Raw genomic sequence first — 72,089 nt, forward strand, 5'->3', positions numbered from 1 at the left:
GATATGCCGTCATTGAGTGACGGACCGAGATGCGGGCTGCAGCGTTTCCGGGTCCGTCACTGCTAGCGCAGATAGAGCTAGAAGATGCTCTATCTGCGCTAGCGCAATGTAAACGGCACTTGCGTTAACAGCAGCCCGTTAGCGTATGTGCTGAGCGGGCTGCTGCTAACGCAGTGTGAACCCGGCTTTAGGACTACAACCGAGTAGCACGGGCTCTGTTCACAAGAGCCAACAATCTGCAGAAACAGCAATGCTAAAAAACAGTCTTTACTGCTTCACTACTTAGTCTACGTTCACATTAGCGTCATGCGACGCAACGCACGACGGATCGGAAACACACGCAAAAACGCACCATGTTTGACGCATGCGTCGAACGGATGCGTCGTAAAACGCAGCGTTTTTTGTGCGTTTTTGTTGCGTTTTTCCAAAAAACGCAGCGTTTTACGACGCATGCGTTGTCAAACAATGATGTATCTTTCCACACAATTTGTCTAGACAAACACCACCAATGAATAGAAGAGGGTGGGTCTAGTGTCTAGACAATAGATAATGCCACCAATGGGTAGATGAGGGTGGGTATTAATGTAATAGTGGTATATATACCCCGGCATAGATTATTTCCAACCATACAGCATCAAGATGGATCGTCCCATGGAGAGTATCTACCTCAATTTTGAGCTGGAATTAGCCCTTGCTATTGCTTATGCTATTGCCTGTCATGAACAGAGGAAAAGAGACAAACTACGGAGAAGGAGTCGTCGGCGTTTTTGGCTACACCCTATAGTGGAAGTCCGAGAGAGTCGTGGAGCCTACCATTGTCTGTTTGGTGAATTAAATGAGAACCAGGATAAATACTTTGAATACACCAGGATGTCACAAAACAGCTTCCGATATCTGCTGCGTCTGGTGGAAGGAACCATTTCCAGGCAGGACACGCAGCTCCGTAAATCGATTTCCCCCGAGGAACGTCTGCTGGTGACTCTACGGTACGTTATGCAATGTGAATGATTTATATGTTCTTGCCATTTTTTAACCCCTTCACCCCGCGGCCCTTTTTTCGTTTTTGTGTTTTCGTTTTTCGCTCCCCTCCTTCCCAGAGCCATAACTTTTTTATTTTTCCGTCAATATGGCCATGTGAGGGCTTTTTTTTTGCGGGACGAGTTGTACTTTTGAATGACATCATTGGTTTTACCATGTCATGTACTAGAAAACGGGAAAAAAATTCCAAGTGCGGTGAAATTGCAAAAAAAGTGCAATCCCACACTTGTTTTTTGTTTGTTTTTTTTGCTAGGTTCACTAAATGCTAAAACTAACCTGCCATTTTGATTCTCCAGGTCAGTACGAGTTCATAGACACCTAACATGACTAGGTTATTTTTTATCTAAATGGTGAAAAAAAATTCCAAACTTTGCTTAAAAAAAAAAAAAAAAAAAAAGTGCCATTTTAGGTGAGGGCTTATTTTTTGCGTGCCGAGCTGATGTTTTTAATGATAGCATTTTGGTGCAGATACGTTCTTTTGATCGCCCGTAATTGCATTTTAACGCAATGTCACGGCGACCAAAAAACCGTAATTCTGGCGTTTTGGATTTTTTTCTCGCTACGCTGTTTAGCGATCAGGTTAATGCTTTTTTTAATTAATAGATTGGGCGAATCTGAACGCGGCGATACCAAATATGTGTAGGTTTTTTTTTTTTTTTTTTATTGTTTTATTTAGGATGGGGCGAAAGGGGGGTGATTTAAACTTTTATATTTTTAATATTTTGTTCACATTTTTAAAAACTTTTTTTTTCACTTTTGCCATGCTTCAATAGCCTCCATGGGAGGCTAGAAGCAGGCACAGCCCGATCGGCTCCGCTACATAACAGCGATCATCAGATCGCTGTTATGTAGCTGAAATGCAGGTGTGCTGTGAGCGCCGACCACAGGGGGGCGCTCACAGCTACCTGCGATCAGTAACCATAGAGGTCTCAAGGACCTCTATGGTTACCTTCCTGACGCATCGCCGACTCCCGATCATGTGACGGAGGTTGGCGATGACGTCATATCCGGCCGCCCGGCCGGATGCGGTAGTTAAATGCCGCTGTCTGCGTTTGACAGCGGCATTTAACAGGTTAATAGCGGCGGGTGAATAGCGATTTCACCCGCCGCTATTGCGCGCACATGTCAGCTGTCCAAAACAGCTGACATGTTGCAACTTTGATGTGGGCTCAGCGCCGGAGCCCACATCAAAGGGGGAGAAACGGCATGCACAGTACATGTACGGCGCATGTCGTGAAAGGGTTAAAGTAACGTGTTTTGGTTTTGTGGGGTGGGGGATTGTAATTAAGAATGAAAAATTATTTCAAAACAATTTAATTAATTACATTTATTTATTTTTCTTCTTGTCAGTTTCCTTGCTACCGGAGAGACCTTGAGATCACTGCATTTCCAGTTTCGGATTGGAGTCTCCACACTGTCTGGTATTATTGCCGACACATGCCGCGCATTGTGGGACAACCTCCGGGAGGAATTTTTACCCATTCAACAGAAATATGGCAGGCCAACGCCCAAAAATTCGAACAAGTGTGTTCTTTCCCTAACTGTATTGGAGCCGTGGATGGGAAGCACATTAGGATTACCAAGCCTTCAAGAAGTGGATCTCTGTTTTTTAATTATAAAAAATACTTTTCCACCGTGCTCATGGCAATTGCAGGTGCGGACTGCAGGTTTCTTGCTGTGGACATTGGAGCATTTGGCCGTGCAAATGATTCACGGACATTTAAGGAGTCAGACATGGGCCAAAGATTATACGAGAACAATTTTAATTTCCCCCAGCCACGACCTCTTCCCAACACCGAAGGACCGGCCCTGCCATTTGTTGTGGTTGGGGATGAGGCTTTTCAAATGAGTGGCAACCTACTTAAACCGTACTCCAGTCGGGGGTTGGACCGCACCAAAAGTATTTTTAATTATAGACTGTCCAGGGCCAGAAGAACTGTGGAGTGCGCCTTTGGCATCCTGGTCTCCAAATGGCGTATCTTAGGATCCGCTATAAATTTGAAAATTGAGACAGTGGATGAGGTGGTGAAGGCGTGTGTGGTTCTCCACAATTTTATTATAGATAAAGAGAGAGTCAACGTGGAACTTGATGAACCAATAACAAATCCATTGCCTGATTATCAAGATCATCCTCTGCGGACAACTGTGGAGATTGCTCATATGAGGGACCAATTTGCTGCATACTTTGTTTCAGATGTTGGCCGTATTTCATGGCAAGATCAAATGGTTTAATTGATCTTGGTATTATGATGTCATGTAAACACTGTGGAGTCCATGTCATTTTACCATCCTATGTAAGGTTATTGTTATAATGTCCCCTGATTGTCTAATGCGTTGTGTTTTTAAATAAAGTTCTTGTTCCTTTCCGTTTTCACAAATCAAGTCTCCCATATGTTTTTCCATAGTAATAGAATTGTAAAATCCAATTTTATGGAAAGTAATGTGTGTCCCACAAAATTTATGTGAGCACCAGTACCCAAATGGACTGTGACAAAACAAAAAAATTTTTGAGCCGTGTGTTCCATAGTTTTGACGTATAACATGATCGGCTCCCACCTTGTCAACCATTTTTAATCCTGCAGACTATTTGCATATGGAACCTGGCTTGACAAGGAGGGAGACGATCATGTTTGCAAAACTCTACAGAGTTAACACTATTGTACTCAGGATGCTAGAATTCGTCCAGAGTCAAATAGTGGCGACACTGTGAACATTGCTACCACCTCACCTGACCAATATTCTTAAGGTACATTAAACTATTATCCAACGATACCGACCAGTGATACGACCGGACCGTGATCGTTGTTTAGTTGTCGCGTGGTTGCTGGAGAGCTGTCACACAGACAGCTCTCCAGCGACCAAAAAAGAGCAAGTCCCCGTGTAATCTGGGTAATGTTATGAAGCGCATGGCCGCACTCACGATGTTTACCATTGTAAATGTAATAAAAAAAAAATTAAAAAAACCCTTACATTCCGGTGTGTGACACGTCCATCGCCGTCAGCTTTCCGTACTGTGCCAGCCCTAAAGCACAGCACAGCGTTTATTATTAAGTCAACGGTGTGCTCTGCTTTACGGGCGGGAATCACAGTGTCAGTCAGTGCGGAAAGATGACGGCGAGGGACGTGGTTGACACCTTTTTTTTTTTGTGGGGTATTGTTCACTTTTTATTTGAGTGTTTAAAACACTGCGCTAGTAACCCAATATTCCCTTTTTTAAAACAAAGACATCGCTGGATCAGTGTCAAACACGCCGATCCAACAATGACAGCGTGTGATCAGTTACCCCAAAAAATTCCAAATCATTCGCTGACACCAAAAAACTCACAGAAGGGGCCTAATCGTTGTACGATTTCAGAAAAGATAACGTTGGTTACACACAAAAACCAACTATATCGTTACTGAAATCATTGTGTGATGGTACATTTTAAACTTGACATATTGAGCAATGCTGTTTGTGTTTGTAACATCTGATAGTACAATGAGCGACAGCCCTATAAAAAAATGAAAAAAAAATTTGATAAAATATTGGCAGACATTGCACATCAGGTGTTAAAAAGACAAGATTTGTGTATACGGCGCACGGTGTGATTTGGTGCAAACTTTATTTGAGACAGTAAAAACTCAGTATTTTTTTTTTTAAAATAACAATTTTATTAGGGACACAAAAAAAAAGAAATGGGAAATGTTATGGGGTATCTACGTCAGCAACGAAGGGGGATTGATATCCCCCACTTTGGGTGGGTTTTGAGGAGGCCGAGGAGGAGGACGAGGGGGAGGACGAGGGGGAGGAAGCAGCATACTCTATGATACTAGACGGGATGCCGACATCAATCCAGGCAGTTGACGTTGGCGAGACTGCCAAAGCAAGAGGTGAGGGAGGAGGAGGGACAACCAGTGTCCTTGGCTGGCTACTCCCGCTCCGGGTAGACCCAGGCTGTGTACTAGGTGTACTCCTTGTAGACCCAGGCTGGGTACTGGGTGTACTCTGTGTAGACCCAGCCTGGGTACTTGGTGTGCTCCGGGTCGACCCAGGCTGTGTACTGGTGGTTGTTTTGGGAGCAGCCATAGCCAAGGTCGTAGTGCTTGTCGTCGTCTTCTTCTTTTTTTTCCTCCTCTCTCCCTCTGGGTGTGGGTCGGCTTTCCGTCTGTGTGCCCTTGAAGGCCTGGCATGATGAGAACTTTGGGGCTGTGTTCTGTGGTGGCGGTGGCGGTGGCCCTCGGCACGCGGAGCTCTGTGTTGGTGCTCTGCAGCAGGAGTCGGAGTCATGGCAACCAGCGATGGTACTGCGGGCACATTTGTCGCTGACTGCATGACCCGAGCCTGCTGCAGAGCAGTGACATATGCATTGTTGCAGCCCTGCATGACCAAAATCTGGAGTTCCGGCGTAAGATGTTCAACCATGCCCTTGTGAATGGCACTAAAAAAATGTTTGGCCGGCCTCGAGAGCTCCGATTCGATGTTTTCAAGACGCCGGTCGATATTGGACATTTTATCGCACAGCGCCTTGAAACCATTCTGAAATACGGTGCTCAAATGTAAAAATTCGGGCATGACCGCCCTGTCCGAGGCCCGCTGACGCTGTCGGGAAGACCCGAAGGAAGGAGCGACAGAGGCCTCGGCCAGGGGAACATCTGATGGACCGGCTGCCGGTTCGCCAGATTGTGGTGGTGCAGACCTGCTTTTGCTGTGGGATGGCTGCGACGGTTCAGATGGCGCTTCACAAAGGGCCGCTCCAGAGGGTCGGACAGTCTCGCGGGTGCTGCTGTGTGTTCTGTGAAAACATAAGGAAACCATTAGTATACTAAATATAACATTTCACATGCGTCATTAATTAACTGTACCGGCGGTATCCATTGCTGCCGTTAATATTAACCTATTTTTAATATTGACACTGCATATGCCGCATCAATATTAAAAAAAAAACACATTTATTTATTTCAAAATAGTCACCCATGGTTGCGGTTTGTAACGCCCGACAATTACGCTTATCGTTGGAACTGCCATGACGTCACGGTCATGTGACCGAGACGTCATCACAGGTCCTGCGAGCAGAGCAACCATGGGAACATAACCTGCCTTGCAGTAGAAGGTATGCCGTGTCTATTATCTTTTAAGTTTTTGTGTGTAAAAAAAATGGGATACACCTGGATGGGCACTATACTACTCCACTATGAAATATTGCCTGGGCATGTCCAATCTACTGTGTTCTGTATACTTCTGATTTCAGGGAAATAAATAGTAAGTCAAGCTCACCATTGTAGTAATCCCAGAAGGCTCAGAGCACGGAGCCGCTGTGTCAAGCGTGAGAAGACCAGAAATGAATAAAAGAATCCAAGTTAACCAAGGCGTGAAAAGTAAAAACTAAATACTTTATTCACTTCAATCAGAAGCAGAGGATGAAACATCTGCACAATACAATAAAAACACTATCTACGCGTTTCAGGTCTGATGTTCCCTGTCACCTGAAACGCGTAGATAGTGTCTATTGTATTGTGCTGAAGTTTCATCCTCTGGTTATGATTGAAGTGGATAAAAGTATGTATTATTTACTTTTCACACCTCGGTGAGCTTGCATTTTTGTCTTCATTTCTATACTTTGTACTTGCCAAAATAAATGGCTGGGCAATAAGCTACGTGGCTGGAATATAGTACGTGAATATGCATGTTGTAAAAACTAGGTGTGTGCATAGGTACTATACTTACTCTCTGCTGTCAAGGACCGGTCGCAAGAACTGCAATATACGGTTGTATTTGTACACAGAGGTCCTTGACGCTGCAGCACCACTACGGATCTGTCCCTCCTTTTTCAGGCCCCTCTTGAAACGGTCCTTCATGGAGCGCCATCTGGTCTTCAATTGTTTAACTGTGTATAAATTTAAAAAAAAAAACAAGTTTAAGAGAATATATTGAAAACGATTACGCAACCGTGTGCAATCCCAATAGAAGACATCACAGACGGTTGTGTAATCCTGGCATGATGGGTCACAGCTGCATTTTGGAAATACTTACGAAATTTAGTTTGGACCGTGGGGGAAGCGCTGTCGAAGCCATCCCACAGCGATTGTGCCACCTCTATCCACAGATGGCGCAATATGCCCTGATCCGCGTGCCGGGGGTCACGGCTGTCCCACAACGGGCCCCGTTCCTCTATGGATGCCACCATCCTGTCGATATCCAGTGGGTCATCATGGGCCCGTTGTGAAACCTAGAATAAATGTAAAATATAAATGTTTGCAAGATGAAAAATGTTGTCCCTACCTCCTCCACCGCCACCTACCACCTCCACCACCACCCCCTCCCACCACCCCCCATACCCGCAAAAACAAAAAAAATTAACGAAAAAAAAGGAATAATTAGTTTGACATAAAAACTTACTCGCCGTCCTGCAACCACAGCTTGGCCCAGTGGTCTCTGCTCCTGCTCCCTCTGTTCCTCCTGGCTCTCCTCCTCACTTGAAGAAGCCTGCAAAATAGTTTACCAAAAAGTTGAGTGACCCATCTACAAATGACAGCGAATAGTAAGCAATAGTAGATCATGTACTCACCGGACTCCTCAGCGGTGTGGGGTTGCTGGAATCGCTGGCCATAATGCAATTCTGAAATACAGAACAACAAACATTTATCCTATGCTCCTATGCACAATACAGCAATATAAAAAAAAACAAAAAAAAACATTAACATTTCAACCAAAAAGAACATTGCACTCCAACTGAACTAACGCTGAGCAAACAACACTGCCACATTGATTAAAAGAAACAATGGCAGAGACAACCCAATGCCAGAGTAAACAAAAGCCTAAAGATAAGAAAACTAATCTACAACAGACCCTATGTAGTAATCCCAAAAGAGAGTTTTGTTTTAAAAAAAGAATACAGTATGCATGGAGCAACCCAAAAAACACAATAGATTTTTGAAAGGAAAAAATTAACAACCTCCAAAAATTAAGGGCAGAAACGATAATAACACACCATACTTTACAATAAAACCGACAGGGCCAGAGACAATACAGGGCCATACAACACAACCAGAAACCTACAACAATGTCTTTACACAACCACAGTGCAGAACATAATACACAACTTGCAATATAAATTATTACATTTAATAATAGGGCACAGAATCATTCTATACACTACCATACTTTACAATAAAACCAACATGGCCGGAGACAATAAAATTCATATAACGCAAGAATAAAACATCACAACTGAATCCAAAAAAACACCACCAAACCAATAAATGGAAAAGAAAAATCTATCCTGGAAAGAACAATAATCAAGGCCGCAGACAATGAAACGCCATCCTATACAACGCCATACATCACAACCAGACTAAAAATACCACAATATCTTTAAACAACCACAGTGCAGAATATAATACACAACTTGCAAAAACAATTTTAAAAAACATGTAGAAAATGCAGAGAATCATTCTATACTTACATCTCTGGACAGCAGATGAATAAAAGTAGAAGTTGTCTGGTGTGATGTCTTGCCTCTAGATGCTGCAGCAGAAGTGACAAACAATCCAACATTGGGGGATGTTTTTATCACTGTTTGCACTGTCTAGACACTGTCTAGACACTTTTTTGTTTAATTTTATGTAACGACGCATGCGTCGCACAACGCACGCACGACGCACACACGCGACGCAAGTGCGTTGTCAATAGGTTTCAATGGGAAATTGTAACGCAATGACGACGCAAGAGCGACGCAAGTGCGACACGTGCGTTTTTTTGACGCTACAAAAATGCAACATGTAGCGTCTCCGACGCCACCCAGATGCGGTGAAGCGACGCATGCGTCGTGCGTTTTACCGAAAACGCACGCCAACGCAACGCATGCGTCCCAAATGATAAAGATAGGGGCGCATGACGCATGCGTTGTCATGCGTCGACGACGCAGCGTCGCATGACGCTAATGTGAACGTAGCCTTACACAGGTGTATCATGAGGCTGTCACTTTATAGGCAAAGACTGGGAACGATGACAGTGTAAAATCTAGTTTTATTTTAACCCCTTCCTGACATCAGACGTACTATCCCGTCGAGGTGGGGTGGGCCCGTATGACCGCCGACGGGATAGTACGTCATCACCGATCAGCGGCGCTCACGGGGGGAGCGCGGCCGATCGCGGCCGGGTGTCAGCTGCATATCGCAGCTGACATCCGGCACTATGTGCCAGGAGCGGTCACGGACCGCCCCCGGCACATTAACCCCCGGCACACCGCGATCAAACATGATCGCAGTGTACCGGCGGTATAGGGAAGCATCGCGCAGGGAGGGGGCTCCCTGCGGGCTTCCCTGAGACCCCCGGAGCAACGCGATGTGATCGCGTTGCTGCGAGGGTCTCCTACCTCCTTCCTGGCTGCAGGTCCCGGATCCAAGATGGCCGCGGCATCCGGGTCCTGCAGGGAAGGAGGTGGCTTACCGAGTGTCTGCTCAGAGCAGACACTTGGTAAGCCTGCAGCCCTGCACAGCAGATCGTCGATCTGGCAGAGTGCTGTGCACACTGCCAGATCAATGATCTGTGATGTCCCCCCCTGGGACAAAGTGAAAAAGTAAAAAAAAAATTTTTCCACATGTGTAAAAAAAAATAAAAAAAAATTCCTAAATAAATAATAAAAAAAAATATATATTATTCCCATAAATACATTTCTTTATCTAAATAAAAAAAACAAAACAATAAAAGTACACATATTTAGTATCGCCGCGTCCGTAACGACCCAACCTATAAAACTGCCCCACTAGTTAACCCCTTCAGTAAACACCGTAAGAAAAAAAAAAAAAAAACGAGGCAAAAAACAATGCTTTATTACCATACCGCCGAACAAAAAGTGGAATAACACGCGATCAAAAAGACTGATATAAATATCCACGGTACCGCTGAAAACGTCATCTTGTCCCGCAAAAAACAAGCCGCCATACAGCATCATCAGCAAAAAAATAAAAAAGTTATAGTCCTGATAATAAAGCGATACCAAAATAATTATTTTTTCTATATTTTAGTTTTTATCGTATAAAAGCGCCAAAACATAAAAAAATGATATAAATGAGATATCGCTGTAATCATACTGACCCGACGAATAAAAATGCTTTATCAATTTTACCAAACGCGGAACGGTATAAACGCCTCTCCCAAAAGAAATTCATGAATAGCTGGTTTTTGGTCATTCTGCCTCACAAAAATCGGAATAAAAAGCGATCAAAAACGGTCACGTGTCCGAAAATGTTACCAATAAAAACGTCAACTCGTCCCGCAAAAAACAAGACCTCACATGACTCTGTGGAGCAAAATGTGGAAAAATTATAGGTCTCAAAATGTGGAGACGCAAAAACTTTTTTGCTATAAAAAGCGTCGCTGGTTTCACACTTGCGTTTTTGTCTGCAGCGTTTTTTGCACAAAAAAACGCATGCGTTTTTTCCCTATATTTAACATTGAAAACGCATGCGGTTTTTTTGTACGCGTTTGGTCGCGTTTTCAAACGTATGCGGTTTTTTTCTGCATGCGTTCATTTTCAGAAATACAACCTGCAGTATTTTCTTGCGTTTTTAAGCACATGCGTTTGTTTGCGTTAAAAACGCATGCATTTTTATCGAAAAAAAACAGAAAACACACTGAAAAGCCACCCACCACCATCAAGGTGATAAAGGGATCCAAACCCTAACCCTAACTCTACCCCTAACCTCACCCCTAACCGTTTAATGAACATTTTCTGACAGTCATAGTGCCACGTATTTCAGTGCCACGTATTTCAGTGCCACGTATTTCAGTGCCACGTATTTCAGTGCCACATATTTCAGTGCCACGTGTTTCAGTGCCACGTATTTCAGTGCCACGTATCACGTATTTCAGTGCCACGTATCACGTATTTCAGTGCCACATATTTTAGTACCACGTATTTCAGTTGCACGTATTTCAGTGCCACGTATTTCAGTTGCACGTATTTCAGTGCCACGTATTTTAGTACCACGTATTTCAGTTGCACGTATTTCAGTGCCACGTATTTCAGTGCCACGTATTTCAGTGCCACGTATTTCAGTGCCACGTATTTCAGTGCCACGTATTTAAGTGCCACGTATCACATATTTCAGTGCCACGTATTTAAGTGCCACGTATTTCAGTGCCACGTATTTCAGTGCCACGTATTTCAGTGCCACGTATTTCAGTGCCACGTATCACGTATTTCAGTGCCACGTGTTTCAGTGCCACGTATTTAAGTGCCACATATCACGTATTTCAGTGCCACGTATTTCAGTGCCACGTATTTCAGTGCCACGTATTTCAGTGCCACGTATCACGTATTTCAGTGCCACGTGTTTCAGTGCCACGTATTTAAGTGCCACATATCACGTATTTCAGTGCCACGTATTTCAGTGCCACGTATTTCAGTGCCACGTATTTCAGTCACGTTTAGGGTTAGGGTTAGGGGTAGGGTTAGGGTTAGGGCTAGGGTTGGAGGTAAAGTTAGGGTTGGGGCTAAAGTTAGGGTTGGGGCTAAAGTTAGGGTTTGGATTACATTTACGTTTGGATTAGGGTTGGGATTAGAATTATGGGTGTGTCAGGGCTAGGGGTGTGGTTAGGGTTACCGTTGGGATTAGGGTTAGGGGTGTGTTTGGGTTAGGGTTTCAGGTAGAATTGGGGAGTTTCCACTGTCCAGGCACATCAGGGGCTCTCCAAGCGCGACATGGCGTCCAATCTCAATTCCAGCCAATTCTGCGTTGAAAAAGTAAAACAGTGCTCCTTCCCTTCCGAGCTCTCCTGTGCGCCCAAAAAGGGGTTTACCCCAACATATGTGTTATCAGCGTACTCGGGACAAATTGAACAACAACTTCTGGGGTCCAAGTTCTCTTGTTATCCTTAGGAAAATAAAAATTTGGGGGGCTAAAAATCATTTTTGTGGGAAAAAAAAGATGTTTTATTTTCACGGCTCTGCGTTATAAACTGTAGTGAAACACTTGGGGGTTCAAAGTTCTCACAACACATCTAGATAAGTTCCTTGGGAGGTCTAGTTTCCAATATGGGGTCACTTGTGGGGGGTTTGTACTGTTTGGGTACATCAGGGGCTCTGCAAATGCAACGTGACGCCTGCAGACCAATCCATTTAAGGCTGCATTCCAAATGGCGCTCTTCCCTTCCGAGCTCTGTCATGCACCCAAACAGTGGTTCCCCCCCCACATATGGGGTATCAGCGTACTCAGGACAAATTGGACAACAACTTTTGGGGTCTAATTTATCCTGTTACCCTTGTGAAAATACAAAACTGGGGGCTAAAAAATCATTTTTGTGAAAAAAAATAAAAATTATTTTCACGGCTCTGCGTTATAATCTGTAGTAAAACACTTGGGGGTTCAAAGCTCTCAAAACACATCTAGATAAGTTCCTTAGGGGGTCTACTTTCCAAAATGGTGTCACTTGTAGGGAGTTTCAATGTTTAGGCACATCAGGGGCTCTCCAAACGCAACATGGCGTCCCATCTCAATTCCAGTCAATTTTGCATTGAAAAGTCAAATGGCGCTCCTTCCCTTCCAAGCTCTGCCATGCGCCCAAACAATGGTTTACACCCACATATGGGGTATCATCGTACTCAGGACAAATTGCACAACATTTTTTGGGGTCCAATTTCTTCTCTTACCCTTGGGAAAATAAAAAATTGGGGGCAAAAAGATCATTTTTGTGAAAAAATATGATTTTTTATTTTTACGGCTCTGCATTATAAACTTCTGTGAAGCACTTGGTGGGTCAAAGTGCTCACCACACATCTAGATAAGTTCCTTAGGGGGTCTACTTTCCAAAATGGTGTCACTTGTAGGGAGTTTCAATGTTTAGGCACATCAGGGGCTCTCCAAACGCAACATGGCGTCCCATCTCAATTCCAGTCAATTTTGCATTGAAAAGTCAAATGGCGCTCCTTCCCTTCCAAGCTCTGCCATGCGCCCAAACAATGGTTTACACCCACATATGGGGTATCATTGTACTCAGGACAAATTGCACAACATTTTTTGGGGTCCAATTTCTTCTCTTACCCTTGGGAAAATAAAAAATTGGGGGCAAAAAGATCATTTTTGTGAAAAAATATGATTTTTTATTTTTACGGCTCTGCATTATAAACTTCTGTGAAGCACTTGGTGGGTCAAAGTGCTCACCACACATCTAGATAAGTTCCTTAGGGGGTCTACTTTCCAAAATGGTGTCACTTGTAGGGAGTTTCAATGTTTAGGCACATCAGGGGCTCTCCAAACGCAACATGGCGTCCCATCTCAATTCCAGTCAATTTTGCATTGAAAAGTCAAATGGAGCTCCTTCCCTTCCAAGCTCTGCCATGCGCCCAAACAATGGTTTACACCCACATATGGGGTATCATCGTACTCAGGACAAATTGCACAACATTTTTTGGGGTCCAATTTCTTCTCTTACCCTTGGGAAAATAAAAAATTGGGGGCAAAAAGATCATTTTTGTGAAAAAATATGATTTTTTATTTTTACGGCTCTGCATTATAAACTTCTGTGAAGCACTTGGTGGGTCAAAGTGCTCACCACACATCTAGATAAGTTCCTTAGGGGGTCTACTTTCCAAAATGGTGTCACTTGTAGGGAGTTTCAATGTTTAGGCACATCAGGGGCTCTCCAAACGCAACATGGCGTCCCATCTCAATTCCAGTCAATTTTGCATTGAAAAGTCAAATGGAGCTCCTTCCCTTCCAAGCTCTGCCATGCGCCCAAACAATGGTTTACACCCACATATGGGGTATCATCGTACTCAGGACAAATTGCACAACATTTTTTGGGGTCCAATTTCTTCTCTTACCCTTGGGAAAATAAAAAATTGGGGGCAAAAAGATCATTTTTGTGAAAAAATATGATTTTTTATTTTTACGGCTCTGCATTATAAACTTCTGTGAAGCACTTGGTGGGTCAAAGTGCTCACCACTAGTGTTGAGCGATACCGTCCGATACTTGAAAGTATCGGTATCGGAAAGTATCGGCCGATACCGGCAAAGTATCGGATCCAATCCGATACCGATACCCGATACCAATACAAGTCAATGGGACTCATGTATCGGACGGTATTCCTGATGGTTCCCAGGGTCTAAAGGAGAGGAAACTCTCCTTCAGGCCCTGGGAACCATATAAATGTGTAAAAGAAAGAATTAAAATAAAAAATATCGCTATACTCACCTGTCCGACGCAGCCGGGACTTCAGCGAGGGAACCGGCAGCGTTGTTTGTTTAAAATTCGCGCTATTACTTGGTTACGTGAATTCCCGGCTTGTGATTGGTCAGGTCGGCCATGTTGCCGGGACGCGGACCAATCACAGCAAGCCGTGACGAAATTACGTCACGGCTTGCTGTGATTGGTCCGCGTCCCGGCAATATGGCCGCCCTGACCAATCACAAGCCGTGACGTCACGGGAGGCTGGACACGCGCTCATTTTAAAATGGGCGCGTGTCCAGCCTCCCGTGACGTCACGGCTTGTGATTGGTTGCGCCGCGGTCAACCAATCACAAGCCGGGAGGCTGGACGCGCTCATTTTAAAATGGGCGCGTGTCCAGCCTCCCGTGACGTCACGGCTTGTGATTGGTCAGGGCGGCCATATTGCCGGGACGCGGACCAATCACAGCAAGCCGTGACGTAATTTCGTCACGGCTTGCTGTGATTGGTCCGCGTCCCGGCAACGTGGCCGACCTGACCAATCACAAGCCGGGAATTCACGTAACCAAGTAATAGCGCGAATTTTAAACAAACAACGCTGCCGGTTCCCTCGCTGAAGTCCCGGCTGCGTCGGAGAGGTGAGTATAGCGATATTTTTTATTTTAATTCTCTCTTTTACACATTTTAACATTAATGTTGTTGCGATACCCGATACCCGATACCACAAGAGTATCGGAATCCCGGTATCGGAATTCCGATACAGCAAGTATCGGCCGATACCCGATACTTGCAGCATCGGAATGCTCAACACTACTCACCACACATCTAGATAAGTTCCTTAGGGGGTCTACTTTCCAAAATGGTGTCACTTGTAGGGAGTTTCAATGTTTAGGCACATCAGGGGCTCTCCAAACGCAACATGGCGTCCCATCTCAATTCCAGTCAATTTTGCATTGAAAAGTCAAACGGCGCTCCTTCCCTTCCAAGCTCTGCCATGCGCCCAAACAATGGTTTACACCCACATATGGGGTATCAGCGTACTCAGGACAAATTGTACAACAACTTTGGGGGTCCATTTTCTCCTGTTACCCTTGGTAAAATAAAACAAATTGGAGCTGAAATAAATTGTGTGTGAAAAAAAGTTAAATGTTCATTTTTATTTAAACATTCCAAAAATTCCTGTGAAACACCTGAAGGGTTAATAAACTTCTTGAATGTGGTTTTGAGCACCTTGAGGGGTGCAGTTTTTAGAATGGTGTCAAACTTGGTTATTTTCTATCATATAGACCCCTCAAAATGACTTCAAATGTGACGTGGTCCCTAAAAAAAATGGTGTTGTAAAAATGAGAAATTGCTGGTCAACTTTTAACCCTTATAACTCCGTCACAAAAAAAAATTTTGCTTCCAAAATTGTACTGATGTAGACATGTGGGAAATGTTACTTATTAAGTATTTTGCGTGACATATGTCTGTGATTTAAGGGCATAAAAATTCAAAGTTGGAAAATTGCAAAATTTTCAAAATTTTCGCCAAATTTCCATTTTTTTCACAAATAAACGCAAGTTATATCGAATAAATTTTACCACTAACATGAAGTACAATATGTCACGAGAAAACAATGTCAGAATCGCCAAGATCCGTCAAAGCGTTCCAGAGTTATAGCCTCATAAAGGGACAGTGGTCAGAATTGTAAAAATTGGCCCGGTCATTAACGTGCAAACCACCCTTGGGGGTGAAGGGGTTAAAAAAGAGCCGGTTCACGAGCCGAAAGAGCCGGATCACCAAAAAGAGCCGGACTGGCTGCCTATCCCTAATCCACATTGGAAGCCTGTGTCAGGAACAGAGCGCGCTCCTAAATGCGCCGCCTTCGATGCCCTGATAACACTAGTGATGTGTCGTTCGTGAACGAGCCGACACAAAGAGCCGGCTCCCTGCTGTGAACGATGGGAGCCGGCTCTGCAGCGTGAGTGAACCGAATCTTTTTTTTTTTTTTTTTCCTTGTCTGGCGCCTGCAGCCTATCAGATTCAGCAGCTCAGTGAGTGTGACTGTGACTCATGTGGGAGGAGCAGACAGGAGAGAGGGAGATGTGAGTCTGTGGAGTGTAAAGAAATGCATGGGAGTCCAGTGAAAATCAGTCCCCAGGAAGGCATTCACCTCACACAAGTACCGCAGCTGTGCAGCCTGTAGCCTCCCATCAGGCCAGGCTTGTGCTGGAGAGGTGGCCATGCTGTTATTATCAGCTCCCTCTAATAACGGCTGCAGTTCTGTGCCATCTCCAATTATCTGACACTCTGCAGCTCTTCTTGTCTTTACACTTTTGCAACCTTTTTAATGCACCCAAAATATCTGCAAATCATGGTGATTAACCCCTTCATGTTGCAGCTATTGTTCTTTTTCTGCCACACCTTTCAGGAGCCTTTGTAAGGGCTTGTTCACACGATCCTTTTTTCGCTGCGGATTTTTCAGGTCCTGATTTGTGAAAACCACAGTGCAAAACCTGCGGTGGTTTTCACTGCGGTTTTCAGTCCTTTTTCTACTGAGGATTCCACTGCGGGTTTCCACCTGCATTTTCCTATTGGTGCAGGTGGAAACCCGCTGCGGAATCCGCAGAAAGAATTGACATGGTACTTCTTTTTTTCCACTGAAAATCCACGCTGATTTTCAAGCCGAAAAAAGGATAGTGGGCACAGCGGATTTCGTTTTCCATAGGGTAACATTGTACTGTACCCTGCATGGAAAACATCTACGGATCCGCAGCTGCAAATCCGCTGCGGATCCGCAGCGAAAACCGCATCGTGTGAACATAGCCTAAGGGCTTGGGGTTTTGCGTTTCTTTTTTTGCAGGACAAGTTTTAGTTCTGAATGAGCCCATTTTACCATATAATGTCCTGAAAAACCAGGAAAAAAAAAGTTCACAGTGAGGTAAAATGAAGGTGGGGAAGCAATTCCACCGTATAGTTTGGGGGATTTGTTTTGCGTAGTTCAGAGTGCACGGTTTCATTTGAGGTGGTCTCACACGTGGCATCACAGGAGGCTGGGGCTGCACTCGCTTCTCTGCAGCGTCTCGCCACATTGATCACCTACAGTAAGGGTACCGTCACACAGTGGCACTTTGATCGCTACGACGGTACGATCCGTGACGTTCCAGCGATATCCATACGATATCGCTGTGTCTGACACGCAGCAGCGATCAGGGACCCTGCTGAGAATCGTACGTCTTAGCAGATCATTTGAAACTTTCTTTCGTCGCTGGATCTCCCGCTGACATCGCTGGATCGTTGTGTGTGACAGCGATCCAGCGATGTGTTCGCTTGTAACCAGGGTAAACATCGGGTTCTAAGCGCAGGGCCGCGCTTAGTAACCCGATGTTTACCGTGGTTACCATTGTAAATGTAAAAAACAAACAAACAGTACATACTCACCTTCTGATATCTGTCACGTCCCCCGGCGTCTGCTTCCCGCACTGACTGTGAGCGCCGGCCGTAAAGTAAAAGCAGAGCACAGCGGTGACGTCACCACTGTGCTGTGCTTTACGGCCGGCACTGACACAGTCAGTGCGGGAAGCCACCGGCGGGGGACGTGACAGACATCAAAATGTGAGTATGTAGTATTTGGTTTTTTTACATTTACAATGGTAACCACGGTAAATATCGGGTTACTAAGCGCGGCCCTGCGCTTAGTAACCCGATGTTTACCCTGGTTACCCGGGGACCTCGGCATCGTTGAAGACAGTTTCATCGATGCCGAAGTCGTTCCCCTGATCGTTGGTCGCTGGAGAGCAGTCTGTGTGACAGCTCCCCAGCAACCACACAACGACTTACCAACGATCACGGCCAGGTCGTATCGCTGGTCGTGATCGTTGGTAAATCGTTTAGTGTAACGGTACCCTAAGGCCAGGCCATCAATGTTAGTCATGGACAATCTCTTTAAACTTGTTCTATCTGTAATACTACCTCAATCATATTTACTGTAACTTAACTGTTAATAAAGTTGGTATGTAACTAGGGTTGCAGTGCCATATTCTGTTTGACTTGCTGGGATTTGTAGTGCTGTGCACCACCAGCAGGAGAAGTTGATACCATGGTATAGTAGCATTTATACATTTCTGTTCCACGTTGTGTTGAAATAAACTGAGTTTACTATTCCGTATGCTTTGCACAGTGTGTGTGTGTGTGTGTGTGTGTACAGTGTATACATTGTGTATGTGTACAGTGTGCGTGTAAGGCTACTTTCACACTAGCGTTGTTTGGTGTACGTCGCAATGCATTGTTTTGGAGAAAAAACGCATCCTGCAGAATTATCTGCATGATGCTTTTTTTCTCCATAGACTTTCATTAGCGACGCATTGCGATGTATGGCCACACGTCACATCCGTCGTGCGACGGATGCGTTGTGTTTTGGTGGACCGTCGGCACAAAAAAAGTTCCATGTAACTTTTTTTGTGCGTCACGTCCGCCATTTTCGACCGCGCCCCCTCCTCCCCGGACCTTACAATGGGGCAGCGGATGCGTTGAAAAACTGCATGCGCTGCCCCCGTTGTTCATTTCTTTCACAACGTGCGTCGGTACATCGGGCTGACGCATGGCGACGGCCCCGTACCGACGCTAGTGTGAAAGTAGCCTTAGCACAGTGCTTGCAGCATGCCTTTATTTGTATGAATTACAATCTTATACAGCACCAACATATAGCACAGCACTTACTAATTCAGAAAGGACGTGTACAAAAAACAGCACATATTACAAAGTAATACAGGTTAGGCTGGGTTCACATTGCGTTAGTGGCGTCTGTTAGACGGACTATGTTACACAGCAGCATAAACGCGGTGTAACGCAGTCCGTTACGGCCGCCATTGACTCCAATGTCGGATGCATCACTAGCGCCCACCCACAATGGGCGTGCACTAGGGATGTGCCGTCATTGAGTGACGGACCCTGAGATGCGGGCTGCAGCGTTTCCGGGTCCGTCACTGCTAGCGCAGATAGAGCTAGAAGATGCTCTATCTGCGCTAGCGCAATGTAAACGTCGGCACTTGCGTTAACAGCAGCCCGTTACCGTATGTGCTGAGCGGGCTGCTGCTAACGCAGTGTGAACCCAACTTAGGACTACAACCGAGTAGCGCGGGCTCTGTTCACAAGAGCCAACAATCTGCGGAAACAGCAATGCTAAAAACCAGTCTTTACTGCTTCACTAGATACTTATACAGGTGTATCATGAGGCTGTCACTTTACAGGCAAAGAGTGGGAACGATGACAGAGTAAAATCTAGTTTTATTTAAAAAAAGAGCCGGTTCACGAGCCGAAAGAGCCGGCTCTTTATAGTGAGCGGAGCCGAAAGAGCCGGATCACCAAAAAGAGCCGGACTGCCCATCACTAGATAACACCAATCAGCGCTGCAGCTCACAAAGACTGCCTCTGCCCTGACACTCCCACAACACATTCAGCCTGCGAATTCAATACTCGCGGCCTGCGCATGCCCCTCATCCAGCCTCCGCCCACTACCTCACATCCGGGTTGCTGCTGGTTTCCGGTTTGCCGTTTGTGTGTCGTTCTCCTCTTAGGGTTATTGGCCATAAATTAGCCGTGACCGGTCCTGCTTTCTTCTTCCTGCGGCAGAGTGTAGCGCACAGAGGGCGGCCAGCCATGAAGTTAGTCAGGTAATAGTGTGAGGGCGGAGGATGGCGCGGGATTGCGGATGGCGGGAACAATGGCTGGGAGACTGCGGGCGCTGCAGTGCGTGTGGCGGCGTCCTGGCCTCGCGTCGGCTTCCCTGCGCTTAGGAGCTTTTTGTGCCTTTCAGGTTTCTAATGAAACTCAGCCATGAAACGGTCACTGTGGAGCTGAAGAACGGCACCCAGGTGCACGGCACCATCACAGGTAGGCGGGCCGCCATCTGCAAACAAGGGCTCCTGGCAGTCACTGACATGGGGGGGGGGGGGGGGGGGTTGTCAGACCGCTAACTGGGCCCAGAATGTGCTGGTCCCCGCTCTTCCCCTAAGTGATCGGCCAGGGACTGTTGAGCTAATTATTATTCCAAGATCGAGTGACTAAAATGTACTTTTGTTTGTGGGAAAACCCCTTTAACTTCACATCTGCAGGTTGAGGTTCCCTTTAATATCCACAAGATCAGTGAGGCCAATAAGTGATTGTGTTCTGTTCTAGGTGTTGATGTGAGTATGAATACACATCTGAAAGCCGTCAAAATGACTGTTAAGAACAGAGAACCCGTTCAGTTGGAGACTTTGAGTATTCGAGGGAACAACATCCGATACTTCATTCTGCCGGACAGCTTACCGCTCGACACCTTACTGGTTGATGTTGAACCAAAAGTTAAATCTAAAAAGCGAGAAGCTGGTAAGGTTTTTTTGTTTTTTTTTTAATTAATAATTTCATAGTAAATGATTATGTAATGGTCTCATCCCTATATCCTTTGTGTTCTACTGTGCAACACGGCCATCTAATTTTCAGGTGATTTTGTAGAGTTTAATGAGGATGTAGCCTGTTGGTTTTTCATGCCACCCGTGATGGGCCACTTTTGTAGCAGTAACTCGGGAATGTCTATCTCCCAGTGCTATTGGATTGTTTTGTTTTTCTTTTTTGTAACATGTACTTTCAGAGGTAAATTAACCTCTTCCTGACCTGTGACGCCTAAGAGTCGGTGCCGATCCGACCTGTGATGCCTATGTGGCGTCATGGTAGGATCGCGTTCCTGCAGATTGGGTGAAAGGGTTAACTAAAATTTCACCTGACCTGCAGGGACAGGGGGAGTGGTACTTCAGCCCAGGGGGGTGGCTTTGCCCCTACATGGCTACGATCGCTCTGATTGGCTGTTTCACTTTCAACAGCCAATCAGCACAATTTGTAATATTTCACCTATGAAACTTGGTGAAATATTACAATCCAGCCATGGCCGATGCTGCAATATCATCAGCCATGGCTGGACACTACGATCTGACATCGGCGATCTGCTGCCGCTGTCTTTCCTCCCCTCCGTCCTGTCTTCCGCTTCTGTCCGATCACTCCCCCCCCCTGTGACAGAACCTATCACGGTGATCAAAATTTAAAAAAAAAAGTAAATAAAGCCCCCCCTCTTATCACCCCCATAGGTAGGGAAAATAATGGAATAAAGAAAATATATTTATTTTTATTTTTCCACTAGGTTTAGAATTAGCCTATGTGCACACGGTGCGGATTGGCCGCTGCGGATTCGTGGCAGTTTTCCATCACGTTTACAGTACCATGTAAACCTATGGAAAACCAAATCCGCTGTGCCCATGGTGCGGATAATACCGTGCGGAAACGCTGTTATTTTCCGCAGCATGTCAATTCTTAGTGCGGATTCCGCATCTTTTTACACCTGTTCCTCAATAGGAATCCGCAGGTGAAATCTGCACAAAAAACACTTGAAATGCGCTGTAAAACCCGGTGCGTTTTACCTGCGGATTTTTCAAAAACTGCAGAAAAATCTGCAACGTGGGCATATAGCCTTAGGGTTAGGGTTCGAATTAGAGTTGGGGTTGGAATTAGGCTTAAGATTAGGGTTAGGGGTGTGTTGGGGTTAGGGTTAGGCTTGTGGTTAGGGGTGTGTTGGGGCTAGAATTGAGGGGTTTCCACTGTTTAGGCACATCAGGGGTCTCCAATTGTGACATGGCGCCACCATTGATTCCAGCCAATCTTGCATTCAAAAAGTCAAATGGTGCTCCCTCCCTTCTGAGCCCCGATGTGCGCCCAAACATATGGAGCATAAGCGTACTCAGGAAACATTGTACAACAACTTTGGGGGTCTAATTTCTCCTGTTTCCATTGGGGAAAAAAAAATGGGGGCTAAAAAATTATTTTTGTGGGGAAAAAAAATATTTTTTATTTTCACGGCTCTGCGTTATAAACTTCTGTGAAGCACTTGGGGGTTCAAAGTGCTCACCACACATCTAGAGAAGTTCCTTGGGGGCTCTAGTTTCCAAAATTGGGTCAATTGTGGGGGGGTTTCTACTGTTTAGGCACATCAGGGGCTCTGCAAACGTAACATGATGCCCGCAGACCATTCCATCAAATACTGCATTCCAAAACATCACTACTTCCCTTCCGAGCTCTGCCATGCGCCCAAACAATGGTTTACCCCCACATATGGGGTATCGGCGTACTCAGGACAAACTGGACAACAACTTTTGAGGTCCAATTTCTCCTGTTACCCTTGTGAAAATAAAAAAAATTGCGGGCTAAAAAATAATTTGAGGAAAGAAAAATGATTTTTTATTTTCATGGCTCTGCATTATAAACTTCTGTGAAGCACTTGGGGGTTCAAAGTGCTCACCACACATCTAGATAAGTTCCTTGGGGCGTCTAGTTTCCAAAATGGTTTCACTTGTGGGGGAGCTCCAATGTTTAGGCACACAGGGGCTCCCCAAACACGACAATGGTGTCAGCTAACAGAGCTAATTTTTCATTCAAAAAGTCAAATGGCGCTCCTTCCCTTCCGAGCCTTGCCGTGTGACCAAACAGTGGTTTACCCCCACATGTGAGGTATCCGGTGTACTCAGGAGAGATTGCACAACAAATTTTAGGATCCATTTTATCCTGTTATCTATGTGAAAACTAAGAAATTGAGGCTAAAAGAATTTTTTTTTTTTGTGGAGGAAAAAAGACTTCTTCGTTTTTACAGATCAATTTGTGAAGCACCTGGGGGTTGAAAGTGCTCAATATGCATTTAGATAAGTTCCTTGGGGGGTCTAGTTTCCAAAATGGGGTCACTTGTGACGGAGCTCCAATCTTTAGGCACACAGGGGCTCTCCAAACGCGACATGGTGTCTGCTAAAGATTGGAGCCAATTTTTCATTCAAAAAGTGAAACGGCGCTCCTTCCCTTCCGCGCCCCCTGTTGTGCGCCCAAACAGTGATTCCCCCCACATATGGGGTATCGGCGTACTCAGGACAAATTGTACAACAGCTTTCGGGGTCTAGGTTCTCCTTTTACCCATGGGAAAATTAAAAAAAATTGTTGCTAAATGTTCATTTTTGTGACTAAAAAGTTAAATGTTATTTTTTTCCTTCCATATTGCTGCTGCTGCTGTGAAACACCTGAAGGGTTAATAAACTTCTTGAATGTGGTTTTGAGCACCTTGAGGGGTGCAGTTTTTAGAATGGTGTCACTTTGGGTATTTTCAGCCATATAGAACCCTCAAACTGACTTCAAATGTGAAGTAGTCCCTAAAAAAAAAAAAAAAAAGTTTTGTAAATTTTGTTGTTAAAATGAGAAATCGCTGGTCAAATTTTAAAACTTACAAATTCCTAGGAAAAAAAAACGTTTCCAAAATTGTGCTGATGTAAAGTAGACATGTGGGAGAAATGTTATTTATTAGCTATTTTGTGCCACATAACTCTCTGGTTTAACCCCTTCATGACCCAGCCTATTTTGGCCTTAATGACCTTGCCGTTTTTTGCAATTCTGACCAGTGTCCCTTTATGAGGTAATAACTCAGGAACGCTTCAACGGATCCTAGCGGTTCTGAGAATGTTTTTTCGTGACATATTGGGCTTCATGTTAGTGGTAAATTTAGGTCGATATTTTTTGCGTTTATTTGTGAAAAAAATGCAAGTTTGGCGAAAATTTTGAAAATTTCGCAATTTTCACATTTTGAATTTTTATTCTGTTAAACCAGAGAGTTATGTGACACAAAATAGTTAATAAGTAACATTTCCCACATGTCTACTTTACATCAGCACAATTTTGGAAACAAAATTTTTTTTTTTGCTAGGAAGTTATAAGGGTTAAAATTTGACCAACGATTTCTCATTTTTACAACAAAATTTACAAAACCATTTTTTTTTAGGGACCACCTCACATTTGAAGTCACTTTGAGGGATCTATATGGCTGAAAATACCCAAAAGTGACACCATTCTAAAAATTGCACCCCTCAAGGTGCTCAAAACCACATTCAAGTAGTTTATTAACCCTTCAGTTGTTTCACAGCAACAGAAGTAACATGGAAGGAAAAAATGAACATTTAACTTTTTAGTCACAAAAATGATCTTTTAGCAACATTTTTTTTATTTTCCCAAGGGTAAAAGGAGAAACTGGAACCCAAAAGTTGTTGGCCAATTTGTCCTGAGTACGCTGATTCCTCATATGTGGGGGGGAACCACTGTTTGGGGGCACGGCAGGGCTCGGAAGGGAAGGAGCGCCATTTGACTTTTTGAATGGAAAATTAGCTCCAATCTTTAGTGGACACCATGTCGCGTTTGGAGAGCCCCTGTGTGCCTAAACATTAGAGCTCCCCCACAAGTGACCCCATTTTGGAAACTAGACCACCCAAGGAAGTTATCTAGATGCATATTGAGCACTTTGAACCCCAAGGTGCTTCACAAATTGATCCATAAGAATGAAAAAGTACTTTCTTTTTTTTTCACAATTTTATTTTAGCCTCAATTTTTTTCATTTTTACATGGGTATCAGGATAAAATGGATGCTAAAATTTGTTGGGCAATTTCTCCTGAGTACACCGATACCTCACATGTGGGGGTAAACCACTGTTTGGGCGCACGGCAAGGCTCGGAAGGGAAGGAGCGCCATTTCACTTTTTGAGTGGAAAATTAGCTCCAATCATTAGCGGACACCATGTTGCGTGTGGAAGGTATGTAGTGTATGTCAGGTTGGTGTGTGTGGTGTAGTATTCACCACACACACCAACCTGACATACACTATACCAAACTACACACCAACCTGACGTACACGCCATACACACCCACCTGACACACTTCGTCAGGTTGGGGTGTGTGGTGTAGTGTACGTCAGGTTGGTGTGTGTGGTGTACCGCCCGCACACACACACACACACACACACACACACACACACACACACACACACACACACACACACACACACACACACCAACCTGACGTACACTACGTCAGGTTGGGGTGTGTGGTGTAGCGTACGTCAGGGTGGTGTTGTCTATATCAGCCTGGTGTGGGTGAGTTCTGTAGTGGAATATCAGGATGTGGCTAGTCCACGGACGTGTGATGAATTCTGAAGCATTCATTCAAACACAGTCCAGGTTTGTCGGGACACGTTTCACATTGGAAACGAGTTTCCCTTCTTATCCCCCTTTTATAGCACACCCGGCACCTTTTTTTTTGCTCTCTCAGGGAAAATGTTGCCGTGGTACCACACGGGAACCTTGAGTTCCAGGGGTGCTGGGGCCCGCTCCTTCCTCGCCTCCAAACATCAGGGCCTTTATCACCACCTCCTGGAACTGAAGGAAGGTGTTGTTGGTCTGGCCTGCACATCGTGATAGCACGTATGCGTTATACAGTGCCATTTGTACGATGTGCACAGCCAGTTTTTTATACCACACCTTCGTTTTCCGCATGGCACTATAGGGCTGGAGGACTTGATCAGAAAGATCAACTCCCCCCATGTGTTTGTTGTACCCCAGGGCACAGTCCGGTTTGTGGACCTGTGCTGGGGTACCTCGAACGGTGGTGGCCGTGGTGCCGGGACCATGGATTGTGGTCAAGAAAGACGTCCCTTTTGTCTTTGAACTTGACCACAAGCATGTTGCCGCTACATTGGGCCCGGCTCTCACCCTTTGGGAGAACCTGCTCAATTAGCGACAAAGGGAGACCCCTCTTGTTTCTGCGCACAGTACCGCAAGCGACGGTAGCTCTGGCAGAGAGGGATTGAAAGAGTGGGATGCTTGTATAAAAGTTATCAACGTACAGATGGTAACCTTTATCAAGCAGTGGGTGAACCAAATCCCACACTATTTTCCCACTCACCCCCAGAGCGGGTGGACATTCTGGGGGCTGGATACTGCTGTCCTTTCCTTGATAAACTCTAAAGCTGAGCGTGTACCCTGAGGTACTCTCGCAGAGCTTATAGAGCTTAATCCCGTACCTTGCCCGTTTGCTGGGCAGGTACTGGCGGAACTGAAGCCGCCCTTTGAAGTGGATGAGGGATTCATCCACACAAATTTCCCTTTGGGGAATGTACACTTCAGCAAACTTGTTGCTGAAGTGTTCGATGACAGGCCGAATTTTGAACAGTCTGTCAAAATTCGGGTCATCACGGGGAAGGATGTCAGTGTTGTCCCTAAAATGAAGAAATTTATGAATCGCCTCAAACCGTTTGCGATTCATAACCATGACATATATTGGAGTTTGATATAAAATATCAGTACTCCAGTATTGGCGAATTTCTGGTTTCTTCACAATCCCCATGTGAAGGACCAGTCCCCAATATTTCATCATTTCTACGGAGTCAACGGGATTCCAAGTAGTAAATGATGAACTTGGGTTTTCGGCAAAAAATTGCAGGGCATATAAGTTTGTTTGCTCCACCATGAGACTGACAATTGACTCGGAGAAAAAGACTTTGAAAAAGTCTATTTCCCTGAGGTTGGCAGTCTCAAATTGGATTCCTGATTGGGGAATGAAATCAGGGATCCGTGGAGCAAAGTTTTCAGGGACGGGGGTCCAGGTGGGGGCACTAGTGCTAGGTTGGGCGTGACTAGCACTAGGTTGGGAGATACTCACCCTTGGCTGTGTGTCTTCTCCCCTGGGCTCCGGCTCTCCTTCGCTGGGCTCCGGGCGATTTCTCGTCCTGCGACATCTTGGGGGTGGCGAGTCCGTGTCACTGGAGGAGGAAGAGTGGGAGGAATACAGAAAAGTGGGGTCCTCACCCTCACTATCAGCTTCGGAGGCAAGAAAGGAATATGCCTCCTCAGCTGAGTACAGCCTTTGTGACTGGGACTGGGATGAGCGGGACATTGTGTGTGTGGTGTGTGTTAAAAAAAAAAAAAAAAGAAACACTTTATTATAGTGTGTGTATGTGCGAGTGTTTGGTGAAACTTTCCACTGCAGGAGGGGGCTGTCAGGCGCGTGGGGGGCTGTCAGGCGCGCAGGGGGCAGAGGCGATGCAGCAGCAGATGGAATCGGCAGCAGGGGGTGATCAGAGGGGCAGTGGGTGATCAGGGGGGCAGTGGGTGAACACCGGGGGACAGGAGGGGGCTGTCAGGCGTGGGGGGGCAGAGGCGATGCAGTAGCAGCAGCAGATGGAATCTGCGGCAGCAGCGGGGGGTGATCAGGGGGGTAGGGGGTTAACAGGGGGGGCAGGAGGGGGCTATCAGGCGCGAGGGGCAGAGGCGATGCAGTAGCAGCAGCAAAATGAATCAGCGGCAGCAGCGGGGGTGATTAGGGGGGCAGGGGGTGATTAGGGGGGCAGGGGGTGATCACTGGGGGATAGGAGGGGGCTGTCAGGTGCGGGGGGCAGAAGCGATGCAACAGCAGATGGAATCAGCGGTAGCAGTAGGGGGTGATCGGGGGTGATCAGGGGGGCAGTGGGTGAACACTGAGGGGCAGGAAGGGGCTGTCGGGCAGGAAGGGGCTGTCGGGCAGGAAGGGGCTGTCGGGCAGGAAGGGGCTGTCGGGCAGGAAGGGGCTGTCGGGCAGGAAGGGGCTGTCGGGCAGGAAGGGGCTGTCGGGCAGGAAGGGGCTGTCGGGCAGGAAGGGGCTGTCGGGCAGGAAGGGGCTGTCGGGCAGGAAGGGGCTGTCGGGCAGGAAGGGGCTGTCGGGCAGGAAGGGGCTGTCGGGCAGGAAGGGGCTGTCGGGCAGGAAGGGGCTGTCGGGCAGGAAGGGGCTGTCGGGCAGGAAGGGGCTGTCGGGCAGGAAGGGGCTGTCGGGCAGGAAGGGGCTGTCGGGCACGGGGGGGCTGAGGCAATGCAGCAGGAGCAGATGAAATCTGCGGCAGCAGCAGGGGGTGATCAGGGGGGCAGGGGGTGATCAGGGGGTGATCAGGGGGGCAGGGGGTGATCAGGGGGTGATCAGGGGGGCAGGGGGTGATCAGGGGGGCAGGGGGTGATCAGGGGGTGATCAGGGGGGCAGGGGGTGATCAGGGGGGCAGGGGGTGATCAGGGGGTGATCAGGGGGGCAGGGGGTGATCAGGGGGGCAGGGGGTGATCAGGGGGTGATCAGGGGGGCAGGGGGTGATCAGGGGGGCAGGGGGTGATCAGGGGGTGATCAGGGGGGCAGGGGGTGATCACCAGGGGGCAGGCGGGGGCTGTCAGGAGGTAGGGGAGCTGGGATGATGGAGTTGGCGGCAGCAGCAGGGGGGGGTTGAAAAGGGGGGCAGGGGGTAAGATCTGGGGGGAGGGTGATCAGGGGGGCAGAGCGCAGAGGTGGATTGCAGAGAGGGGAGTACCTGGCGGCGGCAGCAGGAGCACAGGCGGTGGCGGCGGCGGCAGGAGCACAAGCGGCGGCGGCACACGCGGCAAGGCAGCAGCGGCGATCGGCGGGAGGTATGAGGGGGGGTCCTCATTCTCCAGCTTCCAGCAACGGGATGAGTCTGGAGAACGAGGACAGAGCTATTTTACTCCGCCCCTCCAGGTCTGATTGGAGAGCTAGCGTCACAAGGACGCTAGCTCCAATCAGAGCTGGAGGGGGTTAAAAAAAGGTCACCGGGAGCGATCGTAGACCCGGGGGGGCAAAGCCACCCCCCCTGGGGTGAAGTACAGGTCCCCCTGCACCTGCGGGTATGGTGACATTTGAATGACCCCGGTCACCGGACCCGCAGGGAAGCATTCCCGCCATGACGCCACATAGGCGTCATGGGTCGGATTGGCACCGACTTTCATGACGCCTACGTGGCGTCAAAGGTCGGGAAGGGGTTAACAGAATAAAAATTCAAAATTTGAAAATTGCGAAGTTTTTGCCAAATTTCCGTTTTTTTATTTTCACAAATAAACGCAAAAACTAAGACCTAATTTTTCCACTTACATGAAGCTCAATATGTCACGAAAAAACAGTCTCAGAACCGCTAGGATCCGTTGAAGCGTTCCTGAGTTACCTCCATAAAGGGACACTGGTCAGAATTGCAAAAAATGACTAGTCATTAAAGTCAAAATAGGCTGGGTCATGAAGGGGTTAAGGCCAATAGGATTTGCATTTATTTGTCAAATTTAAGAAAAAAATTAACAATAAAATGTTATGCCCTCATAACCGTTTGCTGTCTTGCAAGAATAAAGCCCATTAACCCTAGAACACATACCCATAGAAATCTACACATTCACGCACCGGGGGCCTTTTAGGCCTGTTTACAATTATCATGGAATAACTCAAATAAAAATACTTTTCAAAGTTTATTGCAAAGTAAGGATGCATTCCCACTAGCGCAGGGGTCCGCCAGGACGGGATTCCGTAATGGATCTGACCTCCTGGTGACCCCAGCTAAGGCTGGTGGACGCATACCTGGGGCTTCGCAGGCCTGCCAGGTTACTTGTTTTCTATTTTCTGTAAAATTACTTTAGTTAGAATTTTGAAACTCTAGGTATTCCTCAGGTATATAGTTGTTAGTAATTTCCAGTTGTTCATATATTTTTGTTATAGGCATTTCGGTATAACAACCTTTTTTTGGGACTACCCCATATTCACGCACCTGGGGCCTTTTAGGCCCGTGTGCAAATAACACGGAATAACTCAAATAAAAATACTTTTCAAAATTTATTTTACAATTGCAAGGTAAGGATGCATTTCAACTAGCGCTGGGATCCGTAATGGATCTGACCTGGTGACCCCAGCTAAGGCTGGCGGAATTCCGGCAGCCTTAGCTGGAGTTACCAGGAGGTCAGATCCATTATGGATCCCCTTCTGGCGAACCCCAGCGCTACTGGGAACACAGCCTAAGATGTGTGTATTTCAAAACATAATTATGTGCATAAAACAACAAAAAAAGTAAGTAAACGGGCATGCCAAATATAGGCATTCTATATGCAATTTTTTTTCCCGTCTCCCATGACAGCACACGAGAGAGGGGATCCGCCCAGTCAGGACAGGAAACCTACTGAAATAAAAGGGCGGTACCTCTCCCTCGCTTCAGTTGGGTTTCCTGTCCTGATGGGAACCCTTGTGCTGAAGTCACGGTGGTATTTTTTTGCTTGAAGATTCCACTCACCCACTCCTGTCCCGGCACTGGAAGAACAGGCAGCTTGCCTGTATGCCGGCCTTCAGGGTGTGGAAGCGCCGTTCGCAGGTCCTGGGGCCTGTGCGGGCGTTGGGCAGCGCAGTCCGGAGTCCTGTGGCTCTTCTGCAGCTGCCACGCCGCTCTCTGCCCCTCTGCTGCTGCCGTCTGCTCTGGTCTGGCTTCCGGGTGCGCAGCGGTGATGCACGCAGGGCACGCTGGGAATGGGCGTGCCCGCGTGACGTCGCTGCTGCGCGCCGGATCCAAGATGGCGGCGCCCATAGACAGACGCTGCAGCGTCACAGGGATCTCCTGGTGGGCGCAGAGGTGGGGGAGGAGCAGAGTTTTGTACCGGATGAGGCGGTGAGCAGAGTGGATCACCCTTCAAAAGGGGGTGAGTCCACAGGAAAAGTGCTCACATCTACAGAGCTCCGCTATGGAGGATTGTATGGAGCAGCACTCACAACAGTCATCACCACAGCAGCAGCAGGAGAGCTTACCAGGTGCTATGTCTGCTCACCAGCATGCTAAGGGGAGAAGCGGCAGTCGTCCGGATCGAAGGTCGCAGGACTCCTCAGCTTCTAGGAGGGATGTTATCCGTACTCCAGATCAGCCTCAAAATCCGGTACCCTTGAGTGTCAGCGGGTGGTGAGTGATCTTCGTGAATGTCACATTGGTGGTAATGGGCTACATTTCTCTGCTTGCTTGTCAGGCGCCGAGGAAGGCTAGTGCCAAGTCCAAGAACAAAGAATGTGCCCTCTGCAAAGCCCCGCTAGCAGTCCAATGGCAGAAAAGCCTCTGTGTGGACTGCATCCAAAAAACTATTCAGGATGAATCCCGTGACTTTGCCGCTAGCCTCAGGGCCATGATTAGAGCAGAGGTTAAAGGGTCTTTAAAATCAGTCCTTAAAAAGAGAAGTAGCAAGATCCTAGAGACTTTCGGATTCTGGTACCCCTCAATCTGAGGAATATCAAGAAGGACCTCTGTCTCCATGTTCGTCCTCTTCTGTGTTCTCTGGCTCCTCTTCGGATAGCGATGTTGGGGGCCGACCATGCTTCCTAACTGAGAATACAGATAAACTGGTTAAATCAGTTAGAGCTACAATGGGCCTTAAAGATGAGAAGGAGTCCAGATCAGTAGAGGACGTTATGTTTGGTGATTTGGAGGAGAAGAGGAAGCGTACCTTCCCAGTAAATACTAGAGTTAAAACCCTTATAGAAAAAGAGTGGAAGAAGCCTGAAAAGTCTGGTAGTCTTCCCTCAGCTTCTAAGAGACGTTATCCTTTTGAGGAAAAGGATTCAGAAGTATGGGATAAAGCCCCTAAAATTGATGGTGCGGTGGCTAGGTCATCTAAAAGGTCATCCCTACCCTTGGAGGATTCAGGCGTCCTAAGAGACCCTTTAGATAAAAAAAGCGGATGCTTTTTTAAAACATACCTGGGAAACAGCCGCAGGAGGTCTAAAACCGGCAATAGCTGGAACATGTGTTGCCCGCTCCCTTATTGTCTGGCTGCAACAAATAGAGGATCAGTTGAAATCTAGAGTGCCGAGAGACGAGGTCCTAGCCAATATGGCAATGGCACAAGGAGCGGCAGCCTTTATAGCTGATTCTTCAGCAGACTCTGTAAGACTTGCAGCTAGGGCAGCAGGATTGTCTTAACGCGGCAAGACGTGCCTTGTGGTTGAAGGGGTGCCCAGGGGACTTACCCTCAAAAAATAGACTCTGTTCCATTCCGTGTGATGGCAAATTCCTCTTTGGTCAGAAACTGGAGGACATTTTAGAAAAAGCTGGCGACAAGAAAAAAGGTTTTCCTCGTTTTCCAGTGGATATTAGACGGCCTTATTTTCGGGGGGGAAAATTCAATAGAGGTCGCCCTCCGGGAGATAGAAGGAACTGGGACTATAGAGATAGAAAAGGATCGGGGTACATGTTTAAGGGCCCCTCCACATCCACAAAAAAGCCCTCCCAATGACTCCAAGCTAGAAGTAGGGGGAAGGCTTTCTATCTTCACGCCTGGTTAAATATTTCCCCCAGTCGTTGGGCGTTGAATGTTGTCGGCGACTGACTAAAAATAAAATTTATTCATCCACCTCGACAGACTTTTGTGTTGACACCATGCAGAAAACTTCCAGAGGAACAACTAGCTCTGGAAACAGAGGTATTGGGGCTAGTTCTAAAAAAGGTCCTAGTAGAAGTTCCAAAGGAAGAGGAAGGAGAAGGGTTTTATTCCCCTCTCTTCTTGATACGAAAGCCAGATGGCTCACTAAGGACTATTGTCAACTTAAAAAAACTCAACCGGTCAATAAAAAATTACTCCTTCAAGATGGAGTCGGTAAGCTCAGCGATAAAGATACTGTTCCCGGACTGCTTCATGGCAGCTATAGACTTAAAAGACGCTTACTACCATGTCCCAATTCATCGGGACTATCAAAGATTTCTGAGAGTAGCAGTGATTGTCCAAGGACAACTCAAACACTACCAGTATGCTGCCCTTCCATTTGGTCTATCAATAGCGCCAAGAATATTTACAAAATTAATGTCAGAGGTCATGTCCTTCCTCCGTTCCCGGGACATAGTCATTGTTCCGTACCTAGACGACTTCCTGGTAATAGGCAGATCAGTAGATCACTGTCTTGCACAAATGGAAGAAGTGACTACGACCCTAGCAGTGTTGGGTTGGGAGGTAAATGTCGCCAAGTCGAGATTAACACCAGAGAAGGTTCAATCCTTCCTGGGGTTGGTTCTGGACTCCACGCGTCAACTGTCTCCTGCCGGAGAGCAAAATATCCAAAATACAAAGTCTTGTGCAACTGGCAATACATCAGCCTGTCATGACGCTAAGAAAGGCGATGTCTCTGCTAGGATCACTAACATCCTGTATTCCCGCTGTAAAATGGGCACAGTTCCACCTGAGGCAATTGCAGTGGGAGGTCCTGTCAACACAAAGGTTGTTAGAAGGGCATTTAGAGGGAAAAGTTCACCTCTCATTACGCGTCAGAGATTCCCTAGTCTGGTGGTCAGTGAGGGATCACTTGAGCTCAGGGGTTCAGTGGCTAACTCCGATAGAAGACGTGATCACAACGGACGCGAGTGGTACAGGATGGGGTGCACATCTAGGGACCCTTTCCATACAGGGGTCCTGGTCTCATACAGAAAAATATCAAACATCCAATATAAGAGAGTTATGGGCTGTAGAAAGGGCAGTAAGACATTTCCTTCCAATCCTTCAGGGTCTACATACCAGAGTGATGTACGACAATTACGCAGTAGTAGCCTATGTCAATCATCAGGGGGGAACGAGGTCCCTTTCACTCATGAGGGCAACATCGGCGCTTCTTCAGTTAGCAGAATCTCACCTACTGTCCCTCACAGCTCTGCACATAAAGGGGGTCGAAAACATGAAGGCGGACTACTTAAGTCGCAAAAAGCTAAGACAGGGAGAATGGTCGCTGAATCCCAGGGTGTTCCAACAAATAGTGCAGGCCTGGGACGAACCGGTAATAGACTTGTTTGCCACGCTTCACAACAGGAAGGTGGAGAGGTTCTGCTCGTTAGACACGAGGGGGAACCCGGTTGCAGTAGATGCCCTCCGAATACCGTGGAAGTTCAGCCTCGCTTACTTGTTTCCACCGATATCATTAATTCCGGTTGTAGTGAGGAAGATCAGGATGGAGCAGGCAAGAGTGATTCTGATTGCTCCATTTTGGCCAAAAAGACCATGGTTTTCTCTCCTAAGACAAATGTCGGTAACCGATCCATGGATCCTACCAGAGGTCCCGGACCTGCTTACCCAGGGAGCAGTATGCCACTCTCAAGTGAAGGGCTTCCATCTGGCAGCCTGGAATTTGAGAGGGCATTACTAAGCCGACAGGGATTCTCGCCAGGGCTAGTCTCCACCCTGCTGAAAAGTAGGAAGCCGATTACGTCGAATTTATGGTAGGACATGGAAGAGGTTTCTAGAGTTTTTAGGACAACCTTTGTCGGATGAGGCTCCTGTGGGTGCTATTTTAGAGTTTCTGCAAGCAGGCTTACAGCTATGATTGGCTACCAATACACTTAAGGTTCAAGTGTCAGCATTAGGAGCTTTATATCATTGTAATTTAGCCTCCAATAAGTGGGTTGCCCGTTTCATTAAATCATGTAGTAGGTCTAGACCTGTAGTAATTCAGAACATTCCTCCCTGGGATTTAAATCTGGTTTTAGATGCTCTAAGAGTCCTTTTGAGCCTTTGCAAGAATTATCGATAAAATTTCTCACTCTAAAAACAGTGCTATTGGTAGCTTTGACATCCGCACGTAGGGTGAGTGACTTGCAAGCCCTGTCCGTTTGTCCTCCATACACTCAGATATATGACGACAGGGTGATTCTAAGACCAGATCCGGCTTATCTACCTAAGGTAGTTCTTAAATTTCATAGGAGTCAGGAGATGGTATTACCCTCATTTTGTGTTAATCCAAAAAATCCAGGTGAGGAGAGGTTTCACACTCTTGATGTAAGAAGGTCTATGTTACAGTACATATCCTTAACCAGTCAGTGGAGGAAAGATCAGTCTCTATTTGTAGCTTTCCAGGGTAGCAGGAAAGGTCATGGGGTGTCCAAAGGTACTATTGCCAGGTGGATTAGCTTATCCTATGCTGCATGTGGCGTTCCGATCCCTGAAGGCATCAAGGCTCACTCCACCAGGGCCGTGGCTACTTCCTGGGCTGAAAAAGCAGAGGTATCGATTGATCACATATGTAAAGCCGCTACCTGGTCCTCACCGTCTACCTTCTTTGAACTTATCTTCCTCTACTGACCATACCTTTGGTAGAAGGGTGCTGCAAGCGGTGGTCCCTCCCTAAGGTGTTCCTTTCTCCAAAAATCTCTCATGTGTGCTGTCATGGGAGACGGGAAAACACCATGGTTACTTACCGGTAGCCGTTTTTTCCGGAGCCCATGACAGCACGTGTATATTCCCTCCCTTCTTTTTTTCACCCTTTGGTGCGCACTTTTTAGTTGGGTGTTTTTTGTTATTATGATGTGGTGGTAGATTACCATGTTTACTAACCGGGGGGGCCTCTCATGCTCTGAAAACCAACTGAAGCGAGGGAGAGGTACCGCCCTTTTATTTCAGTAGGTTTCCTGTCCCGACTGGGCGGATCCCTCTCTCAGGTGTGCTGTCATGGGCTCCGGAAAAACCGGCTACCGGTAAGTAACCTTGGTGTTTTTATGAAAACATTTTTTGGTTGTAGCAAACTTGGTGCAGGAATATTTATTTGTAACTTTACATATTCCCCCGACAATTCTCGCATATTTTTTCGGCTGAATGTTCCTTGCATACATTTTGTTCGCAAGTAGAACAGAAACGCTCCGATTTTCTTTCATTCTTTGCTGGACAAATATAGCTGCGCTGTCATGCAGAATCCACACACTTCCCAGCAACAGTAGGGTCATAAAAGTTCTTCCCCAGCAACAACACAGACAAAAAGACTGAGTATCACATGTAAACCTTTTACAGGCCTAAAAGGCCCCAGGTGCGTGAATATGGGGTAGTCCCAAAAAAGGTTGTTATACCGAAATGTCTGTAACATAAAAATATATGAATAACTGGAAATTACTAACAACTATATACCTGAGGATTACTTAGATTTTCAAAATTCTAACTAAAGTACTTTTACAGAAAATAGAAAACAAGTAACCTGGCAGGCCTGCGAGGCCCCAGGTATGCGTTCTAGGGTTAAAAGGAACCTGTCAGCAGGACTGTGCACAGTAACCTACAGACACTGTCAAGTCGGCGCCGTTATACTGATTGAAATGATACCTTGGCTGATAAAATTCGTCTTATGGTTGTTCTTTAATCTTTATTTTCAGCTTGTAGTTAATGAGATTCTCATGCCCAAGGACAGGTCTAGAGGGGGAGGTCTGCATGTGGTGCTCTGATTAGGTATTATTGCCACTTTTTTTTTTTTTTTCAGTATATTAGGTATTATGCAAGCTAGGGGGCAGGTCGGTGAGGGATCAGTGACCTGTCAGCAGGATGCATTATGAATATCTAATCAGAGCACCACATACACCAGCCCCGCCTTACAGCACGAGAATCTCATTAACACAACTGAAAATAAAAATGAAACGACCACAAGACTATTTCATCAACCAAGGTATCATTTTAGTCATTAGAACAGCGCCAACCTGACACTGTCTGTAGGTTACTGTACACAATCCTGCTGACAGGTTCTATTTAACGACCGCTGCAGAAAGCGCATACCTGCTTTTAAAGGGAACCTGTCGCCCCCAAAATGGAAGGTGAGCTAAGCCCACCTGCATCAGGGGCTTAACTATAGCATTCTGTAATGCTGTAGATTAGCCCCCAATGTGACCTGAAAGATGAGAAAAAGAGGTTAGAATATGCTCACCCAGGGGTGTTCCCACTGCGGTCAGGTCCGATGGGTGGCGCAGTCCGGTCCATCGCCTCCCATCTTCATGTGATGACGTCCTATTTGCTTCATGCCGCAGCTCATGCGCAAGCGTACTTTATCTGCCCTGTTGAGGGCACAGCAAAGTACTGCAGTGCGCAGGCTGCGGGAAAGGTCAGAGCCCCGATGCCTGCCCACTGCAGTATTTTTCTCTGCCCTCAACAGGGCAAATCAGTATGCCTGCGCAGGAGCCGCGGCAGGAGGCAAAGAGGACGTCATCGTATGAAGATGGGAGGCACCTTACCCGGATCGCGACACCCATCAGACCCGAACCGGCACCGCCCGTGGATGAGTATAATATAACTTGTAACCTGAAAGATAAGAAAAACATCTGGGGCTTATCTACAGCATTACAGAATGCTGTAGAAAAGGCCCTGATGCCGGTGGCCTTAGCTTATAGGCAAATTTTGGGGTGACTGACTCCCTTTTTAAGGCAGTGTTTCTCAACTCCAGTCCTCAAGACCCCACAACAGGTCATGTTTTCAGGATTCCCTTAGTATTGCACAGGTGATAATTTCATCACCTGCTCAAGCATTAATTCAATCGCCTATGCAATACTAAGGAAATCCTGAAAACATGACCTGTTGTGGGGTCTTGAGGACTGGAGTTGAGAAACACTGCTTTAACCCCTTAGTGACAGAGCCAATTTGGTACTTAATGACCGAGCCAATTTTTACAATTCTGACCACTGTCACTTTAAGACGTTATAACTCTGGAACGCTTTATCGGATCCCGCTGATTCTGAGATTGTTTTTTCGTGACATATTGTACTTCAAGTTAGTGGTAACATTTCTTCGATATTACTTGCGATTATTTATGAAAAAAACGGAAATATGGCAAATTTTTAAAATTTTGCAATTTTCTAACATTTCCCACATGTCCACTTTACATCAGCACAATTTTGGAAACAAATTTTTTTTTTTTTTGTTAGGGAGTTATAAGGGTTAAAAGTTGACCAGCAATTTCTCATTTTTACAACACCATGTTTTTTTTAGGGACCACATCACATTTGAAGTCATTTTGAGGGGTCTATATGATAGAAAATAACCAAGTGTGACACCATTCTAAAAACTGCACCCCTCAAGCTGCTCAAAACCACATTCAAGAAGTTTAACCCTTTACGTACTTCACAGGAACTGAAACCATGTGGAAGAAAAAAATGAACATTTAACTTTTTTTTTTTTGCAAACATTTTACTTCAGAACCATTTTTTTTAATTTTCACAAGTGTAAAAACAGAAATGTAACCACAAATTTTGTTGTGCAATTTCTCCTGAGTACGCCGATACCCCATATGTGGAGGTAAACCACTGTTTGGGCGCACCGCAGAGCTTGGAAGTGAAGGAGCACCGTTTGACTTTTTCAATGCAGAATTGGCTGGAATTGAGATCGGATGCCATGTCGCGTTTGGAGAGCCCCTGATGTGCCTAAACAGTGGAAACCCCCCACAAGTGATACCATTTTGGAAACTAGACCCCTTAAGGAACTTATCTAGATGTGTGGTGAGCACTTTGAACCCCCAAGTGCTTCACAGAAGTTTATAACGTAGAGCCGTGAAAATAAAAAATCGCATTTTTTCTACAAAAATGATCTTTTTGCCCCCAAATTTTTATTTTCACAAGGGTAACAGGAGAAAATGGACCCCAGAAGTTGTTGTACAATTTGTCCTGAGTACGCCGACACCCCATATGTGAGGGTAAACCACTGTTTGGGCGCATGGCTGAGCTCGGAAGCAAAGGAGCGCCATTTGACATTTCAATGCAAAATTGACTGGAATTGAGATCGGACACCAAGTCGTGAAAATAAAAAATTTTTTTTTTTTTACAAAAAATTTTTTAGCCCCCAAGTTTTATTTTCACAAGGGTAACAAGAGAAATTGGACCCCAAAAGTTGTTCAATTTGTCCTGAGTATGCTGGTACCCCATATGTCGGGGTATACCACTGTTTGGGCGCATGGCTGAGCTCGGAAGGGAAGGAGCGCCATTTTGGAATGCAGGCTTTGATAGAATGGTCTGCGGGCGTTATGTTGCGTTTGCAGAGCCACTGATGTACCTAAACAGTAGAAACCCCCCACAAGTGACCACATTTTGGAAACTAGACACCCTAAGGAACTTATCTAGATATGTGGTGAGAACTTTGAATGCTCAAGTGCTTCACAGAAGTTTATAATGCAGAGTAGTGAAAATAAAAAAATATTTTTTTAGCCCCCAAGTTTTTATTTTCACAAGGGTAACAGGAGAAATTGGACCCCAAAAGTTGTTGTCCAATTTATCCCGAGTACGCTGATGCCCCATATGTGGGGGTAAACCACTGCTTGGGCGCACGGCAGAGCTCAGGGAGGGAGCACCAATTGACTTTTTTAGCGTAAAATTGGCTGTCGTGTTTGGAGACCCCCTGATGTACCTAAACAGTGGAAACCCCCCCCAATTCTAACTCCAACCCTAACTCTAACACACCCCTAATCTCAACCCGATCCATAATCCTAATCACAACCCTAACGATAATCACAACCCTAACCCCAAAACAGCCCTAACCATAACCCTAATCAAAACCCTAAATCCAACACACCCCTAACCCTAATCTCAACCCTAACCTCAAACCTAACCCTAATCCCAAACGTAACCCTAATACCAACCCTAATCCCAACTCTAACCATAACTTTAGCCCTAACCCTAAGGCTACTTTCACACTTGCGTCGTGTGGCATCCGTCACAATCCGTCGTTTTGGACATAAAACGGATCATGCAAATGTGCCCACAGGATGCCTTTTTTGCCCATAGACTTGTATTACCGACGGATGGCCACACGTCGCGTCCATCGTGCACTGGATCAGTTGTGTTTTGGCGGACCGTCGTCACAAAAAAAGTTCAATGTAACACTTTTTTTGTACGTCGCATCCGCCATTTCCGCGCATGCGTGGCCGTAACTCTGCCCCCTCCTCCCCAGGACATAGACTGGGCAGCGGATGCGTTGAAAAACTGCATCTACTGCCCACGTTGTGCACAACTTTCACAACGTGCGTCGGTACGCCGGGCTGACGCATTGCGACCGCCCCGTACCGACGCAAGTGTGAAAGAAGCCTAAGGCTACTTTCACACTAGCGTCGTACTCGGCCCATCGCAGTGTGTCGGGCCGACGTACCGACGCTAGCGTTGTAAGCGCCCGCACAATGGGTGCAGCGGATGCTGTTTTTTCAACGCATCCGCTGCCCCATTGTGAGGTGCGGGGGCGGAGTTCCTGCCGCGCATGCGCGGTCGGAAATGGCGGACACGTCGCACAAAGTTACATGTAGCGTTTTTTTGTGCCGACGGTCCGCCAAAGCACGACGCATCCGTCGCACGACGGATGCGACGTGTGGCAATCCGTCGCAATGTGTCGCTAATGCAAGTCAACGGAGAAAAAACGCATCCTGCAAGCACTTTTGCAGGATGCGTTTTTTCTCAAACGACGCATTGCGACGGAAGCCAAAAAACGCTAGTGTGAAAGTAGCCTAACCCTAAATTTAGCCCTAACCCTAATTTTAGCCCCAACTCGTCTCTCCTGCCGGCCGGCCGGTAGATGGCAGCAGATGGCGGGCGCACTGCGCATGCGCCAGCCATTTTCTTTCCCGAGGAAGAAGCCGGCCGGCAGGAGGAGACGCAGGAGGACCCAGGGACACCGGGTGAGTATGATAGGGTCCCCGAATCCCCCTATTTCTCTGTCCTCTGATGTGCGATCACATCAGAGGACAGAGAATTACAGATCGTTTTTTTTGTTTTTTTTTTGCGGTCGCCGGTAAACAGTTAATTACCGGCGATCGCAAAACAGGGGTCGGTAAAAACCGACCCCGATCATGTTCTTTGGGGTCTCGGCTACCCCCGGCAGCTGAGACCCCAAAGATCTTCCGGGCGGCGGGCGCACTGCGCATGCGCCCGCCATTTTTTCCCCGGAAAATAGATGGCGGCGCCCATCGGGAGCCAGGAGGAGCACCGGGGGAGATAGGTGAGTATTGGGGGCCATCGGGGACCTTATTTCTCTGTCCTCCGATGTGCGATCACATCGGAGGACAGAGAAATTAAATGGCAAATCGCGTTTTTTTTGTTGTTGTTGTGACCGCCGGTAAACGGTTAATTACCGGCGATCGCAACTCGGGGGTCGGTAAAAAACCCCCGAATCATGTTCTCTGGGGGCTCGGCTACCCTCGGCAACCGAGACCCCAGAGAAAATCCGACTCTGGGGGGCGCTATTCACTTTTTCCACAGCGCCGTTAATTAACGGCGCTGTGGTTTAAGTACCCTTAGCGGCCGCCGTTAAAAGGCGTATCGGCGGTCGTTAAGGGGTTATGTTGCTTTTTGTTTACAGGGTTTATGGTCTTTTTATCTTCATGTTGTATGTCTTTTCATGTGTTGCTTGGGGGGTACGTGTCAGCTGATGAAATCAGCTGACGTGTGCTGAAAAAGTTGTGAGCTCATCACTGGAGCCTGCGGTGAACAGGGAGAGGCTACCTTGGACATACCTATACATCCAGGGTTTTAATTGGGCTATTACTTGTACGCCCCTTCATGACATCTGTGGCAAAATTGGCATGTCAGCTATATATCATAGCTTACAACATGCAGTAATGCCAGCTATCACTTCTAGCACCAATCACGGGTGTTTAACTTCTCTGATGTCTCTGTCAATAGCAACAGCAGTATCTATCTGCTTTTGAAGGAAGGGAGCTCCCTCTTTCCTCCAATTCGCACAACACAATTGCATCAATCATACTGATGGTCTCTGTGGTGACCCCCACCCTCCCAGGTCAGATAATTTCAGCAGGATCACCCAGGTATGGTGGCCTGTGAGATCCTGTCTTGAACAGGACTTGACACACAACCTGCCTGCGTGACTGACAGATCTAATACCTTGAAATACAAAAGCATCAAGTTAGACCTGCCATCACAGCAGGGAATGTTGATGAAAAAAAAAAAAAGCAATGGTATCAATAAAACTGTAATCTTGTCTCTAGAACTCCATTGACAGTTACAATGATCAGAGTATGGTAATGGAAAGTGTTTGGAGAAAAAAAGATTTGTGTGCAAAACATAATCACATAAATGTGGTATCACTGTGATCATATTGACCGCAAGAATAAAGTTGCCTTATTACTTTTACTGTTTGAACAACAAGGAGCAGCAGTATAGATTTTCAATATAAAATTTTTTTAATTAAGCACTATTAAAATTGTACAGTAAGTTACTATAATCAAGGTGACTTCTAGCCAAGCAGGGATAGCCAACATGGTATTAGAATATGATGTGATAGGAGTGCATATGCACCATTATGTACAATGGGATATAAATGCTCCCTGACAAATCCTATGGCTAATATTATATACACGTGGTCAAACTTGTTGGTACCCCTCGTTTAATGACGTAAAAACCCACAACGGTCACAGAAATAACTTGAATCTGACAAAAGTAGTATTAAATTAAAATTAAAAAAAATAAAAATCTAGGAAAATGAACAAATTAAAGTCAGAAATTGCTTTTCAACCATGCTTCTACAGAATTAAATTTAATTTTCTCTCTTCTCTCTCTTCTCTCTCTTCTCTCTCTTCTCTCTCTTCTCTCTCTTCTCTCTCTTCTCTCTCTTCTCTCTTCTCTCTCTTCTCTCTCTTCTCTCTCTTCTCTCTCTTCTCTCTCTTCTCTCTCTTCTCTCTCTTCTCTCTCTTCTCTCTCTTCTCTCTCTTCTCTCTTCTGCCCAAACATTGTTTTCCCCCACATGAGGTGTTTGCATGCTCAGGAGAAGTAGCACAATACATCTTGGGGGGGGGGGGGGTTATTTTCTCATGCTTGCAAACTTTTCTCCTTGTGTAAATAAAAAAAAAATAAATAAATTGGGTCTAAAGAGAAATTTTTGTGAAAGATAAATGTTTATCTTTTCCTGCCACATTCCCATAATTCATGTGAAGCACCTGAAGGGTTAATAGACTTACTGAATGTGGCTTTCAACACCTTGAGGGGTGCAGTTTTTAGAATGGTGTCATATAGACCCATCAAAGTCACTTCAAATGTGGTGAGGTCCCCAAAAAAATATTAATAAATCGCTGGTCAACTTTTTAAACCCTTAACTTCCTATGGAAAAAAGACTTTCAAAATCTGTGTAAAATAGACATGTAGGAAATGTTGGTTAACTGATTAAAGGGTATAAAAATTATGTAGTAATACAGCACACGGTCACTTTTTGTAAAAGGACCAAAAACAGCAGTGCCCCAATAGAGAAAACAATAGCTTTAGCAGAAAGTGGTGTGACGGTAACTGCCTAGAGTAGCACATTTGCTAACGTCTGTGCAGGAGGTCTTAGTGGCATCTAAATTTTCAGTTCAGTTTCACAGTGAGTTTCCAAAAATGCATTATCTTACAGTTCCAGTAAAATGGATGGGATTTATAGAAACTTGATGCAAATATGGACACTGACCGTCAATGTTATAAATTATTTTGTGATGTAAAACTATCCAATTGCTTTGACTTTTTTTTTTTTTTTTTTTTTGTCATGGGGACATTGGGAAACTATGTTTTGTTTTTTGTTTTTTTTTTGTTAGCACCAACTTGCCAAAGAGCATAAGGTGTTGATATGAAACTTAATACTAAAATGAATTCTTTCATGCTTTGACCAATGTTTAATTTTTAACTTTTTTTATTTTTTTTTTAATTCCTTCTGAAAACAGTTGCTGGCCGTGGCAGAGGGAGAGGGCGTGGCCGAGGAAGAGGCCGTGGTAGAGGAAGAGGAGGACCAAGACGATAGTTTAGAAGGGAAATGCCCATGGACAAACTAATTTTGTACAGTCTTCTTTTTTGTTAAATTTTAGTAAGTAGTGAATTTAAAACGGGTGCATACTGACATTTATGAAGAATTCATTTTTGAATAAAATGGTTAAAAGCTAAAGCTTGCTTATTTGCTTCATTTGTCTTCTAATTTATAGGCAAAAGAGAAAGTAGTTGTTTGATTGCTTAGATGCCTAATAAAGAATATGGAGCCCTATGTTTCCAATTTCTGCCATTAAATTTAGTGAATATGTAACAATAATTAGCGGTTTGTGAGTGGAGCACTAGCAGGAGTCCCAAGAAGGGGAAGATAGGCACCCGAATCTCCGCAGCTCCAGCCGGATACCCCCAGCGGGGAAAGCTGCTTGTGGGGAAGAAGCCTTTACTAAATTTAATGCAAGTGAAAAAGGAAAACCGGTCAGGGGAGCGCAGGATAGAGGACACAGACACCAGTTTGGGTTGAACCACAACGTGTTTCAACGGCATATGCCGTCTTCTTCAGATAACATCCACCTGAAGACTGCGTATGCCATTGAAACGCATTGTGGTTGAACCCAAACTGGTGTCTGTGTCCTCTATCCTGCGCTCCCCTGACCGGTTTTCCTTTTTCACTTGCATTAAATTTAGTGAAGGCTTTTTCCCCACACCTCAGAGGTGATAAATGTCCGGTCACTGGGATCCAAATCCATGACTTCTCACTGCATGACTCCATTGAGGTGGAATTTAACACCTTCATGGCCCCAGCTTTTTTTTCAGTTTTTCACTCACTTCCTTCCCAGAGCCATAACTTTTTTTTTTTTTTTTCTTTTTTTTTCCATCAATATGGCCATGTGAGGGCTTATTTTTTGCCCGACAAGTTATACTTTTGAACGACATCATTTGGTTTTAGCATGTCATGTACTAGAAAAGTGGAAAAAAATTCCAAGTGCGGTGAAATTGCAAAAAAAAAAGTGCAATCCCACACTTGTTTTTTGTTTGGCTCTTTTGCTAGGTTCACTAAATGCTAAAACTGACCTGCCAATTTGATTCTCCAGGTCATTATGAGTTCATAGACACCAAACATGTCTATGCATTTCTGGAGGCGCTCCTTCCTGGGTCCGCTTGCATATCAGCGTGCGGTCCAGAGAGTGGCGATCCGGAAGTGCCTTACTATGGATGACGACGAAGGTCGCATGCGCCGCTGTGTTTGCTCGTAGTGCGCTGATAGAGGACTCTGGGCGACATGCGTAATTCTGGAGGTGTAGCTATGGTGCGTTCCACATTCTGGTCACTGACGTCATCTTCTCCGGCTGCTTTCTCACCGTTCTACCAATAAGATACGGACCATAATATAGGCCTTCCTTTTTTCGTTATATTGATTGGTCATCACCAATTTAAAAGACTCCTATTTCCACCCCCTGGGCACGCCCCCGGAAGAAGCTAAGGGCGAAACGCATGTGCATGCCCTGTAAGGGCACTATTGAATATTTAATTTTCATCTCACATACCTGGCATATTTGGCAATAGCCTTGTATGTAGTAGTGTAAGTTTATCCTGTATGTTAAGCATTATGCTCTAATAATCCTCCTTTTTTTGCTGTGATTTCAGGCACATAGTTATGCAATGTGATTCTGGGTGTTTTTCTGGTCTCCCTTGGGTATTTTTTTGTATTTTATGTATCATGCCTTTTATCTTTTAATTATTGCCAATAAGATATATTTTTTAACATTATTTGGTTCTCTTCTTTGGGCTCGCTGGTTAATTCGGGCTGCGTAAGACAACTATGCAGATTGAAGAATCCTCATCCACTCCCGTCAGTTCAGGACGAGGTGTTTGGGGGGCCTACGTTCCCAAACCTCAAGGTCTTTCCTGTGAACTCCCATATTCGTTCTATGATTTTAGAAGAATGGGAAGAGGCGGAAAAGACTCAATTCCTAGAGACTTCAGACTTCGTCTCCCATTTGATCATGAGGAGATTAAGGACTGGGAGGATGTGCCCAAGATTGACATTCCACTTGCAAAGGTGTCTAAAAGAACCTCCATTCCTTTTGAGGACTCCTCTAACCCTGAAGGAGAATATGGATCGCAAAGCGGATGGACTCTTGAAAAGAGCCTGGGAAAGCTCAGCAGCGGTCGTCCGTACAAACATAGCGGCGACATCTGTAGCGCGGGCTATGCATTTGTGGGTAGACTATTTGAAAGAACAGCTGTCAGCTAGAACCCTTAGGGTATGTGCACACGCTGCGGATTTTGCTGCGGATCCGACGCTGCGGATCCGCTGCAGTTTTCCCAAAGTTTACAGTACCATGTAAACCTATGGGGAAAAAAACCCACTGTGCACATGCTGCGGAAAAATCCGCGTGGAAACGCAGTGGATTATATTCCGCAGCATGTCAATTCTTTGTGCGGATTCCGCAGCGGTTTTACACCAGCACCAATAGGAAACTGCAGTTGTAAAACCGCAGTGGAATCCGCAGAAGAAACCGCGAGGAAAACCGCAGTGGTTTTGCACTGCGGATTTTCCAAATCCGCTGCGGAAAAATCCGCAGCAGAATCCGCAACGTGTGCACATACCCTCAGAGCGTCTATTCTAAAATCTATTCCTCTGCTAAAGATGGCAACCAGTTTTCTAGTAGACGCTACTGCAGAGTCTGTTAGATTTACAGCTAGTGGCCAGTCTTTATCCAATGCAGCCAGAAGAGCTATCTGGCTAAAGAACTAGTCAGGAGATGTTCAGTCTAAAAATAAGCTGTGCTCTATCATTTTCTTAGGAGGTAGAGTCTTTGGCCCCATCCTTGATGATATTCTGGAGAAAGCCTCAGATGAAAAGTATCAGCCAGTTCGCAGACCCTATTATAGTCAGAGATCAGACTATAGGGGGAAGGGAAAGCAGGGGAGGTGGAGCTTATCCCAAAGGGGGAGAAAGTAGGAACAGAAATAGAGATTCGGGTTCCTCAACCTCAAGGTCTGTGTTCCAGAGGAAATGACTCCATCAGAGTAGGGGGGCGGCTATCAAAATTCCTGGTAGAGTGGGAGAAGAATTCCAAAAGTCCTTGGGTACTCCAGGTTATCTCCTAGGGGTACAGAATGGAATTTGACGCCCTTCCCCCAGAAAGATTCTTCGTGTCCAACGCCCATCTTTTTTCAGACTCCCCTATGAGGACCTCCTGCGGGTGGCAGCAATATGTCCAGTACCTCCTCAAGAAGTAGGAAGAGGACATTACTCGGGCCTCTTCTCTATAAAAAAAAAAAAACCTTCGGAGGAATCCAAATCCAGAACTATAATAAATCTCAGACCCCTAAACAAATGGCTAGTGTACAAAAGGTTAAAAATGGAATCCATAAGGTCGTGGTAATGTGCACTTTAGACTTAAAAAGTTCATATTACCACATGCCTATTTTTTTCAGATCTTCAAAAGTATCTCAGATTTGCCAAGGAGAAGGAAGGAAAGGTCTACCACTATCAATTTCGTTGCCTCCCATTCGTCTTAGCCACGGCGCCCAGAATTTTCACAAAGCTTATGGTAGAAGTAGTGGCTTATTTGAGACATCAAAACATCACAATAGTACCTTATTTAGATGACTTCCTAATAGTGGCAGATTCTTCAAGTCTGCTCAGAATCGACAGTCAGTGGTTTCCACGCTGCAGAAATTGGGATGGGTAGTGAACTGGTTAAAGTCAGATCTAATTCCCAAACCAAAAATAAAATTTTCCCTTCCCCCATGACGGCACACCTGAGAGAGGGGATCCGCCCAGTCAGGACAGGAAACCCTACTGAAAATAAAAGGGCGGTACCTCTCCCTCGCTTCAGTTGGGTTTCCTGTCCTGACAGGGACCCTTGTACTGAACACGGCGGTTCAACTTACCCAGGTCCCGTCCCGGCGTGGAAGAACAGGCAGCGCCTGTGCGTCGGAGGTTCGGGTCCTGGAGGCGCCGTCCGCAGGTCCCCCCGGGTCACTGCGTCCGTGCGGGCGTTGCGCAGCATGGTTGGAGGACCGGGTTCCTTCCATGGCTGCCACGCCGCCCTCCCCTCTCTGCCGGCGTCCAGGCGCGGCGGCCGCTTCCGGGTCGCTCTTCTGACGTCACACGCTAGGCACGCTGGGAATGGGCGTGCCCGTGTGGCGTCGGAGGCAGGCGCCGGATCCAAGATGGCGGCGCCCATGAAGAAAACGCCGGCCGGTGAATGAAGACTCCGGCGGCATGGCAGAGAGGGGGAGGGGCCATTACTGGGCACCGGAGAGGCGGGGAGTGCAGTGGTCCCCCCATAAAAGGGTGGTAGACCACAGAAGACGCGCTCATGTCCAAAAACTTCACCATGGAAGTAGGACAACAAGAGCAGCTGCAGCAGCCGCTTTCACAACAGCAACAGCAGCAGGAGCTCTCACCAGATGCCTTGCCGAGCCACCAGCATACCAGGAGCAGCCGCTCAAGTGGTAGAAACAGTGGTCGTTCCGTCCGGCAAGATTCGTCGGCGTCCAGGAGGGACGCTTCACGTGCATCTGTCCAGCCTCCAAAATCGGTACCCTTGATTGTCGGCGGTGGTGAGTGATCTACGTGAATGTATCCCTTATGGTAACAGGGTCCATTTTTCTGTTTTGATCACTAGGGGTCCAGGAAAGCTACCGGTAAAACAAAGAACCGAGAGTGTGCCCTTTGTAAAAACCCGCTTGCAGTGCAGTATCAGAAGGATCTCTGTGCTGACTGCATTAATAAGACTATTCAAGAAGAAACCCCTAATTTCGCCACTAGCCTTAAAGCCATTATACAGGCTGAAATTAAAGACTCCTTGAAATTGGCCCTTAGCGAGCCAAGAGGGAGAAGCCGTAAGGCATCTACAGAGTCGGATACCTCTCAGAGACAGGGGAGTCATAAAACATCCCGATCTCCCTCTACTTCTCCAGCCTCGGTCCACTCTTCAGATTCCTCCTCGGACAGTGATTCAGGGGGTCGTCCATGCTTTCCCACTGAGGACGTGGACAAATTAGTCAAAGCAGTTAGGTCTGCAATGGGCCTTAAAGAAGAGAAGACACCTAGGTCACTAGAGGATGTCATGTTTGGTGGCTTAGAAGAGAGGAGGAAACGCACGTTTCCAGTTAATGCAAAAATAAAAGCATTAATCGAGAGAGTGGAAAAGACCTGAAAAAATGGGTTCTTTGCCCTCTTCATCCAAAAGGAGATATCCCTTTGAGAATAAAGACTCTGAACCCTGGGAAAAGATCCCAAAAATTGACGGAGCGGTAGCCAAATGCTTAAAAAAATCATCCCTCCCATTAGAAGACTCGGGTGTTCTTAAAGACCCGCTTGACAAAAAAGCAGATGGGTTTCTCAGACATATCTGGGAAGCCTCAGCGGGGGGCCTGAAGCCAGCAATCGCTGGAACATGTACGGCCCGCGCTCTGATGGTCTGGCTACAGCAGATAGAGGATCAGCTAAGGGACAAGGTACCCAGAACCGACATCCTTGCCAATATATCCTTAGTGCAAGGAGCAGCAGCCTTTTTAGCAGACTCTTCTGCAGATTCCGCAAGACTAACGGCCAGAGCAGCGAGCTTGTCTAATGCGGCAAGAAGAGCCCTCTGGCTCAAAGGTTGTCCGGGGGATTTACCATCTAAACACAAGCTGTGCTCCATCCCATGTGATGGTCAACTTCTCTTTGGGAAGAAGCTTGAAGAAATCCTGGAACATGCAGGAGATAAAAAGAAAGGCTTTCCCAATATCCCTAAAGAGTCCAAAAAACCCTTTTTTCGGAGGAGAAGATTTAATAGAGGTCGCCCCCCAGGGGAGAGGAAAAACTGGGACTTTAGGGATAAAAGAGGCTCAGGCTATATGTTTAAAGGGCCCTCTACTTCAGCCAAAAAATCCCCCCAATGACATTACGCCAGAAGTGGGAGGAAGACTCTCCCTCTTCTTTCCGGCCTGGGTAAACATCTCCCCCAGTACCTGGGTCATAAATATCATCAGAGACGGCCTCAAAATAAAATTCACCTGTCCACCCAGACGAAACTTTATCATAACTCCCCGAAGAAAGTCTCTGCAGGAACAATCTGCCCTAGAAACCGAAGTCTTGGGACTCATCCAAAAAAGGGTTCTTCAGGAGGTTCCTGCTCGGGAGGAGAGAGAGGGATTTTACTCCCCCCTCTTCTTGATCCAAAAACCGGATGGTTCTTGGAGAACTATTATAAATTTGAGAAAACTCAACCAATCCATAGAGAACTACTCTTTCAAGATGGAGTCTATAAATACGACCATAAAACTCCTTTTCCAACACTGCTTCATGGCAGTAATCGACTTGAAAGACGCGTATTATCATATACCAATACATCCGGAATATCAGAAATATTTGAGAGTAGCTCTCTATGTCCAGAACCAGATAAAACATTATCAATACACAGCCCTTCCGTTCGGTCTGTCTACAGCTCCCAGGGTTTTCACCAAGGTGATGGTGGAGGTTATGTCATACCTCCGGTCCCGGGATGTAGTCATTGTCCCATATCTGGACGATTTCCTGGTAATAGGAAGATCAGAGTCCCACTGCACTCATCAAGTATCAGTGGTAACATCAACTCTAAGGGAGCTGGGTTGGATAATAAATATCCCCAAGTCCAGACTGCTGCCAGTAAAATTACAATCTTTCCTGGGGTTAATACTGGACTCCGAACGTCAGCTCTGCCTTCTTCCAGAAAACAAGGTAGACAAAATAATAAATCTGACCAGTACAGCAATACGCCAGCCGACAATGACTCTGAGAAAGGCAATGTCCCTTCTAGGCTCGTTAACATCGTGTATTCCGGCAGTAGAATGGGCACAATTCCACCTAAGACAACTACAGTGGGAAGTTCTCTCAGCTCAAAGACTACTAAAAGGGCATTTAGAAGGAAATCTATGTCTCTCCCTGGGCGTAAGGGATTCCCTAGTTTGGTGGACTGTGAGAAACCACCTGACAATGGGGGTCCGGTGGCAAAATCCGGTCATAGACATTATCACGACCGACGCAAGTGGTACAGGTTGGGGGGCTCACCTGAGGTCTCACTCTGTACAAGGGACCTGGTCCATACGAGAAAAGAACTATGGATCAAACGAAAAAGAGCTGTGGGCAGTGGAGAAATCCCTAAGACATTTTCTTCCTTTACTCCGGGGTCGCCATACTCGAATCCTGACGGACAATCGAGCAGTGGTGGCGTATGTCAATCATCAGGGGGGAACGAGGTCCAAAGGCCTCATGCAGGCATCAAACATACTCTTTCAACTAGCAGAACAACACCTGTCATCTCTGTCGGCATTGCACATCAAAGGCACAGAAAACACTCAAGCGGACTTCCTGAGTCGCAGAGGCTTAAAGCAGGGGGAATGGTCATTAAACCCCCAGATATTTCAACAAATAGTCCAAGCCTGGGGCACACCAGAGATAGACTTGTTCGCCAACTCCCACAACAGAAAAGTCAGGAGGTTCTGCTCCTTGAATCCGAGAGAACATCCCTTCGCAGTAGATGCCCTACTGATACCTTGGAAGTTTTCTCTGGCCTACGCATTCCCCCCGATAGTGATGATTCCAGCTGTGATCCGGAAGATCAGAGAGGATCAGGCGAATATCATCTTCATAGCTCCTTTTTGGCCAAGGAGACCTTGGTTCTCCCTTCTAAGGCAGATGTCGGTAACAGACCCATGGATCCTGCTAACCCAGGGCCCAGTGACCCACTCTCAGGTGAAGGGCTTCCATCTCGCAGCCTGGAATTTGAGAGGGCGTTACTAAGTCGCCAAGGATTCTCTCCAGGGTTAATCTCCACCCTGTTGAAAAGCAGAAAACCCATAACCTCCAGGATCTATGGTAGGACATGGAAAAAATTCCTCGACTTCCTGGGTGAACCATTGGGGGAGGTGGCTCCTATAGGTCCTATCTTAGAGTTTCTGCAAGCAGGGTTACATCTTGGGTTGGCAACCAGCACCCTTAAAGTTCAGGTTTCTGCCCTGGGGGCCCTATATAATTGTAATCTTGCCTCAAATAGATGGGTCTCACGATTCATAAAATCTTGCAGTAGATCTCGGCCGGTCATTATCCCAAAAATCCCTCCTTGGGATCTAAATTTGGTCTTAGAAGCCCTGACTAAACAGCCCTTTGAGCCTTTGCAGGAGTTATCACCTAAGTTACTTACCCTTAAAACAGTTTTACTAGTAGCCTTAACATCGGCACGTAGGGTAAGTGATTTACAGGCCCTGTCAATATGCCCTCCTTATACTCAGGTTTTTGATGACAGAATTGTTCTAAGACCAGACCCGGCTTATCTCCCCAAGGTGGTTCAAAAGTTCCATAGAAGTCAAGAGATTACTTTACCATCATTCTGTAGTAATCCTAAAAATCCAGGGGAACAAAAGTTCCACATGTTAGATGTGAGAAGATCTATGTTACATTACATGTCTATGACTAGTCAGTGGAGGAAAGACCAAACCCTATTCGTAGCCTTTCAGGGTAGCAAAAGAGGGTGCGGGGTAGCTAAAAGTACTATTGCTAGATGGATCAGGGAGGCCATTAGTTTATCCTACTCTGCAAGTGGCACTCCGGTTCCTGACGGCATCAAGGCTCACTCCACCAGAGCTGTGGCTACCTCCTGGGCAGAGAAAGCTGAGGTATCAATTGACCAAATTTGCAAGGCCGCTACCTGGTCCTCACCCTCAACTTTTTTCAAACACTACCGGCTAGACCTTTCCTCCTCTGCTGACCTAACCTTTGGTAGAAGGGTGCTCCAAGCGGTGGTCCCTCCCTAAAGGTTTCATTCTACAAAATTCTCTCAGGTGTGCCGTCATGGGGGAAGGGAAAACACCAAGGTTACTTACGGGTAGCCGGTTTTTCCGGAGCCCATGACGGCACCCGTATATTCCCCCCCTTTTATCACCCTTCGGTGTGCACTATTGTTTTGGGTGTGTTTAGTTAATATAATGTGGTGATGGATTTGCCATGTGTACTAACCAGGGGGGCCTCTCATGCTCTGAAAACCAACTGAAGCGAGGGAGAGGTACCGCCCTTTTATTTTCAGTAGGGTTTCCTGTCCTGACTGGGCGGATCCCCTCTCTCAGGTGTGCCGTCATGGGCTCCGGAAAAACCGGCTACCCGTAAGTAACCTTGGTGTTTCTGGGAATCATTCTAGACTCAAGGGTGAGAAAGTCTTTTCTTCCAGAAGGAAAACCGACCGATTTAATAAAGAGGATTTGCCAGTTCTCAAGAAGCCGGGTCTCCATCAGAGATGCAATGAAGATCCTCGTTTTGATGACAGCCTGCATTCCCTGTGTCAACTGGAGCCAGGTTCATTCTCTGCAACTACAGCGGGCAGTTCTCGCTTCCTGGGACAGAAGGCAGAGCTCAATGGACAAAGAGTTCCTTCTATCCCATCAGGTCAGACGATCCCTACAGTGGTGGACCATTCCCAGAAATCTCCAACATGGGGTTTCGTGGATTCAGTCTCCAGTAATCACAATAACCACGGACGCAAGCCAGCAAGGATGGGGTGGACACGTCCAGGGAAGATATTATCAGGAACAGTGGAGTTCGGAAGACAGCAGGAATTCCTCAAATCACAGAGAGCTGCATGCAGTTTGGAAAGTCCTCTATTCAGCACAGGTTTTACTAAACAACAAACACATAAAGATACTGTCAGACAACACAACGACTGTAGCTTTCCTTCGTCATCAGGGTGGTCCGAAAAATCCAACATTGCAATATCTAGCAGGTCGGATCTTCAGATGGGCAGAAAAATTTGTTCTTTCAATCTCAGCGGTACGCCTGGAAGGTACAAAGAACAAAATTGCAGACTTCCAGAGCAGGAAGACGTTATCAGCAACGGAATGGGAACTAAACAACAAAGTTTTCACCTGGTTGTGCCAGCACTGGGGAACATCGGCGGTAGACCTGTTTGCAGTCAGAAGGAACGCAAAGGTCAGAACATTTTACTGTCTGAACCCTCGAGAAAACCCAGCCGGAGTAGATGCTCTCACAATCGTGGAGCAGGGGTCTGTTGTATGCATTCCCTCCTCTCGCACTAATCCCAAGGGTGCTCAGAAAAATATACGAGGACAGAGCTCGGGTCATTCTTGTGGTTCCTTTCTGGCCCAAGAGGAGCTGGTTCCCCTTGCTGAAGAAGCTGTCGGTAGAAGAACCCTTTCTCCTTCCAGGAAGAAAAGACTTACTACTTCAGGGTCCGGTTCTACACCAAAACCCAGAGAACCTGCAGTTAGCAGCTTGGATCCTGAGCGCCAGATCCTAAAAGCGAAGGGCCTTTCGGAAAAAGTTATTTCCATTCTTCAAGCAAGTAGAAAGCCTCCGACCACAGGGTGGAGCTCACAGCAATCCAGCATCAACAACCATAGAGGTCTTTAATAGTTTAATAGACCTCTGGTTGTCATGCCAATGCATCGCTGACCCCCGATCACGTGGTGGGTCAGTGATGCGCGCATTTCCGGCCCGATAGCCGGAAGCGCTAGTTAAATGCCGCTGTCGGCGTTTGACAGCGGCATTTAGGCTGGCTTCACATTTGCGTTTTTTGCCGCTGCGTTTTAGCGCAAAGAAACGCATGCGTTTTGTTTTCGATATTTAACATTAAAAACGCATGCTTTTTTTGTATGCGGTTTGACGACGCATGCGTCTTTTCTATGCTTGCATTTTGTTGCAGAAATGCAACATGTAGTAATTTCTAGAGGCGTTTTTTTGCGGCAAAAAAAACGTATTGCTGTCTATGTAAACGCATGCGTTTTTAAGCACATGCGTTTGGTTGCGTTTTAATAGAAAAAAACAATAATACACACTGATAAGCCACCCCCCACCATCAAGGTGATAAAGGGATCCTAACCCTAGGGATCCTAACCCCAACCCTAGCTATTTCTATTTATAGTGGGTTTTCTAGATTTTGATGATTGGCAGCTGTCACACACTTCTCAGCATGCGTTTCAAAAACGCAAACGCGGGAAAAAACGCATGTAAACGTGTCAAAACGCCGCGTTTTTTTACCGCCTGAGAAAATGCATGCATCTAAAAAACGCAGCGTTTGCACGCGTTTACATGCGTTTTTTCACCACCTGCGTTTGCGTTTTAAACACTGCGTTTTTAAACGCAATTGTGAAACTAGCCTTAACTAGTTAATAGCAGCAGGTGGATTGCAATTCCACCCACCGATTTTGTGGGCACATGTCAGCTGTACAAAACCGCCGGAGTCCGCATCAAAGCAGGGGTTCTGACCTCGGACGTACTATTCCGTCTGAGGTCAGAAAGGGGTTAAAACTACACTTTGAGCTCCAATTATGCTTGATCACAGCTATTCTGACTTACTACTTGTGATTTCTTGTATGAGAGAAAAAAACGGGCTGAGTTTTATCGGTTATCAAGTTTCATCAGGGTTTTTTTTTATTTATTTTTTACACCAAGAAAGTGTCTCCAATTCCATCAGTCAGTGACACGGATAGCAACTGAATTAAGTCTTTTTTTTTTTTTTTTTCTTCACTAACCCACAATTTCATTGCTGATTTTGATCCAACCCTTGGATCAATATTGGACATACATCTGTGATTTTGTGTGGATGACTCTGGAAAAAATCCAGCACAGGAATATCCTAATAAACTCAAAGGTATGAGTGATGGCCTTGAAAAACACGATCACGCTTCATGTGACTTGTGAATGAGCCCTTAAACAGACAGTGATCGGCTGGTCACCACTTTTGAAATTGAATGGATCGGCAAGTTAGAATGTCAAATGGAAAGTCTGGGTGTGGTTTTTTTGTCTTGTTTTTTTTTTGCCCCAGCAAAAAAAAAAAAATAGAATATTTAAACCATCACAAAATTATCAGCTTGAAAATAATCTTGCAATATTTGATCAAACATTTAATAACTAGTCCCTAATGTGACAGCTGGAGCTGCTGCTCCCTGCAACATTGGTGATAGGTGGTATTGATGATGTTGCTACTCACAACTGCTTTTCCAGAGTTGCACAGGCGGTCTGGATCACAGGCGACCCGTTGCACTGATGAGTTTTGTAAAGAACTTGTAACAGTAAGGGTATGTTTCCACGGTCAGGAAACGCTGCTTGTTTGACGCTGCGCAGAGCTGCAGCGTCAAACAAGCAGCGTCCAGATGTTCCAGCATAGTGGAGGGGATTTTATGAAATCCCGTCTCCACTATGCGTGGAAACCCGCACGCGGCGGCCCTGCGACTACGGACATGCTGCGCGTCTTTTCAGATCGCAGCATGTCCGTACACCTTGCGGGGACGCAGCGTCCCCGCAAGGCATATCACAGGGCGCTATGGGAGCGAGCGATCATCCCGGATGTGAAGAGTTAACACATCCGGCATGATCGCGTCCCAGAAAGGGGGCGGGGCTTAGCGCCGAGCGGCTTCACCGCCGGCCATCCTGAACGTGGAGACATAGCCTTTGTTGTACCTATCACAGATGTATATTACACTGCAGGTCTCCTGAGTGTGAAATTCATTACTGCTCACAATGTTTGTAGAACTCAAGCGGTGGGAGATCAAAAGTATATAGGATACACTGGGATTCTGCTGTATAGAAGTCACAGGAGAAATGGGGCTCTGCTATATACAGTAGTGTTGTAATTAATGGCAGTGTGTAACCCCTTTCTGACAGCAGACGTAATGATCCGTCTATGTGACCTGGGCCAATTTGACCATGGATGGATCATTACGTCTAAGGCCTCTTTCACACTTCCGTTTTCTGGGTTCCGTCGCAATCCGTCGTTATGGCAAAAAAACGGATCCTGCAAATGTGCCTGCAGGATCCGTTTTTTTCCCATACACTTTAATGGACAACGGATTGCGACGGATGTACACACGTCGCATCAGTCGTGCGACGGATGCGTCGTGTTTTGGCGGACCGTCATGACAAAAAAAGTTCAATGGAAGTTTTTTGTCCATCGGATCCGCCATTTCCGAGCGTGCATGTGCGGCCGGAACTCCGCCCCCTCCTCCCCGCTCATCACAATGGGCAGCGGATGCGTTGTAAAACTGCATCCGCTGCCCACGTTGTGCACAACGTCCGTCGGTACGTCGGGCTGACGGTTTACGACGGCCCCGTACCGACGGAAGTGTGAAAGTAGCCTAAGCGATTGGCCACACTCACAGGGAGTGTGCGCAGGCAATCGCTGCCTGGTGTCAGCTGATTCTGACAGCTGGCACTTTAACCCCTGAAATGCTGTGATCGAACACGATAGCAGCATTCCAGAAGCTGGCACAGGGCTGACAGCCCCGCTGCCTTTGGATCGGAGACCCCATGGCGTGACTCGGGTTCCCAGTCGTTGCCATGGTGAACGAAAGTCATGACATCCGGGTCACCAGAGCAAGTCTCCCTGTCAATGCAGCATTGACAGCTTCCATAGCATTCAGATCCTGCCTCATCTGCATGCTATAGAAGCGATCAGCCTGCAAAAAATTGTCCCATAGTGTGACTAAGTAAAGTTAAAGTAGAAGAAAACATTTTTTTTAAATCATTGTAAAAATATTAAAAAAAAATCAAAGAACTCAATATATTCTATCACTAAATATTTGAATGAAAATCTAAACAATCAAAGTACACACATTTGGTATCGCTGCTCTGCAACAATCCGACCTCTAAAACTGTCCCACTAGTTAACCCCTTTAGTGAACATCATAAAAAAAGGGCAAAAACCAATGCTTTATCATACTGCCGAACAAAAAGTGGAATAACACTCAATCAAAAAGATGGATATAAATAAACATGGTACCGCTGAAAATGTCATCTTGTCCCGCAAAAAACAAGCTGCCATACAGCTCCATCAGCGGAAAAATAAGTTATAGCTCTCAGAATAAAGTGATGCAAAAATAATTTTTTTCAATAAAATAGTTTTTACTGTATAGAAGCGCCAAAACCTAAAAAAAAAACTATATAAATGAGGTATCACTGTAATCCTACTGACCCAAAGAATCTGCCTTATCAATTTTACTACACACTGAATGGTATAAATGCCCCCGCCCCCCAAAAAAGAGATTCATGGATTGCTGATTTTTGTTCATTCTGCCTCCCAAAAATCGTTATAGAAAGTGATAAAAAAGTTGAAATGGTACCAATAAAATCAACTTGTCCCACAAAAAACAAGATCTCACATGACTCTCAAAATGTGGCGATGCAAAAACTTTTTTGCAATAAAAACGTCTTTTAGTGTGTGACAGCAGCCAAACATAAAAACCGCTATAAGGTCTCTTTCACACATCCTCGTGTTTCCGGTACAGTAGGAGATGTCAGTGTCCATGTGTGTAATACATGTGTGACAATGGCCTGAAGAACTTTTTAGCCAAAGGCTAAATCCCTATTGGACAAGTCCAATCTATAGTGTCTGGTAGATGTGTGAAGTGAAGACCACGTAGCAGCCCTGTAAATCTGCTCTGTGGATGCCCCAGCTTTCTCAGCCCAGGAGGCTGAGGTAGATCCTGTAGAATGAGCCTTAACCTCAGCGGGGGTGTCATGTTCTGGGCTAAATATGCTTCAGAGATCGCCCTCTTGATCCAATTTGCGATGGTACCCTTCGCCACCTCCTTACCCCTATTTCAACCCAATGGATAAACGAACAGATTCTGGCCAATTATTGACAATTTGATTTGTTCCACGTAGAATAGAATGGTACGTCGTACATCAAGCACGATGTCCTGTACACGGTGAAAATCGGACACAACTTTGGGCAAAAAAAACACAGATCAAGATGGAGAACTAAACTATCGTCTGATTATTAAATAAGGTTCTCTTATAGTATAGACAATGCTTGTAGCTCCCCTACAAGTCTCGCTGTAGTAATAGCTACTAGGAAAGCTGCTTTAAAAAGAACCTGAGGTGTATAGGAGGATAACTGTTCAAATAGGGGTTGTGTGAGGTCCTTGAGGACTATATTTAGATCCCATGAGGGGATAACAGGCTGTTTCCTGGGACACCGTCGAAAAGCTGACACCATGAACATTTTAATCCAGTGGTGGTTGGCTAAGTCTTGATCAAAAACAGCTTAGAGCAGAGACCTGAACCTTTAAGGTACTAGACATGCACAGAAAACAGTTCTGGCATGCAAACACGCCGCAAAAAAACCACATAAAGATCAATGTGGATAATGTGTTAAATTTATCTTCCAAAGTGTTTTCACGAGAATAATTAGAGGTGCTGTCGTATGGACTAAATTTTGTTCCTGATAATGACTTTAATTTATTTTTTACTATTTTGGATCTCAACAAGTTTGTCCGCAATCTCACCATTAAAAAACATTTTTGGTCTGATCCAAGTATCACTGAATGCAATTCTGAGGATATTCAAGTCAATGAATTCCAGGCATTGTATTTTCATGAACAGATTTCTCTTTTGACATTGCAGGAGCTGCAACATGTGAATGAAGCGCCTGATAATTTGATTCATCAATCTGACAACTTTAAAATCAAAAACCCTTTTTTTTATCCGGTTCAAACAAGACCTGATTGTATGAGTAAATTTCAGGATGTCATTGAACGTGAGCTTAAGAACTTGAAATACAATGTATCTGCCAATAATAAAACTGGTAATTTATCCAGTAAACACAGGCAGGCTGTTGAGGATATCAAAAACATGAAGGACATCATTATTAAAATGAGTGATAAGGGTGGATTGATTGTCATCATGGATTCCGAGGATTACAAGAACAGCACTTTGGGGCTACTATCTGATGTTGCTACATATAAATTATTGTTATCAGACCCTACTGTTGCATTCAAAAAGGATATAGACAAAATAATTAATGGAAGGCGTGACATTGGGTATTTTTTCGGACAAACAAGCTGAATTTTCACAAGTGTCGCACCCTTTTATGCCCATATTGCATGGTCTTCCTAAAACTCACAAGAAGAGTATTTTTCCTCCTATGCGACCTATAGTTTCTAGTATTGGGTCTACCAATGAACATCTGGGCCAGTGGCTTGATTCTTTATTACAGCCCCTGGTCCTCAGGATTCCGGGTCATATCAAGGACACTAAGGATGTATTAAGTTCTTTATCGTGTAAAAAATGGTCTTCTGAATTTAGTTGGCTCAGTTGTGATGTGACATCACTTTATACATGTATACCCCATAATGTAGCCATACAAGCTTTACAATTTTCATTTGGATCGTTACAGTTCTTATTCCCAAGATTTGATTAATTTTATTTTGCAGGTGACTTTTTTTCTTCTGACACACAATTTTTTTTCTTTTGATCAGAAGTATTATTTACAGCACACCGGTGTGGCCATGGGTGCCAAATTTTCACCATCGTTAGCTAATTTAGTCATGGCCCTTTGGGAATATTTTTTTCTTTTCACATCTACCAATCCTTTTTCTTCATTTATTCATTGGTATGGCAGATACATCGACGATACATTGATTGTGTGGACGGGCGATGTATCTGCCATACCGATTTTTATTGATTATATCAATAACAACTATTACAATATCAAGTTTACTTTTGTTCATGATAAATCCACTATTTCTTTTCTTGATTTAGAGTTGACTGGCATTCCTGATCAGTTCATTTCCACGAGAACGTATTCTAAACCTATTTCTGGTAACACAATTTTACGTGCCAATAGCAGCCATCCCAGGCATACAGTAAAGTCGATTCCAGTAGGTGAATTTACCAGGCTAAAACGTAATTGTAACAACAATGACCAGCTCAATAATGATTTAATCAAATCCTGCAATAAATTTCATGATAGGGGGTATCCACATTGGATGTTGAATCGGGCGTACAACATAGTTTCAAATAAAAATCAAAGTGATCTCATTTCATCTCATTCTCATCACAAGTCACATAGGCAAAAAAAGGAATTTTCCAACAAGCCATTTGTATGCTTGCAATATAGCCCACAATTTAATGCTATCAAAGCCATCATTAATAAGTCAATACCCATATTATATGAGGATCCTATTTTAGCCAAGATACTTGATGGGGGTTGCAATATTGTGGCAAGGAGAGCACCAACATTAGGCAATATATTGTCTCCCAGTATGTTCGTTTCTAAAAACAATAGTAGATCAGGGACCTGGTTGGACTGCAAAGGTAGCTATAAATGTGGTACGGTTAATTGCACTACTTGCAAACAGATGGTTGTAACCAAAGTATTTCATGATTTCAACAATACTAATTCTTTCAATATTCATGAATTTATTAATTGCGACACCCGATACGTAGTCTATAAAATTGATTGCAGCCTTTGTCAAAAATCATATATAGGTTGCACTATTAGGAAATTAAAGACTCGCATCACGGAACATTTATATGATATTTCCAATACTAGAAATACTAATCGCAATATTTCTTCTGTGGCTAAACATTTTATCAAGTTACATGCACGCAATATTAGTTCCCTAACAGTCACTGGTATAGAGAAGATAAAAAAACCTCCTCGCGGCGGCGATCTCGGCAGAATTTTGCTTACTCGTGAAGCATACTGGATTTTCAACCTGGGGACTAGGTTTCCTGACGGGTTGAATAGGAGAAATGAAATCATGTTCCACTATTGAGCAAACTGTTTTTGATGTATATGCATTATATATTACTGTTATTATTATTTCTGTATGTATATAATTTCTTTTGTACTTATTTGTTCTTATTTTTTATCACACTTAGGCTATGTGCACACGTGGGGAATCTGGTGCAGAATTTTCTGCACTAGATCTGCATCTGCAGATTTGGTGCAGTTTCTGTGCAGTTTCTGTGCAGTGCGGTGTCAATCGGTGTGAAGGGGAGGGGGCTGTGCGCGTGGTGCGGAGGGGTCTGCGCGGAGGCACTGCAGAGCTGCACAAAAGAGGCGACGGGCACTTCTTTGGGGTCTGCGGCGTTTCTGCGCGGATTTTTCTGCACCATGTGCGCAGCCCTTTTTTTTTCACATTGATTTACATTGTACTGTAAGGCTACGTTCACACGATCCTTTTTTCACTGCGGATTTTTCAGGTCCTTTTTCGGGAAAATCCGCAGTGAAAAACGGCGGTGCTTCTCTCTGCGGTTTTGTGTCCTTTTTCTACTGCGGATTCCACTGCGGGTTTCCAACTGCAGTTTCCTATTGGTACTGTTGGAAACCCGCAGCGGAATCCGCAGAAAAAATTGACATGGTACTTCTTTTTTCTGCAGGCAAATCCGCGCGGATTTGCCTGCGAAAAAAAGGATCGTCGGCACAGCGGTTTTTGTTTTCCATAGGGTAACATTGTACTGTACCCTGCATGGAAAACTGATGCGGATCCGCAGCTGCAATTCCGCTGCGGATCCGCAGCAAAAACCGCATCGTGTGAACATAGCCTAAATCACAGTGCAGTTCTGCAGCGTTCCTGCAGCAGAAAATCTGCTGCAGTTCTGCACCAATTCTGCACCAAATATGCATCGTGTGCACATACCCTTATTGTTTTTGGTTCAAGCATTTTATAGGCAATAGGACCTTTTGAACATGTGACCTCTTTGGAGCTGCCAGATTGGCAGAAGTATTCCATTTATTCTAATTGGAATCATGGTAGTTGAGCTTTGACAAAGACCTTTCCGGTCGAAACGCGTAGCTTTACTCACTAGGGTTATGGTGTTGTCCGCATGGAGCATTGTTCTATTGTGTTTTTAATGTTTTTATTAAAGTTTTTCATTTTATTCATTTGGAGCTGGAACATTTTTTTTTTCCACTAGACTTGAGGCCTAGCTCTAACCCCTTCTGTAAATAGTCCAATATTTGAGGGTTGTTGGGGTGGAATGGGTCTGGTGTATTAGGCGTGCACCAGGGTGAAAATTTGTTTCCAAACTTTACGGTAAATGGCATTGGTAACTGGTTTTCTGGACATCTGTAAGGTGGCAATTACTCTGCCCGAAAGCCCCTGTGCACGTAACACCTGGCCCTCACTAGCCAAGCTGCTAATTTCAATTTTTGAAGATTTGGATGATGCAGAGGTCCCTGTAAGAGAATATCTGCCTCCGGTGGTAACCAAATTGGACCGTCCACCTGAAGATCGATGTTAAAGTTGAACCACCTCCTTTTGGGCCACATTGGAGCCACCAGGATGGTTGGTGCCTGATCTTTCCGTATTCTCCAAAGGGCCTTTGGCAGCATCGGAATCTGAGGGAATGCATATGCTAACTGAAAGTTCCACTGCTGAGCGAAGGCGTCTACTCCCCTGGACCTGCCCCTGGGGTTTAGGGAGAAAGTCTTCGACTTGTGAATTCTGGCCTGATGCGAATAAATGGATCTCTGGCAAACCCCATCTTGTTACCAGCATCTGGAAGATTCACCGATTCAGACTCCATTCCCCGGTTGTATATCCTGATGACTCAGGAAGTCTGCCTGAAGGTTGGAGGACCCTCTTAGGCTACTTTCACATTTCCGTCTTTCTGCTTCCGTCGCAATGCGCCGATTTTTTAAAATGCAGGATCCTGCAAAAAAATTTGCAGGATTCTGCATTTTCCCATAGACTTGTATTAGCAACGTATGGACTCACATTTTGTTCGCCGTGCACTGGATCCTGCAAAATGTGACGGCCCGTCTTTTGCAAAAAAACGTTCAAGGGAACGTTTGTCTGTACGTTGTATCCTGTGTTTCCGACTGCGCAGGCCTGGCAGGAAATCTTGCTCTCTCTCTCTTTCCTCCCTGGGACTTTAGACTGGACAGCGGACCCATTGAAAAACTGCATCCGCTGCTCACGATATACACTATTTTACAAACAATATAAAGAAAAAGAACACTGAGTCATAGCTAATGTAGAAAAATACAAAAGTACCTTTATTTAAACTGTACAACACATAAAACGAACAAATGCATAAAAGAAGCACGTGAAAACAGCCACATGGACTAAGAGTGAACACTGGGTATGTGATCAAAAAATCCCAAGTTATTGGGTGCCAGCTGCAGAGCAATGCATCATGGGTATATATAAGCTAGATGTGTCACTATATGAGTAATAATTTGGAGATAGGTAGGATAAGGGACCTCAAAAGCCGACAAACAATTACTATGGGTGCAAATTGCTACCCCTAGATGCATCAGAGTCCCTATACTGCCTTAATGTCTATAACTAACCAATACATACTGGTGACACAAAATAGCAAGGTATAAGAAATCAAAATCCAATTACATTACCCGTCATGGTGCAGAGCAATGGAGCCGGGACCAGTTCCCCAACGCACGTTTCAGTACGAGATGACCTTCAGGGGATGTGGCTAGTAAGGGTGATGATACCTGTTTTTATATTGGTGGAACCTAATCACCTGTGTTGCAAGCACCAATGTATGCAGACTTTAAGCGCATGTGCGCAACCATAAACATAGTATCCCGGCACAACCAGTATAAATCCGGTCACATGGGGCGGGCGGGGCTTTACTGTCACCCAGTGACCAGATACACAGAGGGCGGCGCAGATGCGCCGCAGCACCAGACATCCGGACCCGGTCACATGGGGCGGCCGGCGTCTCGCCGTCACCAAGCGACCAGGTACACAGAAGCCAGCGCCGCCGCACATCGGCCCCGCCCTTCCGGATCCGGCCACACAGGACGGCCAGCATCGCACCGTCACCAGGCAACCGAGTGTACTGAAAATAACACTGCTGGGCAAGAGAAGGTTGAATGGTAAAAAATATATAAGGTGCATATATTTAGCTTGCCAAATAGATAAATTATAATGAGGCCAAGTTAGAAATGTTACAGCAGAGATTCTGATGGCTCCATATTAAGAAAATACAGATAGTATATATATAAAAGGAATTTTACATCCACTATGCATCAGTTAATATGTTTAACATATTGCTGGCAGTTAACAAAATAGGATACCAAAAATATATATAATGCAATTACAGAAAAGTACTACTATAGTCCATTTTATCATCCAGATATGGATACAAGAATAGTTTTTTTAGACTTTCCGGCAGTAGGCTTCCATAGTAGAGATCCAGACAGCATAGATGTAGTAATTTCTGGGCCATCATGGCGGTAATCGTTGGAGTGATACAGGCGAAATATTTACAGGAAATCATCACTTGAAAAGAGACAAAACAGTGTGATAAATATACGAATAATACTAAGATGATTAAAATAGATTAAAACCAGCCGTAAAATCAAACAAATGGCATAAGAAGGAGGCAGGGAACACACACAGGCAGAAGACGTACGGGAATGATTATAGGAAGGAGGCAAATCCTTGTGATTCATTAAGTCCATTAGGGGACATTGTCCCCAAAATGGTGATCCACCTACATTCCTTTTGAGCTAGTAGGTGCTTAATATCGCCACCACGAATGCCACTACGGACATGTTGAATACCCCTTACCATAAAAGATTTTGGATTACAGTGATGAAACAACTTGTAATGTTTAGGAATAGTTTTTAATAAAGTCAGGTCAGTTATAGAGGCTGCCGCCTGAATATCACGCACATGTTCCCGTGTGCGGATCCTTAATTGGCGCGATGTCAGGCCAATATAAATTTTAGGGCATCCACACGTGGCATAATATATCACCTGTGTGGTAGCACAGGTGATATATTGTTTTATAGAAAAGTTTCTTGCGCCGTCAGCTGAAGTGAAGGTGGTAGTTCTTAAGATGTTTTTGCAGGCCACACATGTACCACAAGGAAAACATCCTTGTGGGGGACCTCGGGAGTTGAAGAAATTTGGGGTTGCTGGGACATAGTGGCTATGGACAAGGATATCGGCCAAATTTTGGCCCCTCCTTGCCGTCATGAGTGGATTTTCGGGTAGACATCCAGCAAGGACAGGGTCAGTATGCAGCACATTCCAATGTCGCTGGAGACTTTCTCTCATCTGTCCCCACCGTCCATTGTATGTTGAAATGAACCTAATCTGATCCTGTCCTTTTGTAATTTTAGCCTGAGGATGCAAGAGTGCAGCACGGCTGCTTCTCTTAGCTCGCATATATCCCTTCTTAATGTTTCTGCCGCTGTACCCGCGCATCCGGAACCTGTCACTCAGGTCATCAGCCTGCCGCTCAAATCCCTCATCAGACGAGCAGATGCGCCTAATGCGCAAAAATTGACCTACTGGGATGGCCCTAATAGTGCTCACTGGATGGCTAGATCCCGCATGCAACAAAGCATTGACCGAGGTGGGCTTCCGATAGACATCAGTTTGTAATTGTAGATGTTCATCGACCAATATTTTTATATCAAGGAAGTCCAACTCGGTCTTGCTATATTTATAGGTCAATTTAATGTTATATGCATTTGAATTCAGTCCATCCATGAAGTGCTGCAGCTGTAGTTCACTGCCCTGCCAAATTATAAATAAATCGTCGATGTATCTAAGCCAGCACTGCACATGGTCCGCGGCCTGGGCGCTCTCCCCGCCAAAAACACCCCTCTCCCAGTATCCCAGGAAGAGATTAGCGAAAGAGGGCGCACAGGCCGCCCCCATGGCAGTGCCGCACCTCTGTAAATAGAACACATCGCGAAACACAAAAAAATTATGTGACAGGACAAACTGCAGCAATTCTAATATAAAGTCGCACATAGGGCCACCCCAGTTGCTCATGGAGAGAAAAAAGCGACAGGCCTCAAGACCATCATGATGCCGGATGCACGTGTACAGCGACTCCACATCAGCTGTAACTAACAGCATATCCTGATCCAAAGACATACCATCAATCCTAGCAAGGACATCCATCGTATCCCGAGCATAGGAGGGCAGCGACTCAACCAACGGTCTAAGATAATAATCTATAAACTTACATATTGGTTCGCATAACCCCCCTATGCCGGAAACGATGGGTCGACCAGGTGGTTCAAATGGATCCTTATGGATTTTAGGTATGAAATAGATAGTTGGAATCCTAGGGAATTTTGTTAGTTATCCCTCCAAAACTTTTTTGGGGATAATCCCTTTATCAAATGCCTGCTGCAGTATAATTTCTAGTTCTGCAGAAAAAGCCGTAACAGGATTGCGATCAAGGCGAGAGTATGTAATTTTGTCTTTCAGCTGTCTGGATGCCTCCCTTTCATATAAGTCCTGCGGCCAGATAACAATGTTTCCCCCTTTGTCAGCCGGCTTAATAACCACATCGTTATAATTTTTTAGTTCCATAAGGGCGGAACGTTGTAGGCTGGTGAGGTTGTCATGACCCCATGTTTCAGATATATGTTTAAAGTCCTCCATCACCAGCCTTGTAAAAATATCTACCGCTGGGCAGGCTGACAAAGGGGGAAATCGAGTGGAACGCGGATAAATTGATTTAGGAAACATACCTGCACACGTGGGCTCTTGTTCATTTAGTAGTTCCTCAAGGGCACAAAGAGCTTCCTCTTCTGCCCTATCATCCATGGATTGCTCACCCATCCCCTTTGTGTGCAATTTCTTAAGAATCAACTTTCTTGAGAATAGAAACAAATCTTTTATGGCTGTAAATGAATTAAAATTATTGACAGGTGAAAATGTCAGACCCTTTGAAAGAACCTCAATTTGAGGTTGTGTGAGTATATGGGTAGACAGGTTGATTACCTGCAAGTGAGTGTTCCTATTCCTCTTGTCCTGTTGATTGGGTTGCGTGATTTTACGTTTGACAACCGAAGCCTCCCTATTGGGGATCATGTTATGTGAGTCCAACATAGGTTTTTGTAATTTGGAGGATTCCTCACTCGACACACAGGATGTCACAGATAACGATGCTGATCTTGACCTTCTCCTCTGCCCGCGCATTGGCCGACGTAATTTACGATTCCACTTATACACCGTATTGGTCTGTTTATCTCCCACATCCCTCTGAAATTTTGTAGTTTTAGTTGTACATATTTCTTTCTCCCATTTTTGAAAATCATTATCTATTTCCCGATTGAGTGCCTGTAATTCAACTTCAGACAAATCCAGCTTAAGGCTATTTTGAGCTATTTCAATCTCATTATCCAACTGATCTATGGTATCTTTATTAAGTTGGGCCAATAGTTCCATATATCCTTTGGAGCATGTATTGGCATATTCTTCCCACTTTTGCCGGAAGACTAAGTCATCTATCTCAAATGAAGGGAACACTTGTACCCTTAAGCCCCTAGGTATGAGGCCTGTCTCTATATATTTAGATAGAAATGCTCTATTCCACCAGATTCTGGTACGTCTGTGTAATAAATCTTTAAGTTTTTTAATTGCCATGTGTGTGTCCCTGCCACCGCCTGCCACTGATAGCTTGGGTTTGTCACAAAAGACCTCATCAATACGTGTGAGCCAGGACTGCTCACGTGCTTTGTAATCCATGGTTATTTTGGAGCCAGAAGCTGTGAAAAACACAGATAACATAAATAGTACATAACCTCTCCAAGCCATTATCACAACTATGTAATGCGATGTGCAAATCTACATCTATATGCTAATTGCATATTTGTGAGTTAGCGACTCAAAACTAACAATATAAAGAAAAAGAACACTGAGTCATAGCTAATGTAGAAAAATACAAAAGTACCTTTATTTAAACTGTACAACACATAAAACGAACAAATGCATAAAAGAAGCACGTGAAAACAGCCACATGGACTACAAACGTCCGTCGGTACGTCGCGCCGATGCTTTGTGACGTCCGACTACTGACGGAAATGTGAAAGTAGCCTTAGGTGAACAGCCGTCAGGGAGAGATGTCTTTCGGCCCCACAAAATATTTGGCTTGATATGCTTTTCAAGCTGTCGAACTTCGTGCTCCCCTGATGTCTGAGGTGATCCACAGTGGTGATGTCTGAATACACCCGGTGATTAAGTTGCCTGCTGCAAGAAGGCTCTACTCCACTGTTTTCAACTCTCTGAAGTTGTATGACCTAACACTTGTCTCCGGACTCGTGTCCCTGGAAGGCGTTGTGGGATACTACGCCACCCCATCCTCTCTTGCGTCGGTTGTTACCATAACCAGAGGTGAATGGAACCAGGCCACACCCCTGCAAAGATTTTTGGTGCTCAATCACCAAACCAGGGAAGCTTTTACCCTGCCTGGGGTCTGAACCCTCCTGTTTAGAGAGTTGTGATTTCCGTTCCAGTTTTTGAGAATGTGAGCCTGTAAGACCCTGGAGTGGGCCTGAGCCCAAGGTACTGATTGGATGCAGGCGGTCATACAACCTTGAACAGACATTGCTGTCCTTAGGGTAGGAGACCTCTGTTTCCTGAACTCGGAAATTTTGGTCATCGGAATCAGGCGATGATCTTCTAGTAGGAAGGACATCTGCTTTCCTAAGTCTAGTAGTACTCTTAAAAACCTCATTGTAGAGGGTTGGAGCTCTGATTTCTTTAGATTTGGGAGCCAGGGATTGTAGAATGTCCAGCGATCTCATTACATGACTCCTGAGTGTCTGAGTAGATGGAGCTATGATTGAGATCGTCCAAATAAGGTGCTATGCAGATGCCCTGCCCCCAGGTGTAGGTCACTGTCTCTGACATTATCCTGTAGAACACCCTTGGTGCTGAAGAAATGCCGAAGGGGAGCACGTTGTACTGACCTTTCACCTGCTGATTTTGTAAGACCGCAAATCTCAGGTACTTCCTGTGGTGAGCATGAATCGGGACGTGAAAATAAGCATCCTTCAGGTCAATGGTAGCTGCACAAAAATGAGGTCCTATCAGTGGAATAGCTGCTTTTACCGACAGTGTGACGGTTGAGACATTTCAGATTTATTATAACACGTGCATCCTCCGAGGGTTTTTTCACGATGAAGAGGCGAGAGTAGTGACCTCTTCCCCGCTCGTCCACTGGTACTGGGGAGATTGCATTTGATCTTAGCAGCTCCTGAAGATTCGACATCAATAAGTCTTGGGCTCCCTGAGATGGTATGGAGGTGATTCTTAGACCCCAAGGAGGGGAGGATTCGAACTCTATAAGGAGGCTGTCCCTGATAACATCGAGGACCCACTGGCAACTGGAAATTGCCAGCCATTGATGTAGCAAATTCAAAAGCCTCCTTCCTACAGGGTAATTCATTGCTTGTCCTGGTGCTGCTGCTGGGGGACAAGGATGTTCTTGCCCTTCCTTTTGGCATAGCTCCACCTCCCCGTTTTCCCTTTATCCCTGGCCTAAGGGGTCTGAGGCAGAGAGGAACAAAAAAACGCTTCTTGGCAGGTTTCTGCTCAGGAAGAGTCATCTTTTTATCTGTGGCTTTTCTCCAGAATGTCATTAAGGTCTGGTCCGAAGACATAATCACCCTTAAAGGGGATGGAACAAAGTTTAATCTTGGAAGTGACATCCCCACTCCACATTTTAAGCCACAGTCCTTCTAGCTGAGTTGGATTGGACCAGGGACCTAGCAGCAATGCAAACTGATTCAGCCGAGGCATCCGCTAAGAACCCCGTTGCATTAAGCAGCGGGAGGGAGCCAAACCATTCCGCTCTTGAGGTCCCGAGAGTTATGACTTTCCAAATGATCCATCTATCGAAAAAGGGCTCTAGCAACACAGGTGGATGCTATGTTTGTCTTAAATGAGGAAGTGCAGGTCTCCCAGGTCTTTTTAAGCAGGCTTTCCACCATCCTATCCATTGGGGCCTTAAGCTGGGAAGAGTCCTCAAAGGGGAACGCAGTCTTCTTGGCTACCCTTGCTACCTGTACATCCACTTTAGGAACATCCCAGTTAACTGATTCCGCCTCTAGAGGAAACGTATGCATAAGTTCCGAGGGGGATCATGTTCTTGATGTTCTAATGGACCGGGAACCCCATTTGCCCCCCTACCTTTAATCCTCCAAGCATTTCATCTTGGATTGTTTGTGGAACTGTTAAATATTAATTAATTGAATTATTCTTATTCTCAATTCAGTACTGAGCACATTGCTTCTTGCTGACATTACAAAAAGCTATTTGTGTGTGTAGCTCAGAGTATAAGTCAACACCATATAGAGAAAACACGTGGTCTGTGGGACATATAAATAACATCTCTTAGGAGGGTGGGGGGCTGTTTGTAACGTGGGGGCTGTCACCTCCTGCCTTCACCATCATTTTCCATGGACATCAGACAAGTCACACAAGGAAGAAACAGCTGGTAGCCATAATGACTTCAGACTTCACGCAAACAGATGGCTTTTACCATTCAGAACTTTGGGAAAGATGAGTAACAAGCGCTGATATTTACACATGGACAATCTGTTCGTTACTATTTCATCTATTTTTATGTTTTGCTGCAATTTGGTTTTTCTGTGGACAATTCAATAAACCACTACATATTTTATGAGAATATCATGACATTTTTCTTTAAGAGTAATGCACCTGGTTAAGTCCTGATTAAATAATTGTGCGAAATAAGCATATTTAACATTGGCCAAGCCAGCCAGTTTTGATTTTTTTGTGCTATTTTTGCATGAATTTCCTTCACCTTGCACACGGGGGAAGAGAGAAGAGCTTCGCTAGATGTTGTGCAAGTTTTCAGCAATTCCACTTCAAAACTTCAAGTCACAAAGATCTCACAAGAACCTACGAGTAACAGAGACTAACAGGTGTCAGTTGAATTGACAAGCACTAGCATTGGAAGTGCTGAAGACAGACGTGCTGAAAATAGACGTGCTGATCACCAGAGCCCAGCGTTGTAAAGCAAAGGAACTACAAGCTGAGATATTTCAAGGTAAGAAAAATGGATTTATTTAATAGGTATTCTAAGTCAAGTCAGATGGAATTTGTAAGTTTGTACAAATCTAGCTCAGAAATATTTTGGCTCCCTTTATTTGCAGAATGCAAGATAGCAAATCTAAAGTTAGATTCTAAGCTTATATCTAGGAAAAAAAGAGCAAATTAAAAATGTTTTACATATGGTTTATGTATTAAACAAGTTTGTTACAGAGAAGTCCAAAAAAGACTGTGTAGAAGGAATTTATAAGGAAATGGAAATTAATGATGTTCCCAAGATTGACTGTAATGTAAAGAGTGAACAAGATGTGACGCACGTATCTGTAATGGCCACTCAAGGTGACCTTGTGTCTCATGATGAAAAACAAGATGGAGGAAACATAGACATGACAACTGACAAAGATGATGTACGAGGGACAGATGTAGAAGGGCCACTAAAAATAGAAGACTCAGAAGCCCAACTCCAAACTAAATCTAGAAAAATCTTGTTAAAATTATGCAAAATCATTCCTGCATATGATGACAAAATCCGTGTGCAGAAATTCAGAGGTATTTGAGAGTTTTGCTGATAAGTTTGATTTGACTAATGAGAAAAATCAGTTGTTTAAAATGTGGCTTCCAGTAACTTTTTCCAGAAGGTTCTCATTAAAAATGCAGAATGATGAGTTCCATGAAGAAATGACTGATGTAGAAAGATTAAAAATTTTGATATTCTGTGGATTAAAAGAAAATTATCCAGATATTGATATTCCTCTAAAATTGAAGATTGGCCGGAAAGAATGTACTTTTACATTCATGTCCATATTTGAAAGGTTGTACAAGACGGTCATTACAAATTTCAATAAACAATCAATGATAAATTGTTTTGTAAACAAATTTGGATTCCTAAATCCTGCATCTCGTGTTATTGTGTCACAAAAAGATTATTTGAATGTGCGCAATCCCTTGATTTTTCTAGAAAACATGAGAATCTTGAAAGGAAATCGAATTATATGAAAACTAATAACATAATTAAATCTTATCAGAAGCCAAAATCAAAATCTCCAAAATTGACCCAAAATAAAATCTATGAAGCACGAAGAAAATTACATATTTGTTATAAGCCCTATAAAGAAATGCAGGAGTCCTCCATTGAAGTGGCTTTGAACGGGTTAAAAGCTGACGGGCCAGATCTGTCTGTAAAGATGGCGGAAATTGACA

General features: G+C 45.3%; 1 protein-coding gene across 1 annotated transcript; it reads left to right on the forward strand.

Moving 5' to 3' along the window:
- Positions 1-19,666: 19,666 nt before the first annotated feature.
- On the forward strand, positions 19,667-43,491 carry SNRPD1 (small nuclear ribonucleoprotein D1 polypeptide). Its single transcript, XM_077269416.1, has 4 exons — positions 19,667-19,842; positions 19,986-20,062; positions 20,348-20,539; positions 43,274-43,491. The coding sequence occupies exons 1-4, from the start codon at positions 19,829-19,831 to the stop codon at positions 43,348-43,350; spliced, it is 360 nt and encodes a 119-aa protein (XP_077125531.1). The 5' UTR covers positions 19,667-19,828; the 3' UTR covers positions 43,351-43,491.
- The last annotated feature ends 28,598 nt before the right edge of the window (positions 43,492-72,089 follow it).

This window comes from Ranitomeya variabilis, chromosome 6, assembly GCF_051348905.1.
Source record: "Ranitomeya variabilis isolate aRanVar5 chromosome 6, aRanVar5.hap1, whole genome shotgun sequence".
Lineage (NCBI taxonomy): Eukaryota > Metazoa > Chordata > Amphibia > Anura > Dendrobatidae > Ranitomeya > Ranitomeya variabilis.

Coding starts and splice junctions, on each gene's coding strand:
- SNRPD1 (XM_077269416.1), top strand. Junction 20,063..20,347: donor GGTGCACGGCACCATCACAG/GTAGGCGGGCCG, acceptor GTTCTGTTCTAG/GTGTTGATGTGAGTATGAAT. Junction 20,540..43,273: donor ATCTAAAAAGCGAGAAGCTG/GTAAGGTTTTTT, acceptor TTCTGAAAACAG/TTGCTGGCCGTGGCAGAGGG.